At 40.7% G+C, this 72,089-nt stretch overlaps 1 protein-coding gene and 1 non-coding gene across 4 annotated transcripts; both read left to right on the top strand.

The window, feature by feature from the left end:
- Positions 1-5,667: 5,667 nt before the first annotated feature.
- Positions 5,668-55,546, top strand: LOC131235191 (ABSCISIC ACID-INSENSITIVE 5-like protein 4). 3 transcript variants are annotated; one of them, XM_058232332.1, is made up of 4 exons: positions 5,718-6,625; positions 18,372-18,443; positions 25,849-25,878; positions 55,130-55,546. In XM_058232332.1, exons 1-4 carry the CDS (start codon positions 5,840-5,842, stop codon positions 55,208-55,210), a joined length of 969 nt encoding a protein of 322 aa, XP_058088315.1. In that variant the 5' UTR covers positions 5,718-5,839; the 3' UTR covers positions 55,211-55,546. The 3 variants fall into 3 exon arrangements, 2 of the variants coding, with proteins under 2 accessions (XP_058088316.1, XP_058088315.1); XR_009165976.1 differs by lacking the exon at positions 5,718-6,625 and adding an exon at positions 11,247-11,493 and having other exon boundaries at positions 55,130-55,168; XM_058232333.1 differs by lacking the exon at positions 25,849-25,878 and having other exon boundaries at positions 5,668-6,625.
- On the top strand, positions 39,061-39,167 carry LOC131235953 (small nucleolar RNA R71). Its single transcript, XR_009166463.1, has one exon. It is a non-coding gene; the product is annotated as a small nucleolar RNA R71 (small nucleolar RNA).
- Positions 55,547-72,089: the final 16,543 nt, after the last annotated feature.

Below are 72,089 nucleotides of genomic sequence, written 5' to 3' on the forward strand. Positions count from 1 at the left end.
ATGTTTGAATGGTGCTGATTTACATGGAAAATGTTTGGATGGTGCTGATTTACCTAGACAATGTTTGGACAGTGCTGATCATCATTAGTGGGCCATGTGCCCCATGGAATGATAGCGTACAGTGGTATAAATGTTACACCTACAACTATTGAAATGATTTTTGGTGTGGTCTAAGCCCACTTAAGGCCCATCATGATGTATATTTGAGGCCCATGTGATAGGGCCCACCTGCCTTGTATTTGAGGCTCATGTGATAGGGCCCACCTACCTTGTATTTGAGGCCCATGTGATAGGGCCCACCTGTCTTGTACTTAAGAGCCTTATGATGGGGCCCACCTGCTTCAATCTAAGGCCATGGGCAAAGCACATTGTGATGTATTCGTGGCCTATGGGAAAGGCCCATTGCGATGTATTCGAGGCCCATGGGTGAGGCCTAATACAATATACGTGAGGCTCGTTTATGAGGCCATGGGCCCACTATATGCTAGGCTCTATGTGGGCCACTCCTTAGAAGCAGTGTTAGTTAAATGACCACATTGATGGACAATGATGGTTAAATGACCTCGTTGTGACCTTCCCTTAGGCCTTGTTAGGCCCATTCTCATCATTCTTTAAGTGGGTTGACCCTAGTCATTGGGCCTCATTCTTTAAGATGTTGAGCCCCCCCATTGGTTGTTAGTAGGATTACTTTTTTAAAAAAAATTTGGAGTCCATCTAGGACTCATTTGGGCCTCCTAGGGCATCTAGCGGGCCATGCAATAGTATGGTGAAGGAACCTTTTCCAGATCCTTAAGATTGTAGATAGGCCGCTTAAGCCCAACCTTGATACGAGGGGGAATACATGATCATCATATAATATGCTTAGTACAGCTCCACGATCCATACCCATACGCATCATATTTATGCTTGATATGAGGAGTGATTGATCATAGCACATGCCATTAGGCAGATTATTATGGTACTCCCTGATAGGGGGAGTTGCCCACATAAGCACGCGATACGCATAGGATTGCTGCATGACTGGAGAGTGTGATTCATGCATTTCGCATTATGTGACATGATTACTATACGCCCTAACGACATCAGGGTCGTAGCCTCCACAAGCCTATCGTGGTTGAAGGATTGGACACCAGAAATCTTGTTCTACATAGGGTGCTATAGATGTCCCTGAGTGAAATTTCCTAAACCTTTATGGTACCAGGAGGTTGCTCTAACATTTAGACTGAGTGGATGCATGAGCGCCGAGTGCCGATTACCAGAAGGTCGCGCTTTCCACTATGTCATGGTCGGTTGGAAGGATGTGCGGCCTTACCCGCCCAAGAGGAGGGGGCAAAGCTAGAATGAGTTTGACCAGCTCGAGGAATGGGTCCACTATCGACGAGCTGGGCCCGATATTGGTAGGTGAATAGTGAGGTCTCTTCCACTCACCTTGTTGCGCGCGATGGGGTGGCAATCTGGATTGAAGTGTACTAGACCACGGTGATATTCTAGAATTGAGCTGTATTGAGATGTGGACTCAGATGAGGATTGGTATGCTTGAGTTGCTGGCCGACATCATTCATGCCTTGCATCGCATAGCCTTCGTACGGCCAATAGTGTTTATGGATTCATCAGTATATTCCACATTACTCTAATATTGCAAAATTGTATTACTACATTGCGCACACACTTTTACTACCCTCTAAGCTTTCCGTAAGCTTATACACGACCATTACGTGCAGGTGACGTTGGACCACAACAATGTTGAGGCAGGAGCGCATAACAGATCATCTTGGAGCTTTTGTCTATCATCATTATATTTTCCTTTATACATATTGTACTTATAAGTTTTTGGTCATAGTGAATTTTGTGATGGCGTTCTTGTGGTTATTGTTCGTGGGTTATGCTTATGGTTATGCTTATTACGAATCAAACTGACGTTGAAAATCCTCCTTGTAGGAATTTAGGATCGGAACCTGGTAAATGGGTGCCGGGAGCTGAGAATGGGATACTGCGGAGGCTGTCGGTGCCAGATTCGGCGATCGAGAATTTTTTGAGCCCGATTTCCGAGTTTGGGGCGTGACGTTATGTGATTGGACTCTCTATTGGCTTGAAAGCATTTAGAGTTATATTGTCTTGCTTAGTTTAATTTAGGTAATTAGAATTTTAAATTGGCATCATTTTTAATTGGTCTTAATCACCTCTCTCTCTCTAAGACTTAGTCTACATTGTATAATTCCACTACATTTCGTACTTAGACACATTGTGGCTCATTACCACAATTTTAATATCTGCTCGTAATCATTGGGGAGGAATCGTGATCGAAGAAGGCCTCATCCGTGGTTATGATGAGATGGACGCCTTGTTATGAAGGGCACGTAAGAGTTGTAATTGCTCACACCATGCAGAAGCACCAGATTTTAATTTAAATGCTACCAATTTCACATTTTTATGATCTGGCACGTCCATGTAATCAAAATATCTCTCTAATTCGACTAACCAATCGAGAAAATCTTCTATGCATAATAAACTATTAAAACTGGGAAGTTCAGCCTTACCTCGATAGTCTCTTTCAGTACGATCTAGATGATTGCATCCATGGATTAGTCGTCAGGCAAAGCTTTTATTAAAGTCCTCGTCACTAGAACTTGAATCATCTGGTGTAGCCCTACGGTTTACCGCTGGTAGTGCTCTACGAAAATCGAGGTTGTGCTGTACAGCAACCACGGGTGGTGGAGCAACCACAGGCAATGGAGCATCGCCTAGGGCTTGGAGCGGAAGTAGTGCATCCGCAAGTCGGTCGAAGGTTGCTTGTAGTCATTGCATGGTCAACTGATTCTCTTGGTGAAAAGCTTTAATTTTTCTACAAGATAACAAATCCCTGGATCACCGTCCATGGGATTTTGATTCATACCTTCGTTATTTGCCATCAGCCTAAGGAGAATCCTCGCTTTGATACCAATTAACGCGGGGATGAACGTGATGAGATCGATCACCGTCTTCCTCAAGGATAACTACTTCGAATCCACGGAGCTTCTCTAGACTCCTTACAGAGACTTCTCGAATTCACGGGAAAAAGAAATAGAAATAATTTTAATATATATGAAAGAAACTTGTTGAATGATTGATAGCTGAAATAAATGAGTCTACAACCCTTTAAATAGGAATACCAAGACTCGGAATAAGTTTAGGAATTAAACTATAACTAAAACTCCCTAAAATTCACAACTTATTATAAATAGTAAATTTACTATTTATAGTAAATGTCTTATGTTGCTTAACCATATTATTCTCCTAATTTTTATAAACACTTTTCATGTTGGACATAACTCCTGAAGCCCAACGGATGAATAGTTATAATCAAACTAAAGCTTACTAAAAATAGTAAAAACGGAAATAAGCATGGAATTTGACCATCAATATGATGGAATCTCGCAAATTTGCGTGGGTAACCAAGCAAAGTCGGGTTGGTTGGCTAAAGTAACTTGTCTTACCCAAAATCATATATGATACATCAAGTAACTCATTCCGGTTTGCGAGATATGCCTGTTTTAAGGTTACGATGGTCTTAATGACTTATATCATCGTAACAAGCTTTTTCTTATCCATCTTGGCCATGAAACCGTCTGCAACCTACTCTACATCATTATTAGAATGCATTTATGATCAAATTTTGTAGTCCACTTTATATAGTTCATCATCCATAATTAAAGTTGACTGAGCGGCTTTGGCCATTAATTTGATTGTTGAAATTGCACCCTTGAGTATTTTTAAACTGAATGACATTAAAAAGTCCATCGTCTAGCTGGTTTGGAAATCAAATTGGTGTAATTTTCTGTTCTGAATGGTTTAATTTGATTCAACTACATTCCACTGTAGTAATTTCTTTGTGCCTGTGTATCAACCCTGATATCCCGTCGGAATATCAAAACTTTCTCAAGATCTTTTCTGGGATATTTTGCATGAAAAGGACCGCCCATTTATTATGTCATGCGCATGCATGACATTATCCTTTCATAGTCATCCCGGTGCTAATAATAGGAAAAACTTTAGTGTGGTGGGGCCTGTGGTGATCCTGGACCATCCATCTAGTGGGCCATACAATATATGACCGAGGATAGAGAAAAAATATACCAGAAAAGAAATCCTACCCGTCTATTTGAGGCCTTAAATGGATGGTGGAAATAGAAAACTCTCACTCGTTTAGATTTAAAATGAATTATGTCTACCGAAAATCCATGAATTATTAAATCAGAATTAAAAAGGTCTTCCCATCATGGAACAAGTGGGGTCCACTATTTCGACGGTATCGATTCACATACTGTACCGCCGCGTGTAATGTAAAATGCAAAGTACTGGAGAGCTACTCTCGTTTCAGTCGCCGTGCTCCCCCAAGAGAGCGGCCCAGTCTACTCCAACTTTCTGGTCCACCATTTGATGATCTAGACCGTTCATCTGGAAAGAATCACACAGGCTTGGGATAGTGTTTCCAGATGAACCATCTACAATACGTAATTTTAGATGAACGGTCCGGATCATCACATTACAGAGCAGGGGGAAAGAGCAAATGAGAAAACGGACGCGGATTCGGTACTACGGAAGCGGATTGAGTCCTGCCCCCGCCTCTCTCTACCCGCGAACGGGCAGTTCTGTGGGCAGGCCCACTGTAGTGTAACGATTTATCCACGCCGTCAATCCCTACTGTCGGATTATTTTAAGGTATAAACATAAAAATGAGGCAGATTCAACACTCAAGTGGACCACACAGTAGATGACTGTTGCATCTAAGGCTTTGTGCATTTAAGACAAGCAAGCTTATTATTTGGTGTGGTCCACTTGAGCGTTGGATCTATCTCATTTTTTTGTAGAGACCTTAAAATAATCTGAGAGGAGAGATGGACGTCGTGGATAAACCGATACATCACAGTGGGCCCGCCCACAGAACCGCCCGTTCGTGGCTAGAGACGTGCACGGGTAGAACGCAATCCGCGTCCGGGTACTACACCCGCCACTCCAGAGCTAGGAACGGACATGATTTCTGAGGGGCCACCGTGATGTATGGGTGTTATCCACACCGTCCATCCAGTTTTCTATATCATTATAGGATACAAAACCAAAAATAGGGTAGATTGAAGTCTCAAGTGGACCATATCAGAGGAAACAACGGTGATAATGATACCAACCGTTGAAACCTACCCAGGGTCCACCGTCATTTTTTATTGCCATACAAACTCTTCAAAAGGTCACATGGACCTGGATGAAGGGAAAAAACAAATAATAGCTTGTTAAGAAACTTCTGTAGCTCCCGGGAAATTTCAACGGTAAAAGTTTAATCCCCAGTGTGTGGTCCACTTTGGCATTCGAAATGCTTCATTTTTTGGATTGCATCCTAAGACGATATGTAAAGATGGATGGACGGTGTGGATAAAACCTATACGTCACGGTGGCCCTTCAGAGCACTTGTCCGTTCCCAGGTAGGATGTGCGTGTTGAAAAAAATTACAATCTTGTCACCATCCCACAAAAAATAAAAAATAAAAAAAACTGATTTCTAAAATCTTAACCGTAAAACTGACACCATTATTAACCATCTGTTCATGTTCCTGAAAATTCTTCCAAACCAACGGTTAGGATCATCCGATTCGATTTTTGAATCCACGTATATAAAAGGTGGGGCCCAGCAGATGATTGAAAATTGTATGACTAACACACGTCCTACGGTTCCTTAATTGGATGTCAAACCTTGTCTTTTTCTCTCTTTCAACAGCAGAACTGCAGAATCAGCGGCAGCAACAACAACAACTACAACGAAGCTGCCGTAGCAGCAGCAACAGCAACAAAAACGAAACTGCTCTCCCACAATGGTAATGGCATCTCCATCTGAGAGCCTCCATACATACTCAGCGGCTTCAACAGCTGCAGCAACAGCGGCAGCGCCATCGGACAACCGATCATCGCCGCATCGGACGGTCCCGATATCCCGCCAGTCATCGATCTACTCTGTCACCTTAGATGAATTCCAGCAATCCGTCGACGACGCCAGGAAAAGCTTCGGATCGATGAGCATGGACGAATTCCTCCTCAGCATCTGGACCGCGGAAGAGACCGCAACTGGGGCGGCCCCCAGCGGAGAGACGACGGCTGCGATTGCCCAGCCGAGCTTAGCTAGGGAAGGATCGTCCGGCGGGAAGACAGTCGGAGACGTCTGGTCTGAAATCCAGCCACGGAATTCTTGCAATGTCGAAATTGCCCGTGGGGAACAGATTTTCGGAGGGATGACGCTGGAGGATTTTCTACTGAAGGCCGGGGTAGTTTCGGAAGGATGCGGGCCTTCTCGATCTCCGCATTATCTGAATTTTCGAAATTCTGGTGTGGCTGACGGTTATGGGCAGTACTGGGATTCTGGTGGCGCGGTGGGCCATGGCGATCTGGTGGGGCCCGGATCGCCATTGAGTCCGGCATCGTCTGATGGGTGTGGACCGAGTCGGGGGGTGGATGACTCAGTGAGTCATCATGGGCTGAGGAGGGGTGGTGGGAGGAAGCGGATTGTGGATGTTTGTGGGCCATTTGATCAGGGGGTGGACAGACGGCAGCGGAGGATGATCAAGAACCGTGAATCAGCGGCCAGATCTCGTGCACGGAGGCAGGTAAACATGTCATAAAAGGAAAACACGTGTGAGATCCAGGATGTTTGTCGGGTGGGGCCCCCGACTTGGATCATGCACTTGCCCCCTAAATCAGGCTGCTTAGATCATTAGGTGGGCCACATCTAACATGGACGGTTTAGAAAGTGCTGATCTAAGGTCCATGTTGGATGTACAGTGTGTGGCCCGACTTTGCAAGAGAGGCCTGGTGGGCCCACCGAATGAATGGCTTGGATCTTGCACATGCGCTGGGCCTTTTAGCCGCGAGTAGCCCACGCATTTCACTGTGATGCGAAGACTGCCAATTCTAAAACTTTATAAGAGGAGAGCTTTGAAACTCTGGCGGAGTATGATGATTGATACGCAGGAGGAACGGTAGAATTTGGAATTCAAGTAACTCAAAGTAAACCGTTCAGAGTGAGAATACATATTAGATCGACCATTTAAAAAATATATATATATATCCGGATTTGATCACGTAAATAACCGATTTGCAGATAAATTAATGGACGGTTGAAATGAAAAGGAAACAATAGTCTGAATGTAGCGAACATGTGTCCAATAATCAGCGGTTAGGATTGCTCAACGAATATGGGCTTTGCATGATGATGACCCATTCATAGCGCGTTCCTCAATTTGGACGGTTGAAATTGAGTCATACGTGGGATGTGTACAGTTTCTGAGTGCCTGTGTATCAAGCATCATAATCTGCCACATGATCAAAGAGGTTCCCTTATACGATATTTCTACAACTGGGGCCCATGTTTGGTTGAGCTAGATCATTGATCTGATGGCCCCATAGAAAAATGACAAAAATCAGATGGCTAGGATCTTTCGTTGTAGGAGGTGCTTTGGGCATGGCCCATCTAAGATGGGGCTCATCGTATCAACAATCTAGAGCAGTGAACTATGGTCAAGAACAGTGTATCATCACCGTAGAAAGTAGGCCCCACCTGATCCCAACCGCTCAAGCAAGTGGGCCAACGTCTTACACCAACCATCTCGAGTTCTCGATTAGATGTGATGGTATTCATCGACAAATGGACTGAGTGAGGCAACGTGATGGAAGTGGCCCACTTGATTTCAACGCCTCTAATGTGAAGGCTAGCGGGATCCACTCTCTACAACCGTCCATTTCTGTGATATGCTGGTAGGATTCATTCAGATGTTACTAAGTGGCTTCATGCACAATGATATAAAGGACTGAGTATCCTAAATATGTCGCCACGTACTGGGGCCAACATTCTGAGATGGTAAGATGATCTGAACCGTACATATTCTCGTAATTACTCTCTATTGATGATCCTAATCTTTGATTTTAGAGTTGAACTTGAACCGTTGAAAAATTTTATTATTAGTGTTCTAAATTCATCTATATATAGTGATGGGTGAAATCATCCGTTCCGCATAGTTTTTAAATAGTGGCCCATGTAGTATATTGTACACGACATGGACGGTTCTGATCATAGAACCACCTAGAAGGTGGACTCCTATGGGAGGCGACAGATGCAAGAACCTGAGTTAGACAGAGGCCAAACAAACTCTATTTAGTTTGTTATTTACTACGGCACGCGCGCATGAAAACAGAGCCAATGCAACATAATCTAGGACCATTATTTTTGTGCTGCTAAGCGCGTAATGGCGCCATATCTCAAAAATCAGGGGAATTGGGCTGTTGAGGTCGTCCGATTAGTGGTCCGGTCAAAGAAGGTTTGCTTGTTGGAAATAGAGCACCAATCCAGGCAAAACTCAACAACAAATGATGGTCAGAGTCGTACGTTTGGTCCACTTATGTGGGCCACTAGGTCAACCATGCTGATCGCTGGCTAGGTCCCTAGGCTTGGTAATCAATGTACGCGGTTCAGTGCATCACCGAATTCATCATAGTCCGTAGAACCATCACTTTAGGGCGATTGTGATGTAGGTGTCTTATATCCACACCGTCCATCTATTTTGAAAGTTCAATTCATGTAATGATACAAAAAATTGAACCACATCCAAACCTCATGTGGACCACACCACACGAAATAGTGGTGATTAAATGTTTTTTAGGGCCATCAGAATGTTTATTTTCCATCCAACCTCTTGATAAGGTCACACAGATCTGGATGACAGGATCAAACAAATATCATCTTGATCGAATTTTTTTGTGGCCCCAATAAGATTTTAATGGTGAGCGTTCAATAAGCAGTGTTTCCTGTGGTGTGGTCCATATGAGATTTTGATATGCTAGTGTTTTAGTTTAGGTGCTAAAATGCGCTGGAGAAACAGTTGGACGGCGTGGATATAAGACATATACATCAGAGTGGGCCCCACAGGGATCCACCGAAGCCACGTCCGTAAGAAAGATGTTGACGTGATATTACTGCCGAGAATAGAAAATCTCGGCAACAATGCAACGCGAAAAGTTGCACTCGCGCGAGTGCACTTCCCAACTATACCATTTCCCAGACTCACACGTGCTAATTGCCACCATGGTCCAATGTCCTGCCGCGTTGTTCTGGAATCCAGTGGGCCACACATGTATGCCGAAGAATCACCAGTCCCTGGTGGGCCCTTGTACTGATGATAAGATCGCCTGATATTGCCTTATGATTTCTTACATGTGTGTCAGGTCTGCACGTGCTGATCGCAAGTACCTCAACGACTGTAAGAACGGTAATATGGTAGAGCGATATCTTCTCTAGACAGGCCACGTGGTAGGTTTTGTATCTGCTTCTTTTTGTACCGTTCATCCGGCTGCAAATTTGACTGATAACTTCGCTTTAACGGACACACATTAGATGAATAGGATTGTCTGATAGATGCAATTTTAGAATCATGAACCATCTATCCTAGGGCCCTGAATATGGGCGGACCTGATTCACAGATCACTCTGCCACGTGTCCTTGAAGAGATGGCTCCTACGTACTACGGATCTTCCGACTCCACCGTATAATTTCCCCATAGGGAAGCGAAAAGTCCCGGGCACGTTTACGAAGCCTAGAGGTCTAGGCGAGTTGATCCGAGTCAAGCTTGGCACCGTTCGAGTTGGCTCGGCCACTTGCCGGCCCTAGTTTAAACTTAACTTGGCTCGGTCATTGAGCCTGACTGGCTAGCTTGGCTTGATTTGGTCAGTAGCTTAGGCTGATTCGAGCCGAGTTCGCCTCTGCGGCATTTTCACAAACACATAACTATATCTTAAATTCTTACTATTTGTAAAACAGCGACGACAGTTTTTACAAGTATTTTATTAAACACCTTGTAGGCAACATGAAAAAAAAAAAGGGAATATTTGTTTCACATACATACCTCCCTTATCACCAGCTGACATGTGGTTGGGTCAGTTCATCAAACGGTTTGTTTGGATTTGGACAAACGGACGGCCGAGAGGATTTGGACGAATGGGTTAGAATTGGGTAAACGGGTTAAGATTTGTGCACTAACCGCTGAGGTTATATATATATTTTTTAAGAAAAAACATATATATATACTTGACTTAAAAATCGATCTGAATCGATCCGAGCTTAATTGAGTCGAGCTCAATACTAAGTTGAGCCAGGTCAAGCTAGGTCTAGCTCGGATTCAACTCAAAATATTTCAAACTCATTAAAACTAACTTAATTCGGCCTGAACACAGTTTCAATTTAAGTTGAGTCGAGCTTTTCCAAGTTGATCCGAGCAAGCTAAGGAGCTAACTCAACCTGTGTACACCTCTTTTTACTATGCTCGCATTCACACGCCCGAACGCATCTTGGTGTATTCGAAATCTGAGCCTCTCATAAATTGGGACCCACATTTCATGTTAAACGGCTGAAAAAGTCGGACCAGCGTTGCATGTTGCGTAAGCCACACAGCTAGCCCATTTTTAACCGTTGATTTCGCTTATACACGTGTGGCACATGGATGAGAATATGAGCTTTTCGCACAAAACAGCTTGGTTGCACGACAGTGACCATTTTCCACGCGTGAGCGTCGTGTATTGGAACATTGCACTCGTGCGAGGGATCCGAATCCTGTTTAGGCAGCTGCCTAAAACACCTAAGCTAAGCTATGTGGGGCCCACTACGTTGTAAATTTAAATCTGTTCCGTTCATCAGGTTAGAAGTATTATTTGAACTGTACATACAAAATACTTCACACGGTGTGATCATCCTGAGTTTTGGATTAGACTGATTTTTCTTATATTCACTTCATCCTGGTGATTTAAATCTGATTAACGGGTTTGATGAAACACACATCCGTCTACCATGGTGGCCCCATACAAAAACATAACATCTCCATTGTTTCCTGTGGTGTGGCCTACCTGTGTTGTGGGTCTATCTGATTTTTGGTCTAAGGTACTAGAATCAAGGATAAAACCTGATGGACGGAGTGGATTTTTTACAATGAAGATTCTAGGCCCACAGAGCTTGAGTGTTTTAAAACGGGTTTTCGTAGAGATTCCACTGGAAAAGCCGCGTGGGCTGAGTTTGTTGTTGTTGAAAAAGACAGGCGTTAGATATCAGGTGCGAGTGAGATGCGTCAGGTCGTTTTGGCTTTTAGCCGTTATTATCCTTCTGAAAAAGACACCAATGACAAAAATACCCTCGCATGCAATAATCTTCCAGAAGGTTCGAAAGACGATAATACCCTCATTTTTTAGGACTGACAACCAACCGTCGTTGTGCCCATCTTTATCCTAGCTTTCCAACAAGTGCCATTGGCAACACCAAGCTATTAAGGAACACCGGGTTTAAAGCCTAATCTCTCTCCCTCTCCTTTTCACCTGAGAATATGGTGATAGCAAAACCCTTTCTCCTAATTCCTATAGCTTGAATATCGGCCCACTACAGTCAAAGCTGGCCCCACTTATTCATTAGGCATGGAACATTGGTCAATCACTTCCAACGGTTCATCTTCTCCTTCTCATCACATCAGGCTGCATTTTATTTTTATTATCATTATTTTTTTTTTAGACAGGCACTCAAACTCCACACACACTCACATACACTCGTACTGCCATGGATTTTCACCACAATAGGTACCATGACCTTGTGTTGAAACTCTGGTGAGTCTACCACTGAGATATTAGGCTGCACTTGTGGTTGCATATGAACGGCTGGTATTCTCTTTATGGGGTCAATCTTTTGTGTGTCCCACTTGATGAGTGAACTGGCTTGAACTTTCGGCTATTTAACATACACAATAGCTTTTATTTGATAATGCCACTTGATAATGATTTGATTCTATTAATTATAAGCTTCTTGAATGGCACGCACCAAGAGCATTTGATCGCAGATGTGGTCATCATCATCTTATATATCCTTTTCTTAATTATGTGGGGTCCACTATATGAACTTCTATAAGTTTCTTTTAAATGTAGGCTGCACAATTATTCCTGTATGAGTGACTGAGAATTGGCATTCCTTTGCACCACCTTGATCCAAGTCTTTTTAGATTATTATTATTATTATTATTGTTATTTTCTCTTTTCATACCATTCAACACCAAGATTTTTCCTCTTTCCATGCCATTCAAGACTAATCAAAGTGATCTCAATTTTATGTATTTCATTGCATGGATTGAATATTTTCAATTTGCTTTCTATCATTTTTTCTCTTATAGAAACCATTCTTTCCACATATAAGCTAAATCTTAATTTTATCTTTCTATGACCTTCACACATGTTACAACAACCAATATATAATCAGGCCACCTTTAATTAACGAACACTTTATACCAAATAACAAGAACTAGTGAGAATTTGTTGATAACTCATTTATAGTAATATGAGCTTAAAATCTAAACTATCCCTTTGATATAGCATCCCAGGGGCCAACTATTACCCTTATCCAAAACTTTGATAGGCCATGACGAAAGAGAGTCAAATCAAGGGGGAAAATATTTCCTTTTTCCATGGCCCACCAAAGTTTTGGATCATGGTAAAAGTTGGGCCCCGAGGGTTTAATGGAGTGCTGCATTGTACAATTCAAATTTTGAGCTCATATCACCCAAAATGAAATCTAAAAAATTTCTCATGAGAATCGTGAGAACTGGTGCGCAGTTGAGCATTCCTCTATGTGTGTGTGTGTGTGTGTGTCCACATTAATGATTACATGTAATTAAAATGTTATGGGGACATTGCTAACATCTCCATGAAAGTAGAGACACTAGCATAACCATCTGTGTATATTTACATACAAACATACAAACATAAATATACACATACATATGGTTATACAAGTTATATGTGTTTGTATGTAGATATACACATATGGTTATACTAGTATCTCTACTTTCATGGAGATGTTAGCAATGTCCCCATAAAGTTTTAATGACACGTAATCATTGATGTTGACTATATATTCTTCTAGCCCACTAGGTGGAAGTTGCTTGTGAAAAATCGTCAAAATTGAATATTTTAACTCTTTAAATGTCGAGATTTTGTTAGAAATGCCAAATTTCTTTGGCCTATATGGATGTGACAGTTAGCCTCTTCAAATATATATATATATATATATATATATATATATATATATAGAGAGAGAGAGAGAGAGAGAGAGAGAGAGAGAGAGAGAGAGAGAGGGGAATGCTCACGTGGGCACCAATTCTCACAATAACTCATGAAAATTTATTGTTAATTCATTTATGGTGATATGAGCTTAAAATCTAAACCGTCCAGGTGATGTCGAATCTCAGGGGCCAACTTTTACCCTTATTAAAAACTTTGGTAGGCCATGACGAAAGAGAGAGTTAAATCAAGGGAGAAATTATTTCCTTTTTCCATGGCCCACCAGAGTTTTGGATCATGGTAAAAGTTGGGCCCCGAGGGTTTAATGGAGTGTTGCTTTAATGGAGTGTTGTGTTAGGTGAACAATTCAAAATTTGAGCTCATATCACCCAAAATAAATTCTCAAAAATTTCTCACGAGAACTCGTGAGAATTGGTGTGCGGTTGAGCATTCCTCTCTCTCTCTCTCTCTCTCTCTCTCTCTCTCTCTCTCTCTCTCTCTCTCTATATATATATATATATATATATATATATATATATATATACACAAAAAAAAATTTCTCATGAGAACTCGTGAGAATTGGTGTGCAGTTGAGCATTCCTCTCTCTCTCTCTCTCTCTCTCTCTCTCTCTCTCTCTCTCTCTCTCTCTATATATATATATATATATATATATATATAATTTTGACATTTTTTCACACGCAGCTTCCACATGGTGGGCTAGAAGAATAGATGGTCCACATCAATGATTATATATCATTAAAATGTTATGGGGACATTGCTAACATCTCCATGAAAGTAGAGACACTAGCATAACCACATTACTAACATCTCCATGAAAGTAGAGACACTAGTAGAACCATATGTGTATATCTACACACAAACATACAAACACACATAACTTGTATGTACATATTTATGTTTGTATGTAGATATACACATATAGTTATACTAGTATCTCTACTTTCATGGAGATGTTAGCAATGTACCCATTAAGCTTTAATGACACGTAATCATTGATGTTGACTATATATTCTTCTAGCCCACAAGGTGGAAGTTGTTTGTGAAAAATCGTCAAAATTGAATATTTTAATTCTTTAAATGTCGAGATTTTGTTACAAATGCCAATTTGCCTCGTCAAATTAAAGTGCTTATATATATATCTATATATATATATATATATATATGACAAGGTGAATTGGCATTTGTAACAAAATCTCGACATATATATATATATATATATATATATATATATATATAGAGAGAGAGAGAGAGAGAGAGAGAGAGAGAGAGAGAGAGAGAGAGAGAGAGAGAGAGAGAGAGAGAGAGGAATGTTCACTTGCGCACCAATACCCACAAGAACTCGTGAGAATTTGTCGATAACTCATTTATGGTGATATGAGCTTAAAATCTAAACTGGCTAGTTGATATAGCATCCTGGGGGCCAACTTTTACCATTATCCAAAACTTTGATAGGCAATGACGAAAGAGAGAGTCAAATCAAGGGGGAAATTATTTCCTTTTTCCATTGCCCACCAGAGTTTTGGATCATGGTAAAAGTTGGGTCCCGAGGTTTTAATGAAGTGTTGCGTTAGGTGAACAATTCAAATTTTGAACTCATATCACCCAAAATGAATTCTCAAAAATTTCTCACGAGAACTCATGAGAACTGGTGCGCAGATGAGCATTCCTCTCTCTCTCTCTCTCTCTCTCTCTCTCTCTCTTTATATATATATATATATATAATTTTGACATTTTTTCACACACAGCTTCCACCTAGTGGGCTAGAACAATAGACGGTCCACATCAATGATTACATGTCATTAAAATGTTACGGGGACATTGCTAACATCTCCATGAAAGTAGAGACACTAGCATAATCATATGTGTATATCTACATACAAACATACAAACACACATAACTTGTATGTACATATTTATGTTTGTATGTAGATATACACATATGATTACACTAGTATCTCTACTTTCATGGAGATGTAGCAATGTCTCCATGAAATTTTAATGATACGTACTCATTGATGTTGACTATATATTCTTCTAGCCCACTAGGTGGAAGTTGTTTGTGAAAAATCGTCAAAATTGAATATTTTAACTCTTTAAAAATGTCGAGATTTTGTTACAAATGCCAATTTTCTTTGGGCTATATGGATGTGACAGTTAGCCTCGTCAAATTAAAGTGCTTCTTTGGAATCATAAGGAATCCATGCTGAGACTTAATGGATAGATGTTCCAAGATGGTGGTTGGACATATTTTGTTTCTACCTTAGATTTTGGCTGTTCATTTTCATGCCTTTGATTGAATGTTTAGGTGTCATCCAATCAATTTGATTTATTTTTAACAGTTTTTCATTTATATTTCATCAAGGGCATGTTTGGATCAGGCGAATATCCCGACCTTTTCGGAGGGACCCTTAGAAGCATAAAGACAATAACTAGGCCGCCTTTTACGATCAGCTTCATCTATTTCCCCGCCCGAAATAGAAAGAATAATGTTAATCCGATCCACTTCGATCTGCGCCGCCACCCACATTCATTTTAAGAAACAAAACGCCGACATGCGCGCAAGGATGGGATTGCAATTCATGTGGTCTCTCCCACCCATTGGTTTTAGACAAAGGGTGGCCCACCAATGTATGCTTGGTTTGCTCTGAGCACAGTTTGGGTCCAGTAATTTGTATCAGATGGCTCAGAATTGGTGCATCAACTGTACCATACATTCACTATTCAATGTACCACCATTGAATGCATGAGATTTTCTCTGCTGAAATCGCGTGGAAAGCACCTTCTCTACCTTGTCATAGTTCTTAGGATTCGTCCAGCTAAAACCCTAAGCTCATACCACGTTGTTGCACTCTTCTATGTATAACAGCTAGCCCACTATCCTATTCTTGGAAAATCTACTAATATAAATGCCCCCACTTGTCTTCCTTCTCTCTCTCTCTCTCTCTCTCTCTCTCTCTCTCTCTCTCTCTCTCTCTCTCTCTCTCTCTCTCTCTCTCTCTCATTGGGTTTCTAGGGTTTGAAAATAAATGGATGAACGGATTGTTGAATGGCTAGAGATAGAGATCTCTTGTACCATGGAGGAAGAGGTACTTTTAGGGTCATTAACTTCAAAAAGAGTTTGGCCCTTTTATTATTATTATTATTATTATTTTTAAATCTTTTAGGTAATATATATAATATTGGGGTTGAAAGGTTGTACAGTAATCTTAATTAGAAGATCATTTGAAGATGCTAGCTATAAAAATATTTGTTTTTTTTTTTTTTGGTTGACTGTGAACCACTGTTGTATTTTCTTTCTTAGATTTCTATTTGTTGGCCACCTATTGAAGGGTTACGATTCTTCCAACTGGGGGAATGGATTTTTTTCGCACATGGTCCATCCATGGTGTGACTGGCGACCCAAAATATCAACTCTTTGAATCATGAATGATAGCCCAAGCATTGTATGATACATTTTTCTCCCTTGAGCTGGAGAAGAAATGTTCCTGAATTTGTTTGATTTTATTTTTAAATTTCTTTTATTAGGTTAGCTGTGATGCTGCCCAAAGATGGGCCTAAAGACCAACATTCATGGACTGATATTTACATACGTATTTTAGGGGCCATTTGAAATTTCGCGCGCTATTAAAATAGTGCTCACTACAATTTGAAAAATGCGTGAAATGCCGATTCCATGTCGACTGGAACTGCAAAAGCCGATTGGAACTGCTCCGAACGGCAAGTGAGCTTGTTTTCTCCCATAGAACAAATGGGCATGCACCATGGTCATTTGGGTCAATGGCCATTTGCGGTGGAAATTTCATTTTAGCATGTTAAAACGAATTTTCTTGGTTAAACATAGAAATCAATGACTCAGCTGTATCACTATCAATACATATAATACTAATAGAGGTATCATACACTGATTGGGCTGGAAGGTGTACAAAATTCCAGTTTGTACCTATGTGGTGAGTTTATATGCATGGTTCAGTGATCTAAAATGGTTGATATTATGGCCCCACTGTGCAAGGTTCATGCACTGAAAATCCTCCACATTGTTAGAATCCTTTCCTTGAAGTAGATAACAAAAAGAAAATACTTCATACTTAGCTGACCAAATTGCCGAATATTATATGTCTAGGATCTTCCTTTCTATTGGAGTTTGGTGATGGGCCATCTGTGGTGTGGTCCATCTATCAATGATTTGAAATAGTGGACCAATGCCCATGTCTGTACAGATGAAAACCTGAAAATAGCACACAACAAATTGCTTATGACTAATTATTAATGTATGGCTGAGATTTATTCATGTGTCTACGGAGCCTATTCATTTGTTTATGGGTGGTTCTCTTTTATTTTCTGTGGTGTGGCCTTAGCTTGATTTTTGGGTATTCTATATTCATAGTGGGTGATTCTATTGAATGGGTCCATTGCAATAGGGAAACCACGGTGGACCCCACATGAAACTGGTCGCACAAACTCTGCAACCGTTGCAGATCTGGCCTCCTCTTTGATAATTTATTAGTGTTGAAACGATTTTGTTTTCTTCATGTTTAGAAAGATTGGAGCGATTCTACATATGTATATAACGTTTTGCTGCATGCATCCTTTGGTGGGGCCCACATGCATCGATGGCTGATGGTTAGAAGATACGCATGTGTAGTGCATTGGGCCAGCAAAGCGCGGACTCACACATAAAGGATGACCATTGATTGGTACCACTGAATGTAGTATGTCTACTGCCTTTGATTTCATCCGTCCATTTCATTGCCAGTAATTGATGGTTGGGAACGGTGGGTCATTGCGATATCTAAACTGCGGTCACACCCAAGATAGAACTTCTTCATATGAACGGATTAGATCATCTGACCATCATGTGAGGTCGAGCGCATACTACCTTTTCCCATATATATATATATAGACACACATCACACCACATTGGCTGTTTCATGTATCCATTGTTATCAATGAATTGCATTTAAAAAAAAAGAAAGAAGAAAAGAGTAGGGCCCTCAGGTGAAGATGCGTCGCGCAAAGAAACTAAACTTGTCACCTTGGGTGGACATACATACCACGAAAATGGGTGGTCACAGAAGGGGAAAAAAAAAAGATCGACTCGTCTATATTCAAACTACATGTATATATTGCCCATCAGATGATGACTGGGCTGGCTTAACCCTTTTTATTATAAGGAAATCTTCAAGATGGCCCACCTCTTTAATCTTCCCCCCCCCCCCCCTAATTCTAATTTTTATTTTTTGATTTGGTAAATGCAGGCTTATACAATGGAGTTGGAGGCCGAGCTAAACCAGCTCAAAGAAGAGAATGCCCTTATCAGGAAAGAAACGGTATTATTTCTTATCTGATGCTTTCTAGACCCGAATGTGATAGACACAGACATCTCATCAATCGGGTCCATCAATACACTGGATCCTACCAAAGATGGCGTATATTTAAAAAAGTATACCTATTAGACAATCATTTCCATCTGATCGGGTGCCATTGAAACGACCTTAGACAACAACAACCAAAAAAAAAAGGGTAGTCACATATTCATTGGGATGAGATTATCTAATAAATTGGGCTTTTAAAACACATTTCATCCCATGCTTGGGCCGACTAGATGGACGGACCCGATTGATACATTGCCCTTCCGGGTGTACTGTGGGGAGCTTTGATCTTCTCACCCCCTAAAGTTTTTACTTCTTACCTTGACAAGGGTAATTTGGACATTCAAAGTTTCCAGTAGTGATAAAACTAATACCTAAATTTTTATGAAACGTGACACTCGTATAAGAGATCCAGATTTGTATAGCCGTGGATTTAGGTTTTTAGCATTTTATTTTTATTTTTTATAAAGGTGAGAGTGCAACAAGGGTAAATTCGTTTTGTTACTCATGCAATTACACGGTCACAGTGGGATTTCACCACAATGAGTAATCGAACCTATGACATCGTGTTGGAAGTCTTCTTTATTTATTAATTTAATTTAATTTAATTTATTATTATTATTTTTTAACGGATACTATTACATTCATACGGGGAAATATACAAATTTTCGGGTGGGCTTCACAAAAAGACTATTCGCACCTATCCTGTAGCTCTACAAAGTATCCACTAAACAAACAAACTACTACTTCCGGTCCCTCCTGACTGCACCTACCCCCGTGCTGTCAAGGAAAAAGGAACCTCGAGCATAAGAGGGGAGGTCCGCTGCTTAGTGGTAGACCGTCCTACCTTAGACCTCACTCCCAATCTTGGCCAGACTGTTGGCCACGCCATTAGCCTCTCTCGACATGAAGGAGAACCTCAAAGTGACCCTCCGTTGAAACTCTTCAAAGTCTACCAACTCGTGTTGGAACTCTTTAGAGTCACCAACTCGTGTTGGAACTGTAAAATTTTAAAATGTTAAATAGATGTGCAATATTTCAAGTGGGCACCATGAAAATAAACAGGCTTCACCTATTGTGTAATTCGACGCAACAGCATAACAAAAATTTACAAGCGAGAAAAAATAAAGAAAATTAGAGAGAAACCCATGACCAAAACTGAGACTATGATCACCTTCCAACCAGGGCCTTGCTAAGCGCAGCCCAGTTGCTCTAATGCTTTGAATAAATTGCTGCCAACAAGCCAAAGCAAACAACACAATCCCAAAGCGAATTGCCAATCCCAAAAAGAATTGCCACCGTAGTAGCTACATTCACGACTACAACCAACAGGATTTACTAACTGTTGGGAAACCACACACTTTTCTCTTATTTGTGAAAAGTAATAAGATTAATAATATAAGCAACAGGATTAGCAGGGATCTGCCCTAAACCCTAACAACAGGATTAGCAGGGATCTCGGGAGCAGGGTACCCGTCATGCAGTGGTTGTCTCTAGCCAGTTTCGAGTTCTGGTCTAGGACCCGTTTTTCTTTTTTCATTTTCTGGTTTCAGTTTAGGCGATATGATAGGTGAGGCCCTTTGTTTTTGTGGTGCCCACCTGAAAGTTTGGCTGTGCATCAACTGTTCTTATTATCAATATACAAGGGTTTGACTCATCTTTTTTTTCTTCTTTTTTTTTTTGAAAAAAAAATTAACAATATAAAAGATTTAAAGGATGAAAATCATTTCTAACACAAATAAGCAAATCATCAAGAATATAAGAGGTAAGAGACACCAAGTTTTTTTTGTTTTTTTTTACGTGAAAAAACCTCCTATGTGAAGGGGAAAACCACGAGAGCTAGTCCGACACAAATACATGATAATAGAAATAATGGAAGTAAAATAATTAAGATACCTCTCTTAGATACCTAAACTACATCACCAAAGGTGGATTACAAGCAACAACGAAAGAAAGAACTTCCCACCAATTATGGATGGTAGAAAACCCCCAATACAACTCTTGGAGAAAACAATCGAAGAAACTGGCTTTGTCGATGGACCCTCAGAAACTCAAATGCGAAGATTTTAGTGGTAGAAGGTTCCGATTCTTCCTCTTCTACAAAATCCCTTCTCCCTTGTTCTTTCTCCTAAGAAAGGAATAAAAATCATCTTCTACAAAATTCACTCTCCCTTCTTCTTTCTCCTCTTTCTCCAAGAAAGAGAAAAAAAAAAAAAAAAACTCCCAAATATTGCTAGAACTCTCTCTAACAAAATAACTCATTTTCTCTCCCTTTACTTTCTTGCCCAAAAGACCAAAATACTCCCCCATACATGTGGAAATAAAAGACTACTTAGGCCACATATGTGAGTCCCATCTCTACATGAGGAAGGCCCCCAACAATCTTCCCCCTCCTGACTCATGAGGATGGCTCTACCATACCCATACATTTCATGCTTCTACAAAACTCATGCTTATTTTTAGGTAAGGGTTTGGTCATCATATCTGAATCATTCTTGTTAGTATGAATCTTCTCAAGTTACAACTTCTCTCCATGAGCATCCCAAATCCAATGATATCTTACATCTACGTGCTTAAACTTATAATGAAGACTTGAATTTCTACTAAGGTGAATGACACTTTGACTATCATAATAAATAATATAATTAGCTTGCATCAAGCTAAGTTCTTAAAAGAACTTCTTCATCCACAACATTTCCTTGCAGGCTTCTGTCACTGCAATATACTCGGCTTTTGTACTAGAGAAGGTCATACACTTTTGTAACTTGGAATAACAGTATCCCCCTACAAAAGTAAGCATATATCCCGATGTTTCCTAGAGTTAACGCCACCTGCCATATATGCACTTATGTAGTCTTCTAACACAAGCTTACTACCTCTAAAGCATAAACACGCCTTGCAGGAACTCCTAAAATATCTGAGAATCCATTTAACTATTTCCTAGTGCTCTTTGTCCAAAATTGTGAGAAATCTACTAACAACACCAACTGCATGTGTGATGTTAGGCCTCGTGCACACCATAATATTCATCAAACTTCCTATTGGTGATGCATAAGGAATTTTCTTTTCTTCTTTTCTCTCTCTTGAAGGATTGTGCTTTTTTTTTTTTTGAAAGATAAAATTTATTGAACAAAGGGAAGTAAATACATATTCGAATGGGGCCCCACAAGAAAATCAGGGACCCACCTATCATGTAGCTCAAAACAAATCATGAAGATTAGAAAAACAACGAAGTTAACCACCCAAAGATAGGGGAGAAAAAAACCTCCAAACAGCCAGCCCTCACCTGTGGTATGATTTTTTTATTTTTTATTTTTATTTTTCTGATTGACCCCACTCCTACATTGTCTAACAAGAGAGAGCCTTTAATTAATAAGGGTGGGCATCTCATTTCAACTTCTATACAATTTGTCGAGCAACCCTTCACTAGCAAATTTGGCTAGGCCATCCGCCACTGAATTTCCTTCGTGGAGGATATGAGAAAATCTAAGGTTGAGGGATCGACGCTTGACATGAATATTGCACAACACCCTAGATGAACTTGGGACTAGCTACCAAGGTATTTGAAATCGCATCAGGCAAGATGAGAGAGTCAGTCTCTACCAAAATGTTTTTTAGACCCCAGTTTTCACAGATCTGTAGGCCATCTAACATTGCTTGAGCCTCTGCCATCGTATTAGAACATGGCCATAGCCATTATGGAAGGAAAAAACCAGTTGGCCTAAGTGGTTCCTACATACTCCCCCTCCTCCACCCACCCTAGGTTGCCTTAGGAAGAATCACCCATTTTGAGCTTGAGCAAACGCCAAGGACGCTACTGCCACTTGACAATGGTAGTGCTCTCAAACCTTTCCGACTGACCTATTTAAAGGCCCGAAGATTGCAAGAAAACAATTTCTGAAAGGGAGTTCTTGTCACCTTGAGGAAGATAAGATCTAACTTCCTTCAGCCATTGATTGATTTTGGCAATGATATTATTTGCCGACATTTCATGGCGCTCAAATCTAGCGGCATTATGGCTTAGCCATATTTTCCACATAATAAAAGGAGTTAGACCCTTAGGACTTTGCTCACTATTTAACTTGAAGTGACCTGCAAGTGGAGAACTAGCATGTTTTGCTTTATCAATATTGAACATTTTTAGTACTTCCCCAATGTACCTTTATTGTGAGAACCAAAGCTTGTTGACTTTCCTATCATGAGAGATCTTTATTCCTAAAATTTATTTTGGGGGTCATGGAAAATGACTTGCTTAAATCATTTTTCAACGTGTTAATTTTGTTATATATCCTAACCAATAATCAACTTATCATCAACATAGAGTAAAAGAATAATAAAATCAGCATTAAAAAATTTCTTAGTAAATACACAATGGTTTGAAGCGGTTCCTTTATACCTATGATCCATAATAAAAGAGTCAAACTTTTTATATAATTGCCTTAAATCCTATTTTAACCCCATTTAAGCTCTTTTTTAGCTTTCAAACCATGTGCTTATTGCCTTTGACTTTAAAACTTTCCAGTTGCTCCATATATATTTCTTCCTCAAAATCATCATGAAGGAAAAGATGTTTTGACATGTAGTTGCTTAATCTCTAGTTTTATGCTTGCAACCAAACCCAATATGACCCGGATAGATGACATCTTTACCACGGGTGATCATTATTTGTTGCGTTCACCTTGGCCATGCATAATTATGCTTATATCTTGTATAAAGTATAATACCTCTTGCCTCTTACCACTTACAAGATATCATTTTGTAAACTTTCACTATCTGCAACCAAAATGATTGTTGTAGCCTTCTTTGTCCAACCTTCTCCCATAAATTAAATTAAGGCGAAGATTGGGTACATGTCTCACATCCTTGAGAACCAATATATAACCAACATCGGTCTCAACATACACATCACCAATCCCTATAAATTTTGAAGAGCCACTGTTACTCATCCTCACAACACCAAAGCCTCACGACTTATAAGAGGTGAAGAAGTCTTTGTTAGGAGTAGTGTGATATGAGACACCGGTGTTAATCACCCAATCTGTGTCTTGACATGTGAGACTGAGGCATGCTTGTTCAGAACACTAGAAGATAATAATATCACTATCTAAAATAACTACAATCGTATCCTTCTCTTCTTACTTTTCATTTCCTTTTTCTTTCTTCTTCTCCTTTTTAAGCTTTTGATACTCATTTTGGTAGTAGCCTAGCTTGTTGTAATTATAGCAGTTAACATCATTTCTTGACTTGGATTTGCCTCTTGACTTCTTACTGGATCTGCCTCTTGACTTCTTACGGTAGTGAGGGTTTTTAGTTTTGCTTTTTCCCATAATTTTCCATCTCGTTTCTTCATTCAACAAACTACCGATTACTTGACTCACTGTAGCAACTCCATATGGAGCAGAGTTACTTACAGATACCTTTAAGGTCTTCCAATTGTCAAGTGAAGAATTGAATAGTAATAAGGCCTACAACTCATCATCTAGCATCATCTTAATAGTAGAGAGCTGATTCATAATACTTCAAATTTTATTCAAATCCTCTACAATTGAGCTGCCTTCTTTATACTTTAAATTCATAAGCTTCCTAATCAATAAAACCTTGTTGCTCACGGTATTTCTCTTATACAACCCTTCTAATTTCTTCCAAAGTGATTATGCCTTAATTTTTATAGACACATGATGAAAGACATTATCATTCAACTATTGCCAAATAAACCCAACGACTTTTCAATCTAGTTTCTTCCACTCGACATCAGTCATATCTTCGGTTTCCCCCGAAACCTTTAGCGAGTGTGTACAAATCATTGTAATACAATAAATCTTCTATCTTGGCTTTCTAATTCATCAAATTGTTTCCATACAAACTAACCATTTGGCTTGTGCTCACCTCAATGATTCACACATGAAATAATTAGAACCAACTCCAAGTTCTGATACCGCTTGTTGAGAAACCACACACGTTTTTCTTCTATGCGCTAATCAATAAGATTGACAATATAAAAGATTTAAATGATGAAAATCACTTTTAATACAAACAAGAAATTATCAAACATGTAGAATGCAAAAGATAGCAAGATTTTTTTACGTAGAAAACTGTCCGATGTAAAAGGAAAAACCAAAAGATTTGGTCTGATACAAATCCACTATAATAGATATAATACAAGTACAATCATCAAGATACCTAAAGTACATCACTTAAAGGTGGATTACAAGCAATAATAAAAGAAGGAATTTATCACCAACTAGGGATTGTAGAAAACTCCCAACACAACTCCTAGAGAAGATTGAAGAAATTGGCATTGTGGATAGACCTCCACGAACCTGGATGTGAAAATTTTGGTGGTAGAAGTTATTGTTCTTCCTATTCTACAAAATCACTTCTCTGTTCTTAATTCTCCTCTTTTTCTCTAAGAAATAAAGAAAAAAAACTTTCAAATGTTGCTAGAACTCTCTGTAAGCAAAAGAGGTCATTTTCTTTTGTTTTACTTGCATAGCCAAAAGACCAAAATACCCCCACACACATATAAAAATAAAAAATTACATAGGCCACACATGTGGTCCCATCTCCACATCACTAGTGACCCAACACTAACAGGACCACAATAGCAACCTTAATAACCGATTCAGGATAAAAGGGGCCCTGCAATAAATCCAGCAATAAGACCAACCCAAACACAGCACAGCCTCCTCAGACTATTATCACATACCAAAATCAACAGATCGGCTCAGACCTAAAACCAGATTTTCCTTTCAGCCCAAATTTGGATTCGGATCTGATACTGGTGTATCTGTATTCAGATCCGATTCAAATTTCCCACACGTTGTATTTGGATATCGGTACCGTTACCACCATAAGTGGTGTGGGGCTCGCGTCAACTGTGCATCAAATTTCATCAAACACAACCCACTAGGATAAACGTATACACCAAAATCAGGCCATTCCAAAACCCAAGTGGATCACACAACATGAATTTAGAGGTCATAGGCATGATTTTACATTGTTCCCTGCGTTGTGGCCCACCAAAGCTTTGGATTAGCCTGATTTTAGGTTTCTATGAGGAGAACATAATGGACGGAGTAGATCGGATGAAAAATTGACGTGGGACCCACATCATCCCAGTACCATACAACCGCACCTCTATTCAATAAGCATATGTGGCCCACTTCATCCTCAACATCCATGGCCCAATTTTCAAATGGTCATCATAGCTGTATATGAGTCTCTTGTTCAAGGAGGACTAGGAATCAGCACTGTCAATGATGAAATTACCCTCATTAAGTTGAATATCAATTTTAGGGGGTGGAAATAACATATACCTCATACAACTAGTACTAATGAAAAGTGGTGTCTTCTATTGTCACAGGATGAGTTACTCGAGAAGCTGAAAGAGAAGGTATGCTGCTGTTTTGCCCTTTTATTTCCCAGCACTAATTTTTATTTTGTGAACCAGGGTTCATGTGTTTAAAAAACAGTTTCTGACCCCACAATGGCTGTCGCTTTACTGTTACCAAATATATAGATATATATTTCTATATATATATATATATATATATATATATATATATATATATATATATATATCAGTAAATATAAGAATAATGAATGTGTCATCGACCCCAAGTGAAAATAATATTCTTCATTTTTTGCCAAATAAAATGGCATTATATACCATAACCTAATGTTGTTATTTTTTATTTTTTTAAATAAACACTTCATTGATATGGCAAAAATTTATACAACTAGGCTATTCAGGCAGGCTTGCGGCAAAAGGACAGGCTTGCCTATCATATCCTATACAGTGGTGTGACTATGAAGCTCTCTAACAGAGCCCAAACCGGCTTTGTCCAAAAGAAAACGGCCCTTGATAAGCCAAGGGAGGGAGGAAACCTCCTGGAAGGATTTGTCTGATTGCATCTTACTACTCTCTTTAGCCAACCCGTCTGCCGACCTGTTCGCTTCTCTTGGGATTCAGGAGATCCAAAAGGATCCCCTTTCACTAAGATTTTTTTACTCTAGATAGTTAACATTTCCATTTCTAGGCACAGGTGGACGTCCCGTTTGTGCAATCCATCACCTATTTAGAGTCAGATTCAATGAGCACTCAGTCTAAACTAATGTTGTTATCTAAGAGAGAGAGATGATCACATACAGGCACTTGCACCATTCATTATGGTGCATGGAGTTTTTAGCTACAAGACGTATTAAATGTTTATTCATTTTTTCTCTCCCATTTAATACATTTTGTGACGAAAAAGCTCTGCATCACAACATTTCATGTATCTTGTGGCTAAAAAAGCCATGTACCACTAAGGAGTGGTGCAGGTGATTTATAGGAGATCAATTTTTATTTTTATTTTTAAAATTTTTTTTTAAAATTTTATTTTTTAAGACACACCACAAAGTTAACACGTGAGTTACATACACAAGAACGGACTATATTATTTGCTATAACGTTTTCTTAAACCTTAGATGGAATGAATTCTCCATGCCCTACTACAAATTCATGTGGGGGGCAAACTAGGACCCACCTATGATCACCATGAGCATTGGATAGGAGGGTTTAACCATGGACCGGGCGTGGCCCAAAAATTACCACGATTGTATGATCACAACCACTTGAATGAGTCCTACAAAATGGGTTGGACCATCAGATGGACAATCTAGACCATCCATCTATTTAGTCATATGGTCATGCCATGAATTCCCCTTTAGCTGACCCAAGTGTGAAGATTTCCGATCTGCCTCAAAATACTTGGGTGCTAAAATTATCATGGGAGAGTGGAAAAGAAGAAGAAGAGCGCACGTAATGTGTATGGTGTGTCTGAAACTCACTGTATATTGTATTCAAGAAAAAAAGAAGTCAACCGGATATCACTTGGGCCCGTTCGGATGACTGTAACTTCCGTAAAATGTAAGAAAGTTATAGGTAGGTAATTTTCTCACTGTTGGTGTTTGGGGAAGAAATTTTACAAGTAACACAGTCTTAACATGTAACTTTGTATTAGGTAAGCTTGCAAGAAATGTAACAAGAAAGATGGTGTTTTTCCACTCACAGGTTACTTAGTTGCAGGTACTATCTTTTTTGAATTTGGGAGAGGGAGGTGGAAACGCAGTTGAAGAACACTTGACTTCTCTGACGCAGCGTCTCCTTCTCCCTCATTATCTGATGTAGAACGAGTCATAGACTCATTCATGGCTAAGATGGACCAAAGAAAAGAAGCCAAAAAAGATCAAACATACTCAATGTAGTTCGAACGATCAGCAGATCTGGTCAACAGGTCAAAATTCCACTTGCAATTTAGATTTCTTGTTAGCTGATTTCTACCAGTTTAGACAGGCTGACAGATCATGTCGGCAAGTCAAAATTCATTTCGACACACCAATAGATTGGGTCAACAGGTTGAAAATCATAGAATTTATGGTTTAAATCTCTAGACACTTTTGGGAAGTTTCAAGCTATCGACGATAGGTCGATGGTTGCAAGAAATTTGCACGATTTTCTGAATTTGTTTCCTAATTTGATTAGAACTCTTTGATTGTATTTTTATGGTTTCTTTAAGGTTATTTAAAGGTATTAAACTCAATTTTGTGAGCAGCTATAACATAAACTTCTTAGAAATTCAATTTCTTATGTAGATTTAAGATTTTCTTTTGTGGATTCAAGAGCACCTTGTGAATTCAAGGCATTTATCAATCGAAGAAGATGATCATCAACCTGATCATATCCTTCCCTACGTCAATTTCTATCAGAGAGAGAGAGGCTTTCTCCTCAAATCTATGGCTTTTAACGATGGGTCGGGTAACATTCCCATGAATGGTGCTTCAAGGAATTTTCCTTTACAGTCGCGGCTTTCGAAAGCGACACAATGAGAGAATCAATAGGTCATGCAAGAGCTGCCGGCTGCCATCGATCGCATGATGGAGGCCTTAGGGCATCTCCGTGTTTGTGGCGGTGATCCGCCCTTGGTAGGCGCTAAAATTCATAATTGTGCTGATTGCATGGCGTTGCAGGCAATGAATCATATGATCATGCCTGAGGAGGCGAGATGTAGCAGTGAGGAGATCGACGACATGATCCTTTAATGTTCCAAACGAGGTGGCGATCAGGTAGATCAGACAGATTGAGACTTGAGGATGAAATCAATGTCCATGGCTTCAATGGCCAACTCCACATCGAGGACTTCCTCAATTGGTTGCTTGAAGTTAAACACTTCTTTGACCATATAGATGTTGTTGAAGGGAAAAAGATTAAGCTTGTGGCTTATAAGTTAAAGGGGAAAGCTTCAGCTTGGTAGGAGCAACTTTAGCTCACATAAACGAGATAGATAAAAGCACTAATCCGCACATGACAGTGGATGAAGTAGTTAATGCGCGCGTGATTGCTCCCTAATGACTACGATCAGGTATTGTTCCATTAATACCAAAATTATTAGCAGGGTAGTCGGTTAGTGAGAGATTATGCAGAAGAATTTTACCATTGGTGGCATAGAACGATTTGGTCGAAATTGAATCGTAGCAAGTCACCCGATTCAATGGTAAATTACGTGTTGTGATCTAGGATCGGGTTTAGATGCTAGACAATGAACGAAACGATCAAGTTAGCCACCCGAGTGGAAGCGCAGCTCAAGCGCCAATACACGGACCTATTCTACTATTAGGGTAGACGCGGTGAGTGCTTCATAAGGAGTTCCACAGACCAAGGGAAAAGAACCTATAGGAAGATGACCTCAACCTCCTACACCCACAAACCGAGAGCCAGGAAGTGGACAATTAAGACCCCAAATAGAAACAACCACTGCTACTGGTCCGAGCAGGATCTCGAACCCCTGTAGTTGGCCAACCTGACCACTACTATTGATGTGGCCAACCAGATCACTTATCAAACACTTACCCACAGTAATAAGCAGAAAATCTCACCATTAATGATGGTGACTCTGAGAACACAAAAGAAGACCTAGAAGATGATGAGTTAGAGCATGCTGTGGATGATGAAGCTGATAAAGCAAATTGGGTTCCGTAGGATCATGATGAGTCGCAAGTCATGAGACAGCTATTGTATACACCAAGGAATAAAGTACATCTACAACGACATAATATCCTTCGAACAAGGTGTATGGTGAATTAAAAAGTCTATGATGTGATCATCAACAATGGTAGTATCGAGAACATCGTCTCAAAGGTCATGATGGAGAAATTGCAGTTGAAAATGAGCATCATCCCTCCTTGTATATGATTAGTTAGATTAAGAAAGTCAACAAGAAGAAGGTAACTGAATAATGCACTATATCTTTTTCAATTGGCAAATATTATAAAGATCAAGTCGTGTGCAATGTTATTGACATAGAGGCCTGTCACATTCTACTCGGTCGACTATGAAAATCCGATCGTTATACCACTCAAATGATGGAATAATGTGTATAATATTTTCATTAAGAACGAACATAAAACCATACTATCCCCTATGGATCCAGAGGAGCCACCGAAAACTTCTAAAGTGGAGGGACACTCTTTCTTAACCATACGGTACTTTGTGGAGGAATACAAAGAGACAGGGAAAGCCTATGTGCTAGTTGTAAAGGGGAAAGAACTCGAGCTCACCATCATTCTTGAGAAACTAAAACCCTTGCTACGTAAATTCAAAGAAATTTGGCCCGATGACCTTCTCAATGGATTGCCTCCCATGCGAGATATTAAGCACCATATCGAACTTGTCCCAGGGTCTAGCTTACCCAACATCCTCACTATTAGATGAGTCTGAAGGAGTGAGATATTTTGCAATTTTTTGGAAGTAGAACTGGGCAGGATTGGGCCCGCTGGAGAACAGGGCTGACAAGCCCATTCCTAATGGTTTTCTATCGCTATAAGTCTGCGAAGTCTTGGGTCTGAATGCCTTGCTCCCGCCGTCCTCAGTTTTTGCTTATCTCCCTCAGCAGATTATTGATTTTATCTTCCAAGCCGGTTTTTGTTTATCGGATGACGCAGATTTATGCATTTGGCCCTTAGATCCATTGGGTAATTTCTCAGTCAAATCAGCATATGAGTTGTGTCATGATAGTAGCCAATGCGGAGTTTGGTTTAAATGGGAATGGCCTCCGAAAATGTTGTCAAAGATCTCTTTGTTCATGTGGAGATTGAGGAAGAACGCAGTCCCAGTTGACAGTGTCATAAAATCCTGTGGCATTCTTCTAACATCCAGATGTGTCTGCTGTGATGAAGGCCTTACCCAGCAACCGTCAGAAGAATTGCTTAATCATCTGTTCCTTTCTGGCCAGCTCGCATCCTGTTCACTCCCCAAGTATAGGGTTGTGATGTAGTAATAAACTCGGTAAGACTGAGGTCGAATCCACAAGGACTGAAACTTGTACGTGATCTGGAACTAACTAGATCTAGAACTAGCAAAAGATCAAATAGCATTTAAAGAATAATTGTGAAATAAATTATCTAAAACTAAAGAGAAATTAGAGGTAAGAAAACTAGGGATTCAGAGGATTCACTTGTTGAGATCAGGGAGATCTTTACGCCTGCTTCAAGAATCATGGAAATTAACTGAACTTACCTGATATAAGTTTCAAGAGATGAAAGGTATAGGAATTAGAATAGATTCCATCACCAAACCATGCCTAAGAGATAAAGTAAACAACAGAATTAAACTAATTACCAACCAATCAACATGTTATGAGGGTTAGGAAGGGTACCGTCATCCGACCATGCCCATGAGACTATGGTGAACAACAGGGTTTCCTGACATCATAAACATAAAAAAATGAAGAAACATGCTTAAAGCCATCGCAGACCTATTATAATTTTAGTCACAACAGACCATTAAAAAACTGAAAACATTCCCTTACAATCAATCCAATACCAAATCCATTCAGTTTAAACAAGAATTAAAGGCATAAAATTCTTCCCATCACGCTACAAGCTTCACCCCTTAGCCCTAGCTAAGGGGTTCAGCCAGACATGGATGGCTGATTCTCTTAAAAATAAAACAAACAAAATAAAATAATCAGAAAAAGAAAAAAAGACAAACTCTCTATCTTCTCTCTCTCTCCCTTCCAATCGTCCAGCCACGTCCCTACCAAAATTCCTTTTTCTCCTCTTCCCTCCCTTTTTCTCTCCTCCTTTTTTATAGAAGCATTAGGCGCAATCCTGTGGCTGCTGGCGTCGGTGCGGAAAGCTCCTAGACAGCTTCTTATGCAGCCAGGTGCTGCAGCAGCGTGCGTAGCAAAAGAAGCGCAAAAGGGACTTGCGTTTGGATCGAGTGCACGATGAAAGTGAAACCAGTCCGGTCGATCCGACCACCTAGGAGGACTTTAGACCCCAGAATCTGTAACTTGAATGGTCTGGATCAACAAATAGATCGGCAGAGATGGGCCACCACTGTCCGGAACGTCTGAAATTTTCGGACGTGCGTAACATACGCACAAGAGCTGCGCTATGCTCTCGGTGGGGCCCACTTTGGCTATCTTTTGAGAAATCCACACCGTCCACCGGATTTTTTAAGAAAAACCGTTCAGACCTGATCGATTTTGGGTTAAAACCATGGTGGCCCACAGTTTATTTTGTTACACCGTCTATTCTGCGTTTTGGAATATCAACAGCCATCAGCACTTCATTCCGCAATTCCGACACCTAGGCCATATTTATAGGGCCCTTTTACCCCTGATGGACGATCCCGATTATTTGGATCATGGGCCATGGTGGCCCACAAATTTCGTCCGCAAGCTCTGTTCTTGCGCAAACAGAGAGAACGGACTTCGTCCGCTGTGCTTCTTGCGGGTCCCATGATTAAATTCTGTTATGACATCCACACCATCCACTGGATTCAGGACGAAAAACCGTTCTAGAAGGAACAGTTTTGGTTTGATTTCGGTGTGGCCCACAAGCTAGTTCAGTCCACCGTCCATCTTCCATTTGGACGGCTGGATTGTGACCCTCATTATCTTCTGTATTTATGCCATCTAGGCAAGGGTAATACCCCCTCCCTGAACACCTTGGACGGTTCAGATTCATGATATGGATGATGGGTGGGGCCCACAAGCAAAATCGACGGAAGACGTGGGCGGACGCTGTTTGAGAAAGAGCCGGACTGGGAGATACGTCGGTTAGCGCATGCTGACCGACTCTGATGTGTTCGGTGCGCGGCGAACGTGCCACTCCATATGCACACCTCTACTGGTGTAGGGCACACTGTGATGTTGATGAGAAATCTACTTCGTCCATCTGTATTCTCATCTCATTTAACGCGTTGATACCAATTCTGAAGCATATCCAGATAGCAGGTGGGCCCCAGATCGATGTTTTGTGGACTGATTTGACCATTGGGACGTTTCCACAAGGATCCAACGGCTGAATTTCGATGTGTACAGTTAATTTATGGTCCTCAGTCCATGTATGAATTTTCGAGTCGAACGGATGGTGGAAACCTTGTGATCTTGCATTCTGGCTAACTTTCAGGCCACTTGAGTTTCAGTTTCTCAATTTTCTTGGATCTCTGGCGTGTAAATCCTTGATCTTGGTCCCAGGAAGTCCCATCCACTGCCTTGGTGATGCGAGCGAGTTAAATTCATATTTTTAGTGTCCTTTCCAGTCCACGCTCGTAAATTCACCTTGCATCACAACATGATTAAAAATAAAGCGTTAAACAGTATCATACTCATAAATCCAGCTAATAAATGGGGTCTAATATACAATATTTGACCCTCAACACAACCCCCAACCAGCATCTTGCTAGTCCCGAGCAAGGTATGCCGAAAAAAATAAGTTTAAGAACTACGAGCCAATTCTTGTGAAACCGAGTGATATTTTGAAAAACGATTCAGATACGAAAAATCTAAGATTCATGAATGTTGGGCATTACCATCTCTTGGACTCGAGCGCATGATAACTTCATAGTCGAGTTCAAAGTATTAGTCCCTCAATTAGAACAATCCTAAACACTGAGTTCCACAGGTGTATAGTGTAATCTCGGCTTTTAATATTAATACGCAACTCTCTGTTTCAGGATATCATTGGTAACCAGTAAGAGAGTCCATGATAACCAAAACTTGCCTCGAAGATCATCTTTTCATTCCTTCAGCTTTTGATTTTTTTTTTTAATTAAAAGTAATACCAAAACAAATCCTCACCTATAGGGAGCAAACCTATGGTGAAGATTGCATACTCAAACCTTTTTACGTATTATCCGTAGGGAATGAAATCCACACGTATAGGGAGCAAACCTATAGTGAAGAGTCCTTGCCTAACCTCTTTCAACGGTATCTTTTCCTTTCAATTGATCATGACGGGCAATTTTTCAAGATGGTTCCTTCCATGCTTATTGATCACCAAATTAACTCTTCAGTATCAAACTGAAATCTTAATGTGTAAGCGAAATGTGACATGTGAAATCATGACTCAATCAATGTTTAAAACCTCTAACCATGGACTAACAATTTAAATTTAACTGTGAAATCTAATAGATACTGAATCCAAGAGTCATAAAGTACCAACACCACGCATCTTGAAATTCTAAGTGCCCTAGATGGCCGTCAAAATCACTTCGAATTCATCAGAAATCCTAAAAATTTTTTAAAAAAATTTTCACAATTTTTGTTCAAGATCAAGAAAATGCTGATTAGGTCACCTAATCTCCCACCCCCAACTTAAAATCTACATTGTCCTCAATGTAAAAGATATGAGCATGCAATGCACTTGGGACAACGAAAAGTAAATATGAAGTGATGGGAAGATAATACCTGGATGATAAATCGAGAGACACTTTCCAAGAGATCGCAACATGGGCGTCGGTCAGCACGAGAGAGAAGGCAACACAAAAATAACAAAAATAAAATCCTACCCATACCACTTTCATAGGTGCTCTCGATTGCATTTCGTGTATGCAACAAGCCTTTAAACCCCTAGGTTGCCCCTAGTGGACGAGTTGTAGTCTCGTGAGGGTTTGCAGTAATGTTACCCACAAACATTGAACTAACTAATGATAAAAATGAAATGAAATGAAGAACTGGGTTGCCTCCCAGGAGCGCTAAGTTTACTGTCTTCAGCCAGACAAATAAAGTAACTACCCTAGTCCTATGAAAGTGATAAACTTACCTATACCTCCATCAGACTAGGAGATCAATCCTGGTAAACAGGAGCAGTCAGGGGCATAGACATGTCCTCTGAATCAAATTTCTCGACAAATGGTTTCAATCGATGTCCATTGACTTTAAACTCTTTGCCATTATCGGGATCTCTTATCTCAACGGTCCCACGAGGAAAAACAGTAACAACAATGTAAGGGCCGGTCCAACGAGATCGAAGCTTACTCGGAAAGAGATGTAATCGAGAATTGTACAAAAGGACCTTCTGACCAGGCGTGAATGATTTTCGTAAAATGTGTTGGTCATGAAATGCTTTCATCTTGTCCTTGTAAATTCTCGAATTATCGTACGCATCATTCCGGATTTCCTCAAGTTCATTCAATTGAAGTTTGCGTAGTAAGCCAGCGTTGTTCAGATTGAAATTAAGATTTTTGATCGCCCAGTACGCTTTATGTTCCAGCTCCACAAGCAAGTGACAAACTTTTTCATAGACAAGTTTAAAGGGAGACATTCCAATAAGGGTTTTAAAGGCAGTACGGTATGCCTATAAGGCATCGGTCAATCGGATTGACCAATCCTTACGATCAGGGTTAACCGTTTTCTCCAAAATGTGTTTAATTTTCCTATTAGAAATCTCAGCTTGCAATTTCTGATAGGGTTCCATGAATCGATGCCCCAGCAATCAAATGCTTCAATGATAAGGATGAGATTCAAAGGCATCATATTTTGACAGGACAATGCTCCCAATTTCTGACAACGCTCATAAGCTTTGCAAAACTCATGAGTGTCCCTAAACATAGTGGGCCAATAAAAGCCACACTGCAGAATCTTGGCCGTGGTCTTTTTAGCAGAAAAGTGACCACCACAGGCCTGTGAGTGACAGAAAGAGATGACGCTCTGATGCTCATCGTCTGGTACACATCTCCTTAGGATTTGGTCTGGGCAATATTTAAATAAATAAGGATCATCTTAGAAAAAGTTGCGCACCTCGGTGAAGAATTTCTTCTTATCTTGCGCAGTCCACTATGTCGGTATGGCACCTGTAGCAAGATAATTAGTAATATCAGCGAACCACGGTGAATGGAAGACTCTGAACAGTTGTTCATCAGGGAACATGTTGTTGATATGGGTCGTCTCAAGGGAATCAAAGGTATTAAGGCGAGAAAGGTGATCGGCCACAACGTTTTCTACTCCCTTTTTATCTTTAATTTTCAAATCCAATTCTTGGAGTAGAAGGATCCATCGTATCAAGTGGGGCTTAGAATCATTCTTAGAAAGAAGATACTTCAGTGCCGCATGATCTGTATAGATAATGATCTTGGATCCGATCAGGTAGGACCTAAATTTGTCCAAGGCGAACACTACGGCTAAGAGTTCTTTTTCCGTAGTTGAGTAGTTCACTTGGGCCGGATTTAAAGTCCTACTCACGTAATGGATGACGTAGGGTCTCTTATCTTTTCTCTGGCCTAGAACCGCTCCAAGAGCATAATCAGAAGCGTCGCACATAAGCTCAAAAGGAAGGCTCCATCGGGTGGCTGCATAATAGGTGTAGTGGTTAACGTGCCATTAAGCTTGGTGAAAGCTTCCTGGCATTGCTCAGTCCACTCGTACGGAGCATCCTTTTGAAGAAGATTACATAAAGAACGAGACAAGAGACTAAAGTCTTTTATGAATCGCCTGTAAAATCCTGCGTGTCCTAAGAAGGATCGCACGTCTCTGATGTTCTTGGATGGAGGTAGGTTAGAGATAAGATCGATTTTTGCCTTATCTACCTCGATTCCCTTGGACGAGATGATATGCCCAAGGACAATTCCCTTCTGAACCATGAAATGACACTTCTCCCAATTAAGTACCAAGTTCTTTTCTTCACATCTTTTCAGCACACATTTAAGACTTTCCAAACACTTGCTGAAAGATGGACCGTAAACAGAGAAATCGTCCATGAAGACCTCTAGATATTGCCCCACCATATCAGAAAAGATACTAAGCATACATCGCTGAAAGGTGGCAGGGGCATTACATAGTTCGAATGGCATCCTTCGGTAGGTAAAGGTGCCGTAGGGACATGTAAATGTGGTCTTTTCCTGGTCTTCAGGGGCTATCTCTATCTGGTTGTAGCCCGAATACCCGTCAAGGAAACAGTAATAGGAATGACCAGCTAACCTTTTCAGGATCTGATCAATGAATGGTAAAGGAAAGTGGTCTTTCCTCGTGATGGTATTCAACTTCCTGTAGTCAATGCACATTCTCCAACCAGTAGTGACTCTAGTTGGCATGAGTTCATTATTAGCATTGGCTACGATGGTGATTCTGGACTTCTTAGGGACCACTTGAGTTGGACTCACCCATTGACTATCAGATATAGGGTATATGATACCCGCGTCCAATAGTTTAAGAACCTCGGCCTTAACCACTTCCTTCATGTTTGGATTTAGTTTACGTTATGGTTGTCGAGCGGTTTTTGCATTATCCTCAAGATATATGCGGTGAGTACAAATCGATGGATTGATTCCCTTGAGGTCCGCTATCGTCCATCCCATGGCTCCTTTATGCTCAATGAGAGTAGATATGAGCATACTCTCCTGTTCTTTCTCCAGGTGGGCAGAGATCACTACCGGGTATGTCTCATCTTGACCTAAATAAGCATATTTCAAATTAGAGGGCAAAGGTTTTAGGTCAAGCTTCGGCGGCTTGAGGTTAGACGGTAGAGGCACTACATCGATTTATGGCAATTCTTCAAATTGTGGCCTCCACCGGTTAACTTCAAGTACCGGTGCAGTATCAAGCAAGGCGCACGTCTCCCTAATCATGTCATCATCAAAATCATGGGAGTGGGCCAGGCACGTCTCTAGATGGTCGAAGGATAAGGTCAGAGGTGTCGTATCTTCCACGAAAGAGTCAATCATGTTAATGTCATGAAAATCGTCATCATCCTCTGAGTTGCTGCCGTTATTGAAAAAGATGTTTGACTCCAATGTCAAATTTCCAAAAGACATAGTCATGACACCATTCCTGCAATTGATAATTGCATTTGACGTGGTAAGGAATGGGCGACCAAGAATGACGGGAATCTGAGTGCTCATGTTATTGATGGGTTCGGTGTCCAGGATGATAAAATCTACAGGGTAGTAAAATCTATCGACCTGGACTAACACATCCTCAATTATCCCTCTTGGTACACGAACAGAGCGATCAGCAAGTTGTAGTGTGGTCAGGGTGGGTTTTATCTCACCCAAATCTAACTGTTTGTATACCGAGTAGGGAATCAGATTTACGCTCGCTCCTAAGTCAAGAAGTGCGTGATCAATTCAATGGTTCCCGATTACACATGATATAGTTGGGCTACCGGGATCCTTAAATTTCTGCGGCACGTCTTGCTTCAGGATGGCACTCACTTTTTCAGTCAAGAAGATTTTCTTTTGAATACTTTGCCGTCTTTTGGTCGTGCATAAGTCTTTCAGAAATTTGGCATATGAAGGAATCTATTTCACGCCATCAAGTAGAGGAATGTTAACTTTCACTTGTTTCAACACCTCTAAAATATCCTGAGAGTTAGAAAGACGTTTTGGTGCAACTAACCGTTGGGGGAACGGAGCAACTGGTTTCTCTAGAAGTTCTGGTTCTAATTTTTGTGGGGCATCACTAGATCTATCATTGTTGTCCTCTTCTGGTTCTTAAGGCTTTTCGGGCCTAATCGGAAGAGTTTTATCAATGATCTTTCCACTCCTAAGAGTGGTGATGGATTTAGCGTGCCCCATCTGATTTGAAGAGCTGGGATCACTAATCTTATACTGCGGTTTAGGATTGGGGAGAGGTTGTGCAGGAAGCATCCCCTTTTCTATATCCGTCATACGAGAATCTATCTTTTGCATAAAATCTGTAAATTTCCGCATTGCTTGAGCTAACTCTTGTATGGAATTTTGAACTGGTTCCTCTTGAGGTTTCATTTGATTTGGATTTTGATTGAAGAAACCTTGAGGGGTAGCCGTTTGTCCATTCCTCCAACTAAAGTTTGGATGATTTTTCCAACCAGGATTGTACGTATTGGAGTTAGGTCCAGTAAAAGGTCTTTGATAGTTGTTTACGGCATTGGCTTGTTCATTCAACACTCCTCGAAAGGCAGGTATTGTAGGACAGTTTTCAGTTGTGTGAATGTTGCAATCACAGATGCCGCAAAAATTTTATTGACCTTATCCTTCTTTCCTTCCATGGCCTCAAATTTTCTTATGAGATTATTCACTTTATAATTGAGATTATCTTCTTCTTTCAGGAGATACATTCCGCCTTTCTCCTTAGATTGAGTTGGTCTAGACGTGGTGTTTGATTTTGGGTAATAGTCCCAAGATTGTGTTTTTTCAGCCAGACTGTCGAGGTAGTCCCATACCTCGTCGACATCTTTATTAATGAACTCTCCATTACACATTGTCTCGACCATTTGGTGCATGGAAGATGTCAGTCCATCGTAGAAAAAATTTGTAATGCGCCACGTTTTAAATCCATGTTGTGGGCATGAACTGACCAAATCTTTGAACCTTTCCTAACATTGGAAGAATGTTTCATCTTCCTTTTGGGCAAAGTTCATGATTGCTTTTCTGAGGGTAATCGTTTTATGATGTGGGAAGAATTTTTTTATGAACTCCCTCTGCATGTCGTTCCATGTGCCAATGGATCTAGGATGCAGTGAATGTAACCACGTCTTAGCCTTCTCTTTTAAGGAAAAAGGGAAGAGTTTCAGCCTGATTGTATCCTCAGATACATTAGGAAAATATAATGTAGCTATAATCTCATCGAACTCTTTCAAATGTAAATATGGACTTTCTGATTCAAGTCCATGGAATTTGGGAAGGAATTGGATAACTGCTGGCTTGATGTCCATTTGTCCTGTATTTTCAGGGAAAATCATGCATGAGGGCGTACTCACTCCCGCTGGTTGTAGATAATCTCGTAAAGTACAAGGCGAGGGTGCCTGATGCACCTCATTCTCATCTTGTGTATCCTCCACCCTGGGTGGAAGTAGAGGAGGTTGGTCTTCAGCCATAACTTCAGTTAACTTAGGGGATTTCAAGCGGTGTCTAGTCCTGCGATGGATAGTCAACCCCTCAACCAATCCTCCTTCGGTCAAGAGACGTCGAGTGTCGTCACGGGCCCACTTGGGCATGCAACACTCGCAGCCCTCAATCAATTCTAAACCTAATCCTAAGAAAGAAAATAAGAAATCTAAAAAGAAAGAGAGGGTTGGAAAGAAGTTACCAAATTAGAGTCCCTAAGTTAAAACTTGTAAAACAAAACAAAATAAGTGAGATTCTAGAAATAGAGTCTAATAAAAGAAAGTTCCTAACAAGGAATATAGAGGTGAACTAGTTTCTAAAAGAAGAGATTCTTAAAAGAAAGTGATTATTCCTAAAAATAAAATAAGAAACAAAGTTAGACTCTAAAAGAGTTTAGAATTAGAAACTTGCTAAAAAAAGAATCCTAATCTAGAAATAGCAAGGAGGAAATTAAGAAAGAATTTACCAACCTACAAAACAAAAGAGTTGGGTTAGTTTCCAAAAAGGGAAAACTATCAAAAAAATAGAAAATAGAAAATTCTATAATTAAAAGAGAACTGGAATTAGAAAACTTCTAAAACTCAAACCCTAATTCTAAAAATAGAAAGAGTAGAGGATTTGGAAAGGAATTACCAAATTAGAAGTTAATGTCAAGGTCCTATAAAACAAGAAACAGATTAGTTTCTAGAAATCAGAAAAACTAAACGTAAAGTTAGAAAAATCCTAATCTTAAACTAATCCTAAAACTAGTTGATTTCAGAAAACGTAGCCGTCAATCCCCGGCAACGGCGCCAAAAACTTGTTAACTCCCCAAGTATAGGGTTGTGATGTAGTAATAAACTCGGTAAGACCGAGGTCGAATCCACAGGGACTGAAACTTGTACGTGATCTGGAACTAACTAGATCTAGAACTAGCAAAAGATCAAATAGCATTTAAAGAATAATTGTGAAATAAATTATCTAAAACTAAAGAGAAATTAGAGGTAAGAAAACTAGGGATTCAGAGGATCCACTTGTTAAGATCAGGGAGATCTTTACGCCTGCTTCAAGAATCATGGAAATTAACTGAACTTACCTGATATAAGTTTCAAGAGATGAAAGGTATAGGAATTAGAATAGATTCCATCACCAAACTATGCTCAGGAGACAAAATAAACAAGAGAATTAAACTAATTACCAACCAATCAACATGTTATGAGGGTTAGGAAGGGTACCGTCATCCGACCATGCCCATGAGACTATGGTGAACAACAGGGTTTCCTGACGTCATAAACATAAAAAAATGAAGAAACATGCTCAAAGCCATAGCAGACCTATTGTAATTTTAATCACAACAGACCATTAAAAAAACTGAAAACATTCCCTTACAATCAACCCAATACCAAATCCATTCAGTTTAAACAAGAATTAAAGGCATAAAATTCTTCCCATCACGCTACAAGCTTCACCCCTTAGCCCTAGCTAAGGGGTTCAGCCAGACATGGATGGCTGATCCTCTTAAAAATAAAACAAATAAAATAAAATAATCAGAAAAAGAAAAAAAGACAAACTCTCTATCTTCTCTCTCTCTCCCTTGCAATCGTCCAGCCACGTCCCTGCCAAAATTCCTTTTTCTCCTCTTCCCTCCCTTTTTCTCTCTCTTCTCCTTTTTTATAGAAGCATTAGGCGCAATCCTGTGGCTGCTGGGGTCGGTGCGGAAAGCTCCTAGACAGCTTCTTACGCAGCCAGGCGCTGCAGCAGCGTGCACAGCAAAAGAAGCGCAAAAGGGACTTGCGTTTGGATCGAGTGCACGATGAAAGTGAAACCAGTCTGGTCGATCCGACCACCTAGGAGGAGTTTAGACTCCAGAATCTATAACTTGAATGGTCTGGATCAACAAATAGATCGGCAGAGATGGGCCACCACTGTCCGGAATGTCCGAAATTTTCGGACGTGCGTAACATACGCATAAGAGCTGCGTTGTGCTCTCGGTGGGGCCCACTTTGGCTATCTTTCGAGAAATCCATACCGTCCAACAGATTATTTAAGAAAAACCGTTCAGACCTGATCGATTTTGGGTTAAAACCATGGTGGCCCACAACTTATTTTGTTACACCGTCTATTCTGCGTTTTGGAATATCAACAGTCGCCAGCACTTCATTCCGCGATTCCGACACCTAGGCCATGTTTATAGGGCCCTTTTACCCCTGATGGACGATCCCGATTATCTGGATCATGGGCCATGGTGGGCCACAAATTCCGTCCGCAAGCTCTGTTCTTGCGCAAACAGAGAGAATGGACTTCGTCCGCTGTGCTTCTGGCGGGTCCCATGATTAAATTCTATTATGACATCCACACCGTCCACTGGATTCAAGATGAAAAACCGTTCTGGAAGGAACAGTTTCGGTTTGATTTCGGTGTGGCCCACAAGCCGGTTCAGTCCACCGTCCATCTTCCGTTTGGACGGCTGGATTGTGACCCTCACTATCTTCTGTATTTATGCCACCTAGGCAATGGTAATACCCCCTCCCTGAACACCTTGGACGGTTCAGATTCATGATATGGATGATGGGTGGGGCCCACAAGCAAAACCGACGGAAGACGTGGGGGGACGCTGTTTGAGAAAGAGCCAGACTAGGAGATACGTCGGTCAGGGCATGCTGACCGACTCTGGTGTGTTCGGTGCGCGGCGAATGTGCCACTCCATATGCACGCCTCTACTGGTGTAGGGCACACTGTGATGTTGATGAGAAATCTACTCCGTCCATCTGTATTCTCATCTCATTTAACGCGTTAATACTAATTCTGAAGCATATCCAGATAGCAGGTGGGCCCCAGATCGATGTTTTGTGGGATGATTTGACCGTTGGGACGTTTTCACAAGGATCCAAAGGCTGAATTTCGATGTGTACAGTTAATTTATGGTCCTCAGTCCATGTATGAATTTTCGAGCTGAACGGATGGTGGAAACCTTGTGATCATGCATTCTGGCTTACTTTCAGGCCACTTGAGTTTCAATTTCTCAATTTCCTTGGATCTCTAGCGTGTAAATCCATGATCTTGGTCCCAGGAAGACCCATCCACTGCCTTGGTGATGCGAGCGAGTTAAATTCATATTTTTAGTGTCCTTTCCAGTCCACGCTCGTAGATTCACCTTACATCACAATATGATTGAAAATAAAGCGTTAAACAGTATCATGTTCGTAAATCCAGCTAATAAATGGGTCTAATATACAATATTTGACCCTCAACACATCCACAGTCTAGAATTACTTTGGGTCAATCTTTGGCTTATCCACCTCCAGGGGTCAGTCGTTGCAAGGCAGATTGAGCCATTGGTGGTCCTCAATTGATCTAAGAAGTAGTCAGGTGGTGCTGATGGGCCTGTTGCCCAGTATTATTTGCTAGGAGATCCGGAAGTCTAGGAACGCAGTGAGATTTGATGGGAAGTCCATCTCTGTTTCGAACACGATTGCAAGGGTCTTGATGACTCAAGGTTAGCTCACCCCTAGGCGTCTCTCCTTATCTTTTCGTCTGTCTCTTAGGGAGCTGGGTATCGAAGTTCCCGACCACCCTAGGGAGTTTGTGATTCTTGTTAAGTGGGCTAAGCTGGAGAAAGGATGGGCTAAGCTAAATGCAGATGGATCTACAAATCGGGAGATAAAGGATATTTTCTTTTTGCATTCTTGGTAGGCTATGGGGTAGACTCAAACATCAAAGTTGAGCTTCGAGCGGTCCATGATGGTATTTATCATTATCTGAACATGGGGCTCTTCAAAGTTGTGATAAAATCAGACTCAAAGCTAGTGGTGGAATGGCTGAATGGAGCTTCCACCCCCGCTTGGACCTGGAAATATTGGCTCTCTAGGATTGATTTAGCGAAGCGAAGGGGCTAGTTTGGGTTCGTCCATATTTAGAGGGAGGGGAATGTTCCAACAAATGGGATGACTCGCCAAGGTAGCTCTCTCCAAGAAAGCTCGCTCATTTGGCTCCTTTCCTTCCTTCCTTCCCACATCAGGGGGGCTTATTTTCTTGGATAAAGTTGGGCTGGGATCTATTAGGCATTCCACGTAGAAAGGACCGTTAAGGCCATACTTTTGGGTTTTTCCTTGTATCCCCCCCCCTCTTATCTTTTTCTTTGTCGTCGCTTACGATAGGCTTCCCCTTTGGCGTATTATCCTTTGGGGCAGCCCGAATGTAGATCAGGTGTATAGTCTTTTCATAGGAAAAAAGTCTTAAAAAAATTTGTTAGGATAAGTGGAGGAATTGATTCGTAAGGGTCTAATTTGAGAAAGCATGAGCCCATGCGTCGTTCCGGCCCTATTAACTCTTGAGAAAGATGGGAGTTGGTGTACGTGTATTGATAGCCAAACGATTAATAAAATTATCATAAAGTACAACTTTCTCATACCATGGTTGGACAATATGTCTGGCATTTTAGGAGGTACAAAACTGTTTTCTAAATTGAATTTGAGTTGCTACCATTAGATCCGTATACAGCCAGGTGATGAGTGAAGACACCTTTTAAGACCGAGGGGCTGTATGAATGGTTGGTAATGCCCTTCGGTCTTTCGAACTCATCGAGTACATTCATGAGGTTGATGAACTAAGTTCTGAAATCATTCATTGGGTGGTTCGTGGTGGTATACTTCGATGAAATTTTGATATACAATCACGACAAAGCAAGACATGGAACATGTTAAACAGGTCCTTCGACTACTCATCAAGAATAAGTTGTATTTCAATTTTAAAAAATGTAGCTTTTTTTACTGAAATCCTATTGTTTTTTAGATTTGTCATGACGTCTATAGGCATCTGGGTGGATAAAAAAAAGGTAAAAACCATCAGAGAATGGCCAGTTCTGACAAACATCCATGAAGTGTGGAGTTTTCACGGGTTGGTGACATTCTATCGTTGGTTCGGGAAGAATTCTAGCACCATTGTGGCAACGAATACAAATCGTATGAAGAAGGGACCATTTCAGTAGACAAATGAAGCTGATAGGAGCTTTGCTGAAATCAAACACAAAATGTACACAACCACATTTCTCGTACTTCTCAGCTTCGACAAACTATTTAAGGTCGAATGTGATACTTCATATGTTGGAATTGGGGGAGTTTTGCAACAAGTGGGCAGGTTGATGGCCTTCTCCAACAAGAAGCTCAATGATTTACGTGAAAAGTAGTAGACGCATGAGCTCGAATTGTACGTAGTGGTCCATTACGATATTAGCGATGTTACTTAATTCAGAGGGAATTCATCCTTTACATAGATTATCAAGCTCTCAAATTCATAAATAGCCAAGCTAATGTGAATCGTGCATATGCTAGGTGGATTTCATTGTTGTAGGAATTCACATTTGTGTTGAAGCATAAGTCTAGGCAACATAACAAGGTGGCTGATGCACTTAGCCTACATGCAACCTTGTTACATCCCATGAGCAATGAGGTTGTCAGATTCAAATGTCTTAAAGACCTATATGCCGATGACAATGACTTTAAGGATGCGTAGATTAGAGCCAGGAAAGTCAGTGACCTCCATATTCAGGATACATTTTTCTTGAAGAAAAATCAGTTGTGCATTCCATAAAGTTCTTTGCGAGATCACATCATCCAAGATCTACATGGAGGTAGCCTCAGTGGTCATATAGGGAAAGACAAGACAATAAATCTCTTAGAAGAACGTTATTATTGGCCATAACTGAAATGAGATGTAGAAAATACGATATCGCAGTGCCACACGTATCACTCATCCAAGGGAGGGTCACAAAACACTGGCATACACATTTCATTACCTATCCCTAACGGCCCTTAGGAGGATTTATCTATGGATTTTGTCCTAAGCTTCCCACGGACCTAGTGTGGTGTGGACTTAGTGTTCATCGTAGTTGATAGATTTTCCAAGATGACCCATTTTATGACATGTAAGAAAACTCTCGAAGCTACGCACGTTGCAAATGTATTTTTCCAAGACTTCTTATTTGACTACATGGGGTTCCAAAATCCATCACCTCAGATCATAACACTAAGTTCCTTAGTCATTTTGGAGGACTTTATGGCGGTGATTTGACACCAAGCTGCAAATCGGTAGTGCATATCATCCACAGATTGATAGGAAGACCGATATAGTGAATCGTAGACTTCAAAACCTTATACGATGCATTTCGGGTGATAAACCCAAATAATGGGATTTGGCCTTAGCTCAGACAGAATTCACATTCAATAACATATTGAATCGTTTCACCAACAAGTCATCCTTTGAAATCGTGTACAACGGTTATCTCGGCATACTCTTGATTTGGTTCCTTTGCTCAAATTCCTTGGTATGAGCATTGCCGCAGAACATATGGCGGATTGAATCATAAGTGTACACACTAATGTTTAAGCCTAATTAAACGCATCCAACGACAAGTGTATATAAGGAACAGGTTGACGCGCATCGGTGTATGAAAGTATTTAATGTGGGGGACGAAGTGATAATTGATCGATGTAAAGGAAAATTTTTGACCAGGACGTACAATAAGATAAATAACAAGAACATTGGACTGATGCCTATCCTCTGTAAGATGAATGATAATTCTTATGTGGTTGATCTTCCAGTAGATATGAAGATCTCACGCATGTTTAATGTAGCGGATCTGTACGAGTATCATGAACTGAATCCGGATAATAACTCAAGGATGAGTTCTTTTAAAGTGGATGGGATTGATGTAGAACGGGTTGTAGACTCATTCATGGAAAAGATGGACCGAAGCAAAGAAGCCCAGAAGGATCGAACACACTCAGCATAGTTCGACCGGTTGACAAATCTAGTCAACAGGTCGAAATTCCACCTGAAATCCAAATTGCTTAATGACTGATTTCTACTAGTTTAAAAAGGTTGACAGATCTTATCAACGAGTCGAAATCCATTTCGACAAGTCGACAAGTCGGGTTAACAGGTCAAAAATCGCAGAATTTTTGGTTTAAATCTTTGGACACTTTTGGGCTGTTTCGACTTGACGACTTGAACAGTCGACAACAGGTCGACGAAAGTAGGAAAGTTTCATAATTTTCTTAATTTGTTTCCTAGTTTGATTAGAACTCTTTGATTATATTTTTAGAGTTTGTTTTAAGTTATTTAAAGGGGTTAAACTCATTTTTATGAGCAGTTATCAATTAAACTTCTAAGAAATTCTATTTCTTCTCGTGGATTGGAGATTTTCTCTTGTGGATTCAAGAGCACCTTATGGATTCAAGGTATTTATTAATTGAGGAAGACGATGATCAACCTCATCACATCCTTCCCTACATCACTCTCAATCTCCTTGTCCCTCTCTCTCAGTAGTCTCTCTATCTTTCTATCTTTCTCTCCCTAACAAAGGTAAAGCCCTAACTCTTCTTTTTTACCCTCTTCTTTGTTTTTTTTTTTCTTTTGTGTCGGGGCGGAACAAGCACAATTTGGCTAGGGCACAGTTTCGGTGGATCCCCAAACCAAATCCCCACCATTAAAAACTTCATGGGTCGACTGGAATGTTTATTATATTTACCATCCAACCTGTTGATAAGGTCACAAAGACCTGGATGAAGAGACCATACAAATATCATCTTGATCCAAAACTTTTGTAGCATACGTATAGGAAGTCTTTAATGGTCAATTACTATTGTTTCCTATGCTATGGTCCACTTGAGATTTGGATCTTCTTCATTTTTTGGATCATGTTCTAAAATGAGTTTTCAATATGGATGGACAATGTGGATGTAAGGAAAATACATCACAATGGGCTCCATAGTTAGGGATCCTACCCACCTTGTGTCCTTTGGCTAGTAGCGCTGGCCAATAACCTGGTGGCTATTGGTTGGTGCTCTCCCCACCATGTTTTATGTGTTTTATCCATACCATCTATCAATTTTTCCATATCAGTTTGGGGCTTGAGGCAGATCTCAATTTTAGGTGGACCACACCACAAGAAAATAGTAGTGATTGAATGTTTATCATTAAAATCCTCTTAGGGCCCCCTATAATGTTCATTTGATATCCAACATGTTGATTAGGTCCTAACGACCCATATGAATGGAAAAAACAAATGTTAGTTTGGTCTGAAACTTTTATGGGCCCAAGAAGTTTTTAATAGTGGAAAGTTTGAAATATGGATTGAAACACACTAATTCTGATATGGACCATTGAACTGTGGTCCCAATGTAGATTGAAAGATGCTCCAAAATCATTCTTGATTAGATGGTCCTAACCCTTTGATCAAGGGTCTAGATCACTAAATCACAACCCCCACATGCACCGAATCAAAACCATCATTAAAATTTTTGTCTACTTAGGCACCTAAGTCCTATAATATGGTTCAACTCTACATGCTAGGGTGTTTAGGTTTGTTTCAGATCAATTAAATCTTATCCATATGTTCCTTCATAGTATTTCCCCTAATCTTAAGTAGATGACTCTTTTGTTTGCGTAATTTATTTTTATGTTTCTTTCGTTTATAGCATTATAAACATATCTTCAAAAGAAAATAATTTTTTTAGTTCCACTTTGCTTGCTGCAAGTTTTTTCCACATTACATGTATTTGAAATGCTTGAGCCCACTTTTATAGCCCACCTGAAGATTAGTTTAGCTTAAAAATGGATACAACTATTCAGTTAGATTGACTTAATAAAATGACATACTTTTATCTAAGCTTTCTTACTTGTCAATATGATTTTTAAACAATTTCGTACTCCAACTTTTGGTTGGTGTGAATATATAGTTTCTTACATATAACTAAATTATAGGTTATCTAAAAACAAAAACTAAGTTACCTATAAGGTACAACTTACATCCAAATATGATTATATGTAACTTACAACTTAAAAAACTTATAGGCATCCAAACGCGGCCCTAGACTTGAGAAAAACTCAATTCGGTCGTGACTGGGTCAAACTTCAAGAAAAAGTTGGCACAACTTGACTCACAATAAGACATCATTTATATTATTTATTAAGGCTACATATTGGGCTCGAATCAACCCCAAGGTTCAATTGATCCAACCCAAGTTTGGGTCAGGTCACATTAGGTTGACAAAGTCCTCGGGTCAAGTTTGGGTTGGAAAATCCAACTCGATTTGAAATCAGGTTGGGTTCGAGTTGAGCAAATTCAGGTAAAGTTGGGCCAGGTTGGGAATAGCCACATGTATTTGGGTTGGGTTGGTCAAGTACAGAGGAATTCGGGTTGAGTTTGTGTTGGGGCACTTGGATTGAAATGGAGTCAAGTTGGGTTGCAGGTTGGGTCTTCTTAAGGTTGGGTTAGGCTTGGGTTGACACTCAACTCATCCCAAACCCACATGAGTTGCACCCGTATTATTGATACTTTCCAAAATATTAAAATGGAGCAAGGGAGTGGAACTCCCTGACATGTGGGTATCGAGTACGCTCAACCCTTGCAAGACAATGAAAGGGTGAGCTTATGTTCGTTGTATAGAAATAAACTAGAGTGGGAAACTTGGCAGAAGAATCCATTTGCCGGGTTGACCTGCTCTCTTCTAGCTCTTGCTCTAGCCTTAGTAGGGACATGTGCATATACTGACAAAACTCAGTTTTGTGTTTCTTTTTTCCTTTTAACCTCTCTTGAGGGGAGGGGGCACTGGTCTTAACCCCTACCCCTACACAAAATGCAAGGATAAGCGAGAAAAATCAGAACCATGCCCACCCAACCTCAGAAACTATAATGAATTTTGAGTCAACTCAGGTATAACTGAGTTTCCAAGTCTCCATGTTTTTAAACCATGGTACATGTATCACTCACGTTATTGAACATGTTGTATTAATTAGTTATTAGTAACCAAGATGATCAAAATATAGTTATATCAGACAACTCCACTTTTCATTGATGAAATAAAAGACCAGGCTGCACTACAACTTACCTCATTTTAAAATTCAAAAGGTCAAAATTATCTAATAAACAAACCCTAATTTCTATACTTAAATCTAACTCTTCGTAGTCTTCCATCCGTCCTTCGACCAACTAGCTCTCTTAGCAAGCACATCCACTATTTAACATGATGGTTAAGAGGGATACTTCTCCCACCATGGTTGTTGTTATAAGTTGCTTTTGTTGGAAAGTCCAAACCAAATGGATGGTTCAGATGCTCAAGCAACCTCTGGAAGTTTTCATGGCATTTGAAATGTCACATGTTGTGGCTATTAGAATTTCCACAATTTCCACATGTTGTGCCTGCTGGATTTCCATGCGTTTAGAAACTGATAGATTAAATGTAGTTAATGGTATAATGAGGGCATATTAGGTATTTCACAGTAGGTGCAAAAGCCTATAAAAGGCACATGGTGCATCCGTGAGAAAAGCAAGTGAAAAGAAAGTAGCAAAATAATTTAATACAAAAGGTGTTTTTTTTTTTTTCTATCTTTGTGGTGTGTACGGTTCTAAGGCTTTGTAAAGCCAATAAATTGGTATCAGAGCAAGACGATCCCATGGGACCAGGTATACTTTGAAGGTGCAGATCGTGTGATCAAGGTGTTGCCACTGCTACGTCAAGAAAAAGGTGTTATTGTTGATCCATGGTGTGAAGAAGTGATGGCATCCTCGATCCAACTGCAAATTCCAAAGTTATCTAAGGATAACTATGAAAACTGGTGCATCTAGATGAAGGATTTGTTCGGATCCCAAGATCTATGGGATATCGTCAGTGATGGGTATGTAGAGCCCACAACGAAGCAAGAAGCCTCCTATTCTACCGAACAAAAGACCGCTCTCAAAGATCAAAAGAAAAAAGGACAAGAAGGCTTTATTTTTATTTTTTTATATATCAAGGGTTGGATGACTCCACCTTTGAACGAATCACCGAAGCTACGATATGCAAGCAAGCATGGGAGAGTCTCCGCACCATATTCAAGGGTGTTAATCGTGTCAGGAGGGTTCGACTCCCAACCCTTAGAGCCGAGTTCGAAGCTGCACATATGAAGGAAGGTGAGTCCATTTCAGACTATTTTTCAAAATTACTTGTTATAATTAACAATTTAAAAAGAAATAGTGAAAAGTTTGAAGATATTCAGGTAGTAGAAAAAATACTTCGATCTCTCACAACCAAATTCGAGCATGTGGTTGTGGCCCTTGAAGAATCGAAGGACTTAGAAATCTTGTTCGTCGAAGAGTTGATGGGATCGTTGCAAGTGCATGAGCAATGAATGCAGAAAAAATAACGCATCGACATTGAAACATGCTTTAGAGTTTAAGCTGACTCTAAGTGACCAAAGTAGTGATACAAATCGTGGAGGTCGCAGCACCAACACTAATGTAAGAGGAAGGGCACGTGGATATCATTTGAACCATCCACAAAATCAACAGAAATTTACCAATTTCCGTGGAAGAGGAAATGGTAGAGGCCGATCTATACGTGGTCACAGAAATATGAGAAATATTCAATGCCGGAATTGCAACAAATTCAGCCATTATGCCTCAGATTGTTGGAGTAAGCCACTGGATCATGATGAACAATCCAATTATGTTGAAGCATTGAGTCATGATTAGGAAGACTTCACAATGCTCCTTGCACAAGAGAAAGGATGTGACTAACTAGATGTATGGTATCTCGACACAGGTGCGAGCAATCACATGTGCGGGAACAAAAGCGTATTTGAGGAACTCACGGAAGGAGTTCATGGTGATGTGACATTCGGTGACTCGTCAAAGACGCTGGTAAAAGGTAAAGGCAAAATCAAAATCTTTCAAAAGAATGGTGTTCCAAACTACATCTCTAATGTGTACTACATGCCCAACAAGAAAAGTAATATACCAAGTCTCGAACAACTCCTCGAAAAAGGGTATGTCATACACATGGAAAATTCTTTTCTTTCCATAAGAGATATGCATAAACGTTTGATTGCGAAAGTTCAGATGGCAAAGAATCATATGTTTTCGCTTCATATAAATACAATGATTGAGAAGCGTTTTTATGGAAAAGCAAAAAATTATTATTGGATGTGGCATCTTCACTTTAGGCATTTAAATTTCACTGGCCTAAAACTTTTGTCGTCGACAAGCATGGTGCATGGCTTGCCTACCATTAAAGCTCCAGAATAAGTGTGTGAGGCGTGCACACTTGGGAAACAGCAAAGGAACTCCTTTCCGAGTGGAGTATCCCGAAGAGTAAAAGAACCATTACAGTTGGTTCACACTGACATCTGTACCCCATTGGAGTCATTCTCTCTTGGAGGTAATAAATACTTTATTACCATTATTGACGATTTCAGTAGAAAATTGTGGGTGTATGTAATCAAAGAGAAGTCTGTTGCTTTTACTATTTTAAAAAATTTTAAGGCCCTTGTTGAAAAAGAAAGTGGTCTTAAAATCAAAATTCTTAGATCAACAGAGGCGGAGAGTACACCTCAAATGCTTTTCGAGAGTATTACAGGGATCAAGGAATCAAGCAACAACACACTGCAGCCTACATGCCACAGCAGAATGGAATTGTGGAATGGAAAAACCGTATCATTCTCGACATGACAAGGACCATGTTGAAGGAGAAAATTCTACCAAAGAATTTTTGGGCAGAGGCAGTTGCATATACTGCCTATCTGCTCAATAGGTGTCTGACCAAGAATGTCAAATTCAAGACACCGTAGGAAGCATGGAGTGGATATAAGCCAAGTGTTGAACACCTTAAGATCTTTGGGTGTGTCTCCTATGTTCAAGTTCCAGAAGCAAGAAGAAAGAAGCTTGATGATCATGGTGAGAAGTACATCTTCATCGGCTACAGTGAAGAGTCAAAGGCATACAAACTCTACAACCCACTAACCAATAAAGTGGTGATGAGTAGAGATATAGTATTCTGCGAGGAAGAAGCCTAGAAATGGAACGAGAAAAATTCGGCCAAAGAAAATCAAGTCGAGGTTGAAGAACATGAAAAAGAGAAGCATGAGAACCAGGAGCAGACACTTGTAATATCCTTTTCCGTCGAACCGTCTGCACGCAGAAGTCTAGCGATACGTTCCATCTCCTCTAGAAGTATTCCATCAAATCAAAATTCAGTCAGCACATCATCATCCAGTTCTCCTTCACCCTTAGCTCCTATCAAAATGAGGAGCCTCAATGATATATATGCCGAAACTAAGGAAGTAAATTTGTTCTTCTTATATGCGGACCACGAGCCTCTTACATTTGAGGAGGCTTTAGAAGAAGAATGCTGGAGGACGGCTATGGAAGAGGAGATCCAGGCCATTGAGAAGAACCATACATGAGATCTGACTTTACTTCCTCAACGCCAAAGAACTATTAGCATCAAATGGGTGTACAAGATCAATCGAAATGCTGATGGTGAGATCGATCGCTACAAGGCAAGGCTTGTAACAAAGGGCTACAAACAGAAGTACGGGATGGACTATGAAGAAGTCTTCGCTCCTGTTGCTCGCCTTGATACTGGGAGGATGATTATCTCCCTTGCAGCCCATCACAATTGGATGATCTACCAACTAGATGTGAAATCTGTATTCCTGAATGGAATTCTGGAAGAAGAGGTCTATGTTGACCAGCCTGAAGGTTTTGTTGTTCAAGGGGAGAAACATAAAGTGTATTGACTGAAGAAAGCCCTTTATGGCTTGAAGTAGGCTCCTCGTGCCTGGAATGCACGCATCGACAACGATCTACAAGAGAATGGCTTCGCCCAATGTCCATATGAGCATGCAGTTTACATAAAAAAGAATGCTCATGGCAATATGCTTATAGTATGCTTGTATGTTGATGATTTGCTGTCCACAGGGAACATCCAGTCGATGTTTGATGAATTCAAGAAGGCCATGTTTAAGGAGTTCGAGATGACTGATGGTGGACTTATGTCTTTCTTTCTATGCATCGAAGTGAAGCAAACAATTGGCGGCATCCATATATCTCAGCAAAAGTATGCCAAGGAGTTGCTTGAAAAGTTTAAGATGGTAGACTGCAATGCCGTGAATACGCCTGTAACAACAGGCCTGAAGCTGACAAAAGAAGGAGAAGGAAGAAGCATGGACTCGACTCTGTTCAAGAGTTTGATTGGAAGCCTAAGGTATCTCACAATCATAAGGCCGAATATCGTTTACAGTGTTGGACTTCTAAGCAGGTATATGGACGTGCCAAAAGAACCACACTTGCTAGCCACAAAAAGAATCCTCAGGTACGTCAAAGGAACAATGGAATTTGATCTTTCCTATCCATAAGAAGATGAAGCAATACTGTATGGATACTTAGACAGTGATTGAGAAAGTGGCCAAGATGAAAGAAAAAGCACCACGAGATATGTTTTCTATCTTGGATCAACTGCTTTCACATGGAACTCAAAGAAGCAAAGTGTTGTTGCTTTGTTTACATGTGAAGCAGAGTACGTGGCAGCATCATCCACGGTCTGTGAGGCGATCTGGTTGAGAAACTTGCTAAAGGAGCTGAAGCATCTGCACGAAAGATCCACAGTTATACATGTGGATAACAAGTCGGCAATTGAGCTCTCCAAAAATCCGGTACAGCATGGAAGGAGCAAGCACATTGATACTCGATACCATTTTCTCAGAGATCAAGTGAAGCAGAAAGTGGTGAAATTGGAGTATTGTCATACCACTGAATAGGTCATGGACATATTCACCAAGGCATTACCGACTGATACAGTCAGACGACTAAGGCCAATGCTTGTAATGAAACCAGTTTTGGTTTGAAGGGGAGTGTTGGAACGTCCAAACCAAATGGACGATTCAGATGGTCCAGCAACCTCTGCAAGTTTTCATGGCATTTGAAACGCCATATGCTGTGGCTATTGGAATTTTCACAATTTCCACATGTTATGGCTGGTGGATTTCCATACATTTAGAAACTGATAGATTATATGTAGTTAATGGTATAATGAGGGCATATTAGGTATTTCACAGTAGGTGCAAAAGCCAATAAAAGGCACACGGTGCATCCGTGAGAAAAGGAAAAGAAAGTAGCAAAATAATTTAATACAAAAGGTGTTTTTTTTTTTCTAGCTTTGTGGTGTGTACGGTTCCAGGGCTTTGTAAAGCCAACAGCTTTGAGTCACCTATGTCAGCGATCGTCTTGTCTAGTCTTTTCGGTTCGAGACAGAGTCACAGCCGCCATCAACTTTCTTCATAGCTTGGCTCGAAAGCTCATCAAGTCAAATTGACTCAGCCTAGTTTCGATCTGAGTCATCGAGTTTTGAACTATGATAGGTGACATGTTGGTTCTTGTGTCACTTTGAATGCTAAAACTGGTACATGAACACGACTGGGGCCTAAGGTTTTGCAATCTGCACCACACTATGGATAGGATACACCTGCACCATGGATAGGATACACCCCGTCAATTTCCTTGGCTGGAAGCCATTTGATATGTTGGTCACTAAAATGGTTTAAGAGAAAAACACAACAACATTCTATATTTTGAACTCAGCAAAGCCATCCAGTGAATGGTTTGAATCACCAAAGCGTTGGGCACCTCATGTACTTGAAATATTGCTTTTGTAGGTTATAAATCCTCATCATTATCTATGGTCTTGATATGAAAATAACCTGCATCTGCTCTATTCAGCTTTCGGAGCCCTCCCAGGAGAAGCCAGAGGCAGAAAAGGAGGGGAAGACGTTGAGGAGGACCTCAAGCTGGCCAAGATGAGTAGTTAATCGCTAAAGAATATCAGTAGCTAATCGCCAGCGTCGACATGTTCCGGGGTGTGTTTTGATAAGACAGTTGTTTTCGTATAATAAGTACTAAAATGAGAATTATTATTAGCTCATTATAAAACTTTAGTTGATCTGTTAATGCATGCAGTGATGGATAGATCTCTCTCTCTCTCTCTCTCTCTCTCTCTCTCTCTCTCTCTCTCTCTCTCTCTCTATAATGTGGGGTTCCCTTATATTTGTTTATGATTTTATCCATGCGTTCAGATGGTTCATGTGATTAGTTTTCATAGAGGATTTGCCAGATCTGTGATCTGAGACTTTTTGACAAGCCGAGCTCATGCTTTGGAAATTCAGATTATTGGTATTTTGAGTCCCACCACAGGTGGACCCTGGCCCATGAATTGCCTAGACTAGAAGATCCTAGCTGCTACCGTTGGGTGTCGTAGTTGAATGTGCACCATTGTTTATTTCTCTTATCACATGGATATTTCTTGACCACAAAATCACTTGTTCAACATTGTTCTATTCAGTAGATACATGGGACATGGCCAATCCATGGTGGGGCCTAACAAACCATTTGTTTGGATTATTGAACCATGGCCTACAGTTGTCAAGTTTGGAAACCCAAACACATTGTGTGAAATCCTGCATAGGAGATTATGATTCCTTCGAAGATTTAGTTTCATTTTATTTTACATGTTTCTTCAGTCTATTTTTCAATCCTCTCAGTGCAGTGTGCCCATTGTTCTGTCTCTGATTAACTATCTATTTGCTTATCACAAATTGAAAAGTTATGATCCTTCTATGAAGTAGAATTTTCTGGCACGGCTGATGTGTAATAGTGTCTCATCTCAAAATATGGCATTTGAGTTGGCCAAACCTCATCTCACATTCCATGACATTGACTCATAATAAAAACGTTCAAAAACTAAAATCCACAACTTAAACATTACATAGAGAAAAAAAAATTTATTTTTATTTTCACAAAAGCCATTAACATAATCTTATGAAATATACATCAACTAAAAGCACTACCACCATTAAATAAAGTCATAAATAAACTTCTTATTCTAACTCTTTACAATAACATTTAAACTTTAAAGGAAACTAATTCAAAATAAAGATAAGGCTACGCAGCCACTCCTTATGCTCCTCTGACCTGATCCTAATCTTAAAATTTTAAAATTACAGCAATGGTGAACTATGAAACTCAATGAGGAAGATCCTTACCAAATTCAAAAAATACATATTTTCCAAAAATAGACAATTTTCCAAAGTCACGGGTAACCAAAATAGCATGTTTTTGAATATAGAATTCTTTAAAACACTAATTACTAATATAACAACTGCACAAAAATAACAATTTTTAAATAAGGCAGGTTTCCAAATAAGGCAGGCTTTTTTTTTCTTTTTTTTTAAAAAAATTTTAAAACCAAAAAAAGTTGATCTTGTATATTTCATCTATTAAGAAATTACAGTATTTCGGGAGGGACCCAACAAAATACTTTGGGCCTCTCCTATCGTGATGCCACCATATAGACAAGAACAAGGACAAAAGGGGCCGTGCCATGATCTACCCCCCCTGCTTCCTCGAACTGAGGATCCTAGCAAGACTAGTCTGAATGAGGCTTCCCCAGCAATCGAATGGAACCGAGCCCTGTTTTATCTAGGAGGACTTGTCCCTTAGTCAGCTTTGGCAGGGACAATATGCTGTGGAAGATGACATTAGCTTGCGATAGGCTTCCTATTTTAGCCAGACTGTCCACTGGACCATTAGCCTCTCTAAATGCATGAGAGAACCAGAAAATACCCCTAGAGCTGAGATAATGAATTCTGTCCAACCAGTAGGACCATCTCTAGGAACTGCTGCCATTACCCTATAACGATTTGACTACCCTAATCACCTTCGTTATGCCATAGGACAAACTGAGCTTCATCCCTTCATAAATAGCCTGCAACTCAGCTGCATTATTAGATCCCTCTCCATAACCGTTGACAAAAGCGAAAAGCATGTTTCTTAGGTGGTCTCTACAAATTCCACCCCTTCTTGCAGCTCCTGGATTTGAAAGGGAAGAGCCATCTACATTTAACTTCCACTAGCCCAGTTTGGGCTTTTCCCATCTGACTACTATACAGCCCTAGCTCAATTTGGGGGGGTCTGGAACAAGTAACATACTGATTGTAAAAGGATGGCTATACTCCAAAAGGGCCTGAATTGTTGAGGCGAGGGGAAAGCCGAAGCAACCAATGCTTAATCTTTAGGAGAACGACGGGGGGAGACAAATCCTTGTCTTCATATCTAGCTGAGTTCCTCGCTTTCCAAATCTCCCACAAGGTGAAAGCCGGGGCTAACCGGAAACCCAACTTGCATGTCAAAGCCGGAAGCGATCTATTACACCACCAATGCAATCTGTCATATAACGAGGATTGTCTAAATAACCCAATGCAAAGAAGTTGGCAACCATGGTCCAAATCATTTTTGCTAGCGCACCATCCAAGAAAAGATGTTGCAGCAATTCAATATGATGTGTACCAAGCATGGAGTTCCCACAACAGCTGCATTTGGAAGCCAAACAAACATCTTTCCTTTGAATACTTGCATCAACTGGCAAGGCCCCGTGCAACAATCTCCAAACAAATATTGAAAATTTTGGAGGGATTTGGGGATGCCAAATTCTTTTGGCCCAATCTACTCTTGTGCCGCTCTCTCTACCAATCTGCCAGGCCAAATTCTTTTGGCCCATTCTACTCTTGCGCTGCTCTCTCTAACCCAAATAAGGCAGGCTTCCAAATAAGGTAGGTTTTTAAATAAGATAGTTTTCAAATAAGGCATGTTTTCAAATCTAACAATGGGACAAGCATAACATTTTTTAAAATAGTAATTTCCAAATATGACAGGTTTACAAATATATCAATTTCTTAAAAAAAAAAAAAAATACTAGCAAAATTACTAACATCTAACACGCGTAACATTTACAACTGGGAATAACAGCAAGATAGACATCACATTTGATTTTATTAAGAAATATGTTTTCAAATATGGATGCAACATGTATGCATATGTATTGAATGCTTTTATTCTCAATACAACGGTTATGAGAACACCCAGGCATTTTGATCATCGACAGACTAAAACCCTCCAATACAACCCCGTCCTCTAGTGCTAGTTTGCAGTCCTTGCCTCAATGGTAGACTCTGAGGAGTTTCAACATGAGGTCTTCGGTTCGAGACCCATAGGGGTGAAATCCCACTACAGCGTGCATGGATGGGTGTGTCGGGTGCTTGTGTTAGGAAAAAAAAAAACATGTGTAACTCTACTCGGACCTAGGTGAGGTACCAACTCAGCGTGGTCGAGCTAAAACACCCATCTTCTAGTAAGAGTGCTATGATCTTGACATACTATGTTAGGGTTTAAGGTCTTTTAACCTGAGGGTCACTGAGCCCTGCTTGGTTTTTTTTTAAAGAATTTTCAACCCATGCAACATCAATTTTCCCAACTATTTGCAAGTGTTCCGAGATACTCATTTTTTTTTTTTTTAATTATTATTATTAATATACAAGATCTTTATATTCATTTGGGTGGGTCCAACAAAAAGAACTAGGTCGCACCTATCATATAAACTTAACCTAATTTTTTTTTTTCTTTTTTCAACCCAAGGGTGCGAAAGACTAACTAATGACCATGACACTGAAACAAAATAGGTCCCCTAACCAGATAGGGCCAAGGATGCAATGCTACAACCATAAGCCCAACAACCCTAAAACACAAGCCCATCATTTGACACTAGGCCAACATACACATTAGAACACAACCTCCATAAACAAACACAAGCCCAACACCATCTCTGGACGGGCTCTCCCTGTACTATTCCTTTGGTCTAGATAAGGTGGAGGTGGAAACTGATTCAAAATTTGTGGCAGATATGCTGAATGGTAGGTCCCATTCATCCTGGTTCTGGAGGCCCTGGTTAAATAGGATTGAAAAACTAAAACAGCTGGGCATCTTTGTTTTTCGGCATATCCCTAGAGAAGGGAACACCTCATCGGATAGCTTGGCTCCCCTGGGAAGTGAGTCCTAAACTAACTCCATGGTCACAAAGGTGGCGGACCTTCCCCCTATCATCAGGGGTCTAATCTTCTAATCTTCCTCGACAAAGTGGGGTTGGGTGTTGTTATGGGGAAATCTGACCTGGACAAGTCAGACCAATTAATGAAGGCTCGAAGGTTGAAAGGAATGCCTCGGAAGGAGAACATCACGTTGGGCACGAGCGGATCTCTGAACTGCCACCCTGGGCTTGCCAAGATGAGCCTTCGTCCTCGTCCTCATCCTCATCCGAAGAAGGTTGGCCGAGTTGAGTTATTGTCCTCATCCCCATCCTCATCCGAAGAAGGTTAGCCGAGTCGAGCTCTTGTCCACATCCTCGTCCTCATCAGACTCCAACCCAAATGACTCGGTTATGAATCCCGACTACTAGTGCTCAGCTGCGGACTCGAATAGGACGAAGTCCGAGCCTGGATGAAGATACTCCGAGTACCAAGCTGGGAAACCAATTTGAATGTGGACGTGGCCGAAGATCACGCCGGAAGATATGCTCCATTAAGACATGATGTGCTACACGATCTAAAGATTGTGGAATATCTCCACGATTGCAATATCTGCTTGATTGAGTAGATCATGCCGAGATTGACGGACACGATCTGCCCGACCCACAGGTATAAGTACCAGGGACCCCATTGCAACAGGTACGCAATATCTCTCACCCTCTCTCTACATTATGCAACTTAGACCCATATTCCTTAACCTGACTAATGCATCGGAGGGTCCCCTATTTAAGAGGGTCTCCTTTGCTCACCCATTTTATGCAAGAAGAACAGGGTCTGTTTGAGGTTTGCGGCATTGAATGGAGGGTGGTCCAGATTTTAACCTCAATAGGTGCCATTAGGGAAAATAGAATGTCTACATACGGGCAGGTTGTTTTTTGTATAGTTTTTGATATTTTGTTGGGCTCCCCTTGAGAAAGGCCTCAATTGGGACGTCCAGATAGGCCTCCTTCTGTACATTCCTTATACAGATGAAATGAATTTTTTTTTTAAAAAGCCAACACCATCTCCTGAAACACACAAAACAACATCCAGCATCAACCATAAGCCTAGCCCCCTCCATACAACTTCCACATAACCATACATTTTTTACACACGCACACATATCCTCACACACTCACATGATAGTGGAATTTCACCCCCTATGGGTACTTGAACCCTTGACCATGCGTTGAAACTCATAAGAGTCTACCACTGGAGCAAATGTAAGGACCCAATGCTGCCCAGAGCACCTTATAATGCACTAACAGCATTTGCTAGCACCATTCACGAAGACCAGGGACCTGAACATATTTGGGACGGCTGCCGAGATACTCAATGCATGAATTCTTCTTGAATCACAATGGAATCTTTTCACAAATCCACTTTGCAAAATCTATTTTTTAAAGTAACACATATTTCATAAACCACTTTTCATGGATTCTGATATTTTAGAGATAATGCAGGGCAGAGCACTCATATTCTTTTGGGAATATTGTAGTGAAAAAAAAAAAAAACACCTACACTTTCAATAAAAAATTTTATAATTTTTTTAAATTTAATGTATGATAAGTACATAATATCCAAAGTGGGCCCCACAAGATCAAAAAGATGAATGTGTCATAAGGTGACGCAGATTAGCTATTGAACCTGACAGTAGCAAGAGTCGCTACTAAAGTCACATCACCACTTTTTGTGGGCCCTACTATGATGCATGTGTTGTATCTACACTGTCCATCTATTTTAGAGATATCATTTTAAGGCATGAGAAAAAGAATGAGACGGATCCAAAGCTCAAGTGAACCCCACTGCAGAAAACAATGGGGATTGAAGAAGTTTTCGATCAAACTGATATTTGTGTTTTCCCTTATTCCAGGTTTGTGTTAACTTATAAACAGGTTGGATCTCAAATAAACATCATGGCAGGCAGTAGGAAGGTTTCAACTGTGGACGTCACTGTTCCCCCTGTTTTCTGTGTTGGGTCCACTTGAGCTTTGGATCTGCCTTTTCTCATGCCCTAAAATGATATCTCCAAATAGATGGACGGCGTGGATACAACACATACGTCATAGTGATGGCCACGTAATGTGGTGACGTCACTTTAGTTGCCAGTTCGCTACCGTCGGGTTCAACAGCTAATCCGCGTCCGTCATAAGGCCTTTATCTGGCTCTTAACATGAGTATAATACAATCCCAGAAATTGGGCCTGAATTATTTAAGGTGCAAGCAATAGGGCTGAACATGGTCATTAGACAAGCCCTAAAAACAGGCCATGGATATATTGGAAATAGGCTCAAAACCTGGTCCATTGAAAACCAGCCAGCCCATTCCAAGCAATAACCCAGAACAATACCATTCTCATCATCTCCTCGACCCCAAACCCTAGTCAAAACCTATCTTCCCCTTCTCATCCAAAACCATAGTAAAAAAATAAATAAATAAAAAATTCATTCTCATGATGATCTTGTTAAGAAGCTTGCTGAGAAATTTATTGAAATATTGGGCGGATGGGGAAAATATCTTTCTATAATGAGTAGTTTTTCCTTTTACTTTCTTAGGATTAGTTAGAATTATTTAGTTTAGTTTAGTTGCTAAAATACCGATTGATAGGAAGTTCACACTAGCACTTATATGTTTGTCGCCTTTCAGGTACTTCTCATCTACTCATCATTATCTTCGGTACTCTTAATCTTATTCATATTGCTTATGTTTATACATTGAGGACAATGTAGAATTTAGGTTGGGTGGTAGGGTTTTCATTAGAAATTTCTTTATTTGTGCTAAATTTTTGCAGTTGAGATAAAAAATTTAAAAAAAAAAAAAAACAGAAAAATCAATTTTTTTTTTCAAATTCTTTTGTAAATTCATGTAATTTTGAAAATAATCCAGATATTAGAATAATAAGATACCTAATGTTGAGGATTTTTTAAGCTTGGATTTTAGTTATTTGATAGATTTCAAAGTTGAATTCGAAGGTATTAAATCTTAATTAAAAGTTTAAACATTAATTGAGTCATGAATTCATATTAGAGTTTAGTTGGATACTGAATTGCTAACTTGATGATTATCGAGAATGTTAGGAACTAAACCTGATAAATTTGTCGATTATGTTCAATGAAAAGAAAAGAGGAAAATAGAGAGTAATACCCAGCTAAAAAAATAATTTTCATCGAAAAGGGGTACCTATTGAAGTCTTTTTTTTTTTTTTTAATAAAGGCAACAAGATGAAAATATCATTAAAAAAGGAAAGAGGAAATAAAGGAGAGAAGCAAAACAGAGAAAACAAAGGCGAAACTGCTAAGATAGCAAAAGAGCCCTAGTTACCTAAAAAGCTAAAATCAAAATTAATCAAATCCTGGACCTTAACAGCCCATTCTTTAACTATCTTCTTTGCCCTAGAACCCCGTTGAGGGTCAAATATGGCATATTAGACCCCAATTATCACATGATTTTGCATACATGGTAATGCTTAACGACCTGTTTTAATTGTGTTTGTATTGCAAGGTGTATTTAGGAGCCTGGACTGAAAAGGGTACTAAAAGCGTGGATTTGACGCTATGAAATCACCGAGGCAAGGGACGGACCCCAGAGGACTGAGATAGAAGAATTTACACGTCAGAGATCCGAAAAAATCACGCCACTCACATTAATCGGGCCCGAAAATCATCTAGAATGCAAGATCAAAGGGTTCCCACCATCCGTTCGTCTCGAAACTTTATATCTGGCCTAAGGATATAAATTAACCGTACACGTTAAAATTCAGCCCTTGGATCAGTATATAAGTGACCCGATGGGCAAAATCAGATAATGACCATTAAGAAAGCATCTTGGATATCCTTGGAAGATCGTGACCCAAACTAAACCGATGGAAAGAGCATGAAAAACGAGAGATACTCGCCAAATTTCAGAGAATTTGGACAGTGCTCTGATATAACAGATGTCGGAAGATGATTGAAGAATTAATGGCAAATTCATAAATGCAACTATAACCATGCATGCCACTGTTTAACAAATAGATTTAACGGTGAGAACCAATTTCTATTTATTTAGATGGTGCGGCCTACCTGATTTACGAAACTTCCTCATCTTTTACCCCGTGTCATAACATAGTGGGACAAAGACGGTGAACGAAGTGGATTGCTGATGTAGAGCAGGTCGCGTACAGTTACATGGCCAAGATGGATCAGAAAAGGCCCGGTCGACGACAGAAGTGATCCGGACCATCGAACCTTAAATCGGGCGTATCTTGCAATCCGGAATGAGTTATCTGACGTAAAATATATGATTTTGGGGTAGAACGAGCTACTGAAGCCAACCAACCCCGCTACGCCAGGTTGCGCAGCCCGGAATTGCGAAAAACCCCTGGATCGATGGTCGTTTCCCCGTTTTAATTTCGCTTTTACTATAAATAGTAAGTTTTAGTTTGATTATAACTCTTCATCCGTCGGGCTTTAGGAGTTGCGCCCAACATGAAAAGAGCTTAGAATAATTAGGAGAACGGTTTGGTGAAGCCAAATAGGACACTTACTATTTTTGGCCGAAAACCTTGCGCACTAGTAGACATCACGACCGTCTATAAATAGTAAGTTTACTATTTATAGTAAGTCGCGGATTCTAAGAGTTTGAGTTGTAGTTTGATTCTAATTTCTTTCCCATTGCTTGGTACCCCTATTTAAAGGGTTGTGAACTCGTTTTTATTCATCAATTAATCAATTTCGAATTTATTAGAATTTATTTCTATTTTCTGCTTTCTTTCCTCGTGGATTCGAGAAGTCTCTGTGAGGAGTCCAGAGAAGCTCCGTGGATTCGGAGTAGTCATCCTCATCACGTTCATCCCTGCGTCAATTGCTTACGAAACATTACAGTGGACCCCACCTGATGCTACAACCAATATATGCCAATGTTACGTTTACTCAACAGTAACGTTTGAGCTTTATACGGTCGGATTGTTAAATGTGTTATGGCCCACCATGGCCATCTAAATGGTTGATCTGAACTGTCTAACCTGACTGGACAAGGGTTTCAACCAAACCCTAGTCATTTTCATACATCCATGCATGCATCCATGGCCACAGAAACAATGAAAATTTCTCTATGTCGGTTGATGGTGTGGCCCACCCAAGACTCAGATCCAATTCAAATTTTGGCTCATGGCCTAAATTGACCTCACTAATCAGATGGACAGAACTGATGCTTCAAACATCATAGAATGCAGGCCCCACCGTTAACACAAACATCCGTTTTCCATATGTTTTACGCACTGACTGCGTCTGAAGAGACTGGAACGATCTGAGTCATTCTACGACCATGGACAGTCCAAATCCAACCCAGGGAACCACCGACCAAGCTCAAGGAGCCTGAATTGTCACGCCCCAAACTCGAAAATCGGATTTACAGGAATCCCGATCGCTGAATCCGGTGTCGACAGCCTCCATAGTACCCCATTTTCGATTCCTAGTATCCATACGCCAGATTTCGATCCTGGGATCCTACAAGGAGGATTTTTTTTTCCAATGTACATTTAACTCGTAATAAGTATAACCACTAGATTACCCAATTCACAAAGGTAACATCATCATCACATATCCACTAATATAAACTTTGAATACAATGCTAAAAGGGGAAATATATATGTCAAAATTAAAGCTCCAGGATTCAGCTACATGCTCCAAGCTCCACATTGCTGCAACCTAATATCACCTGCACACATCTATCGTGCATAAGCTTATAGAAAGCTTAGAGGGTGGTGTAAGTGTGTGCACAAGATAAGTGTCAAGTAAGCAATATCAGAATAATCAGAGTAAGCAGAAATACTAACAAGCCCATAAATCATACGCTATCAGAAATGCTAGTAAGTTCATAAATCATACAATATCAGAGTAATGCGAAGACATGCTGATAGACCCGTAAATACCGTCAGCCTTATCTAGGCTATGCGATGCAAAAATATAATAAACCAATATCATATACTGAGAAAGCAATATACATCAGCTATGTAATGTGGAGATAGTAAGCCCAAATATTATGTGCTGAGGATGCAATGCAATGTGCGATGCGAATGAAATGACCAAGCTGGAGTGTGAAGTCGGGATGACAGTACATAGTATCGCAGGCTACGGGGTCCACCACGAAGGACTTCTATCCAAACCAGTCTCATACCTAAATTTGGATAGTCATACTCAACGTGGTAAACTCCTGATCTCAGGTTAGTCACGCGCCTCAACCGAAATCCTGGCCATTGCGAAGGTACACGTAACAAATGGTTGTGCACCACCAGCCCGAGTGGATAGTGAATGAATGAATGAATGAGTATGCAACTCCTGCTCAATGAGTCCACATATCAGTACTGTTCATCTCTAGGATCATCACCAGGGTTTAGTATACTCCAAATGGCACTATCGTTCTCCCAGCCACACAGTCCAAGTGAACGTAAGAAACCTCACTATCCACCTGGCCAATAGTCTACTAATACCTATCCGGCACGTCGATAGTGGACCCATTCATGAGCTGGTCAAACTCAGCCTAGGTATGCCCTCTACGCTTGGGCGGGTAAGGCCACACCCCCTCCCAACCGACCACAACATAGTGGGAGACGTGGTCTCCTGATATTCGGCACTCGGGTGCTCATGTATCCACTCAATCTCGACGTTGGGGCATCCTCTGGTACCAAGAGGGTTTAGGGATTTTCACTCAGGGCCATCTATGGCAGCCCGATGCTAGAACAGATTTTTGGTATCCCATCTGGTCATCCACGATATGCATGTGAAGGCTACGGCTCTGATGTCGCTAGGGTGTATAGTAATCTCAACACACAATGCAAGATGCATAAGTTATACAATCTAATCATGCATCTATACTACGCATACCATGCGCTCATGTAAAATAATCTCCACCTATCAGGGAGTCTCATAACAACATGCCTAATGACATATGCAAAGGTCAATCACATCTCATAACAACATGCAGATGATGCGTATAAGTATGTATCATAATGCTATGCTGCCACATACTCATAATCGGTATCAATAACCTGCATCAACAATCGGCCTCGACAATGTAGACATTTAACTAACATTGCTCCCAAGGAATGGCCCACATAGAGCCTAACATATAGTAGACCCATGGCCTCACAAAGGGCCTGATATACAATACCATGGGCCTCACTCAAGAGCTTAATACACATCACGATGGGCCTTTCATATGGGCCTAACATACATCACAATAGGCTCCATCACCCGACCCTCAAATGCATCACAATGGGCCTCATCACATAGACCTCATATTCATCACATTAGGCTTAAAACACGGGTCGACTATCCATCACAATGGGCCTCAATCACGAGTCGTATATACACCATATAAGTCTCGATAATCGGCCTCGACAATTAAAATCGACATCGACAATCGAAATCGACACTCGGACTCAACCTCGACAATCGGAGTCGGCCTCGACAATCAAGATTGATCGATAATCAGAATCGGCAAATCGATCATGACAATTGGGATCGATCGATAATCAGAGTCGGCAAATCGGTCACGTCAATCGAAATCGGCAATCAGCCACGACAATCGGGATCGATCGATAATCAAAGTCGGTAAATCGGTCACGACAATCGAAATCGACAATTGGCCACGACAATCGGGACAATCAATAATCAGAGTGGACAAATTGGTCACGTCAATCGAAATCGACAATCCGCCACGACAATCGGGATCGATCGATAATCAGAGTCGGTAAATCGGTCATGTCAATCGAAATTGGCAATCGGCCACGACAATCGGGATCGATCGATAATCAGAGTCGTCAAATCAGTCACATTAATCGAAATCGACAATCGACCACGACAATCGGGATCGATTGATAATCAGAGTCGGTAAATCGATCACGTCAATCAAAATCGACAATCGGCCATGACAATGAGAGCGATCGATAATCAGAGTCGGTAAATCAGTCACGTCAATCAAAATCGGCAATTGGCCACGACAATTGGGATCGATCAATATCAGAGTCGGTAAATCGATCACGTCAATCGGAATCGACAATCGGCCACGATAGTTAGGATCGATCGATAATCAGAGTGGGCAAATCGGTCACGTCAATCGAAATTGACAATCGGTCACGGTAATCAGGATTGATCGATAATCAGAGTCGGTAAATCAGTCACGACAATGGCACCGATAATTAGCAGATAAACAAAGCGGGGTTCATAGATGATCAGCCGATCAACTATAGTATAAAGATCAGCACTCGACCGAGGTTATATCAAATCCGATAGCACGGAGTCATCCATTTACGGCCAATGAGGCCCAATTATTTAGGTTAACCCACTGAGAGAGTGACGAGAATGGGCCTAACAAGGCCTAAGAGAAGGTCACGATGTGGACATCCAACCATCATTGCCCATCAATGTGGACATCTAACCAACATTGCTCTCAAGGAGTGGCCTACATAGGGCTAAACATATAGTGGACCTATGACCTCACGTACAATCATGATGGCCCTCATTTATGTCACATAGGTCTCGTCATATGGGCCAACATACATCACATCGGGCCTCGAACACACAACGGGTGGGCCTCGCACCTAAACCTCGAATATATCATATAGGCCTCGAGTACATCCCCATGAGCTCGCCCATGGGCCTCGAATACTTCTCCATGGGCTCTTATGTCAAGCGGGCCACATCACATGGGCCGCACCAATGGGCTTCATGTACATCAAATAGGCCGCACCGATGGCCTCATGTATATCAAATCGGGCCCACCCTTATGTATATTTGAGATCCGACCTATTCATAAGTTACCATAGAGATAAATGAAGTGAAAACAATATCAACTTATTTGGAAACTATCATGGCCCTTAGAAGTTTGAACAGTGGATGTCACTATCTACTATATAAATGGTGGGGTCCACCTGAATTTAGATCTGACATCAATCTTTTTCCCATGTCATAAAGTGATCTAACAAATGGTTGAACGGCATGGATACAACACATGCATCATGGTGGGTCCCACCACCCAAACAGTGGACAGATAAAACACATACATCCCTGAGGGGGGCCGCCGAGCTCACTGACGTACAGCCCATTTGCATTAAAGACGGAGGTGGGTCCCACGTAGGGCCCACCCTCGCATGTATACACAACATAGTATGAAATATATAGGGAAAGGGTACTATGCGCTCGACCTCATGAGTCCGTCCCATGAGGTTGAGCTGTGTGGGCCCCACCGTGATGCGTTTCGAACATCTACCCCATCAGTCAAATGCACCATTCCATCGTGGGCCTAGGTCTCAAAAATCAAATCAATCTGTGACTTGTGTGGGCCACACCACATACAGAAGTGGGGAGGGGCCGTGCACCATTAAAACATTCATAATCATTTTTTGGGCCCACCGAGATGTAGTTTGCAAATCCAGCCCATCCATTATGTGTGTCCCACTTGGATGAGGGTTCAGACCAAGTTTCGGCAGCATTCAAAACTTAGGTGGGCCCCACCAAGTGCTTTTATATGTTTTAACGGTGTCTTCACATGATTTTAGATGGTATAGCCCACCTGAGTTCCGTATACGGCTGATTTTTGGGATATCCCATAATTTAGAGGGGACCCATCAAATGCACAGTGTTGATGGTCGACACGCATCATGGTGGGGCCCACACAGCTCGACCTCACGGGAGCTTATCGTGAGGTTGAGCGCATAGTACCTTTTCCCATGTATATATATATATATATAGTTGTCAGCTTCATGCATTAAAGAGGCACATGAATATAAAATATATAATATATTATATAGATTTAGCTGCTGCTGTGCAGCTTTTCATTAAAAGGGAGCAGAGGTGGGTCCCACGTAGGGCCCACCCTCATATGTTAGTGTATGGTATTATATAATATTATAATATAATATAATATGTTAATATTATATTAAATGAAAGAGCAACGTCCAGGCCCTGGATGGCCTGGAGTTCACGTGCATCAAGGGAGGCCCCACACGTGGGGTGGGTCCCACCGTCCAAGGATGGTGGACACGAAACACTTGCATCATGGGCACCACTGTCCACTGCTGGATGGTGTGCATACAAAACATAGATCATGGTAGGTTCCACATGGGTGGACGGTGTGGGAAAAGCACTTACGTCAGTGGGTCCCATGCAGGGCCCACCATAACATTTACCTATCATCCAAATCGTGGATAAGGTCACACGGACCTGGGTGAAGAGGAAAAACAAATTTCATAACGAAACAAAATTCCTGGGACCCCAAAAGAGTTTCAATGGTAGACGTTCAGTCACTGCTGTTTCCTGTGACGTGTGCCACCAGAGCTCCACCAATGGCTGATATTTGGGGTGGCCCACTGCCCAAAGAGGGCCTACAAACTGTACGGTGCTGATGTTCCCACACAGCACAGTAGGGTCCACGGCTGGGACCCAGGGTCCTCGCCTCTTTCGTCCACGGTGCAGCAAGCAGCAGCGTCCTGCGCTGCTGACACTGCAGGTAGCAAGCGTGGCTGCATGTTTTTTTTTTTAAATTCTAGTTTTTCATGTATAGGGGCCACAACTGAAAAATCCAACCCGGTCATTAGATTCTACAGCCCCTGATAGACCAAATGAGACCAATATGCGACGTGTTTTTGGCAAATAAAAGAATCAAGGTGGGTTTTAACGGTAATACCACTATTTCTTATGGTATGGCCCGCCCAAGAATCGGATTTGTCTCAAATTTTGGCTCAACGCTTAAAATGGACTTAGGAATGAAATGGATGGCGTGGATTAGATTTATACACCAAGGTGGGGCCTACATGAGTAGCACTTCCCAAAGCCTTGAACCAAAGCTAACATTCTTGCTTTGCAGTTCACGTCAGTTCACGCTTCACGGTGTAGCAACGTCCAATGTCCCTGGACGTTGGATGGTTTGCATACAACACAATTTCAAGGTGGCCCCACTTACTAGATGGCTTGAATTAAATACATGCTTCATGGTGGGGTCCATCCGAGTGGGCCACACGGCCACATCATTACACATAAAAAAAGTGAAAAAGAGAGAGAAGCACCCACCTTCCTTCTTATTCCTTCCTAATGCTCCAAAGCTCCAGTGGGGCTCCTTTAATGGTGGAGATGAGTTTTTGATGGCAGGATGTGGGGGGATCTAAGGTGGGAAGGGCTGGCCATGGATATGAGTTGGGACGTCCATGGCCTCTAGTTGCTAGGGGAGAAGGAGAGAGGGAAAGAGATAAGAGAGAGAGAAAGATGTAATAAATGTATGTCATAATGAATGTAAGGGAGGGGCTAGGGGTCTAGACTAGCTATAGGTGGCTAGGAAATTATGAAGATGATGATGTCATGCACGCATAGGGTGGCGTGCCATGCCATAAGTGGGTCCCACAAATGCGATCAAGGTCCAAATAAAGTGCGGCATACATCTTTTGATGTACAACTCGGATTGTCATACAAGACGCGGCGTTAGGATCGCGGCGACAATGCGGTCGCTATGAAGCTAATTTCAGGTCAATTCGGGTCGGGTTTACATGATTGAACTTAAGGGTCATTATAAACGAAATTCGTAGGTCGCGGGTTGCTGAAATTCGACCGGGAAGACTGAGGGAGCCTATGGAACCGTACGGGCTAGGAAACGGGTCTCACATAAATGGCTCGAATCTTGCATATGAGATGGCCATAGGCCGCCAATGTTGGAAAAATGCAAGTCAGTGAGTGATGCATAAATCTCTGTTGCTATGTAAGGCTTTACGCACGAAACCGACAAACTTCCACCACCTCGCTTTGTGCAGAAATTGCCTCCCATCCACCGTCTTCAGAAGCTATAAAGAAGAGACGAGAGAGAGAAGAGCATCTTGGGCTGGACGTGAAGCACGAAGCGAGGGAGAGAGAGTAGAGTTGTTTTTCTTTTTCTTTCTATTTTTCTTTTTCTTTTTCTTTATTTTTGTTTAAGGGATCTAGCCTAATCATGTTGCTAGGCTAAACCTCTTAGCTAGGGTTAAGAGGTGAAGCTTGTAGTGTGATGGGAGACTTCTTGCTTGTGCCTTTTCTTTAGATTGAATTGATATTAGTTTTGGTTTAATTAAGGGAATGTTTTTAGTTTTTAATAGTCTGTTGTGACTAAAATTATAATGAGTCTGTGATAGCTTTGAGCATGTTCCTTTCCTTTTTATGATAATAACGTCAGGAAGCCCTGTTATTCACCATCGCCTCCTGGGCATGGTTGGATGTTGGAACCCTTCTTAACCTTCATATATCCTCTGATTGGCTGATAATTAGTTTAATTCTATTGTTTGCTTTGTCTCCGGGGCATGGTTTGGTGACAGAATCCATTCTAATTCTTATACCTTTCATCTCTTGAAAAGTAGATCAAAGGAAGTTCAGTTTTGATTTACATGGTTACACTCTTCAACTGGATGAAGATGGGACTCTAAGTCCAGTTGAGTTCTTGAAACAGGCATAAGATCTCCCTGATCTCTGCAAGTGGATCCTCTGAATCCCTAGTTTCCATTCTCTGAATTCCTTAAGTTTTAGATTAATATTTCACCATTATTTTCCAAATTACAATCGATTTAAATTTCATCTTAGTCTAGTTCTAGTTCTATTTAGTTTCAAATTATGTACAGGTTTCAATCCCTTGGGATTCGACCTCGATCTCACCGAGTTTATTACTACATCACAACCCTACACTTGGGGAGTGAACAAACCCACAGATGTAGCAGAGGAAGAATTATCATTGAAACATCGCTCATTCCTTTCAGTCCAAATAGCCCACCAAATGGCAAGGATTGCCATGCGCCA

The sequence above is a fragment of the Magnolia sinica genome, chromosome 19 (genome assembly GCF_029962835.1).
Source record: "Magnolia sinica isolate HGM2019 chromosome 19, MsV1, whole genome shotgun sequence".
NCBI classification, from domain to species: Eukaryota; Viridiplantae; Streptophyta; class Magnoliopsida; order Magnoliales; family Magnoliaceae; genus Magnolia; species Magnolia sinica.

Coding starts and splice junctions, on each gene's coding strand:
- LOC131235191 (XM_058232332.1), top strand. CDS start 5,840: ATGGTAATGGCATCTCCATCTGAGAGCCTCCATACATACTCAGCGGCT. Junction 18,444..25,848: donor CCCTTATCAGGAAAGAAACG/GTATTATTTCTT, acceptor CTATTGTCACAG/GATGAGTTACTCGAGAAGCT. Junction 25,879..55,129: donor TCGAGAAGCTGAAAGAGAAG/GTATGCTGCTGT, acceptor TGCTCTATTCAG/CTTTCGGAGCCCTCCCAGGA.